At 37.9% G+C, this 72,089-nt stretch overlaps 3 protein-coding genes across 3 annotated transcripts; 2 read left to right on the top strand and 1 right to left on the bottom strand.

The window, feature by feature from the left end:
• Window positions 1-5,675: 5,675 nt before the first annotated feature.
• On the top strand, window positions 5,676-11,017 carry LOC139964909 (uncharacterized). Its single transcript, XM_071966965.1, has 3 exons — window positions 5,676-6,266; window positions 9,263-9,363; window positions 10,233-11,017. The coding sequence occupies exons 1-3, from the start codon at window positions 5,989-5,991 to the stop codon at window positions 10,433-10,435; spliced, it is 582 nt and encodes a 193-aa protein (XP_071823066.1). The 5' UTR covers window positions 5,676-5,988; the 3' UTR covers window positions 10,436-11,017.
• A 20,165-nt stretch (window positions 11,018-31,182) lies between these two features.
• Window positions 31,183-42,318, top strand: LOC139965070 (beclin-1-like). Its single transcript, XM_071967252.1, has 11 exons — window positions 31,183-31,618; window positions 32,261-32,378; window positions 33,495-33,582; window positions 33,992-34,054; window positions 34,651-34,800; window positions 35,388-35,512; window positions 36,369-36,515; window positions 37,266-37,415; window positions 38,021-38,131; window positions 38,881-39,027; window positions 39,838-42,318. Exons 1-11 carry the CDS (start codon window positions 31,480-31,482, stop codon window positions 39,938-39,940), a joined length of 1,341 nt encoding a protein of 446 aa, XP_071823353.1. The 5' UTR covers window positions 31,183-31,479; the 3' UTR covers window positions 39,941-42,318.
• A 1,338-nt stretch (window positions 42,319-43,656) lies between these two features.
• Window positions 43,657-70,566, bottom strand: LOC139965069 (uncharacterized). Its single transcript, XM_071967251.1, has 16 exons — window positions 70,464-70,566; window positions 68,197-68,312; window positions 67,398-67,476; window positions 66,226-66,280; window positions 65,526-65,652; window positions 64,602-64,702; window positions 61,397-61,474; window positions 60,754-60,818; window positions 59,998-60,084; window positions 58,584-58,695; window positions 56,783-56,907; window positions 54,329-54,468; window positions 53,143-53,332; window positions 52,021-52,116; window positions 51,676-51,860; window positions 43,657-50,865 (listed from the first exon to the last, which is right to left on the bottom strand). Exons 1-16 carry the CDS (start codon window positions 70,528-70,530, stop codon window positions 45,370-45,372), a joined length of 7,119 nt encoding a protein of 2,372 aa, XP_071823352.1. The 5' UTR covers window positions 70,531-70,566; the 3' UTR covers window positions 43,657-45,369.
• Between the last annotated feature and the right edge of the window lie 1,523 nt (window positions 70,567-72,089).

Here is a 72,089-nt window from a genome sequence, read left to right as displayed (position 1 = left end):
AACTGTCTATGTGTGTAGTCAAAGGCGTAGGAGCCCAATTGGATTTGGGGCTGTAACGACTTGCCCGAAAAAAAGCCGAAATTTTTCGCGCGCGTTCAACATGTCGATGTCAATATCATATAAGTAAGCATCGGTCATTACATTGCATGGCATCGTGTACCGCACGGTCCGTGAAAGTTGCACAGTATACCGCCGGATGCTAATGTAAACAACCAAATGTCTTATGTAGATGGAGAAAAAGCATACAGATCCATTTATGTCAAAACTCTCTTTTACAGTAGTAATGTCGGCCAAGCTTACAACTTTATTTTAATTACCAAGGAGATCATTTTAAGCTATTCATTGCTATTTATTTTTCTTTCAGTAGGTGCCCGAAAAAAATGGGAAAAAATTGGTTGCGGGGGGGGGGGGCTGCAGCCCCCGCCTCCTACGGGACCTACGCCTATGTGTGTAGTGTTCGGTTTCGATATACCTGATATTGGAAATATCTGCTATTTTTCATTTCCTTCAACCAAGTTTTATAATAGCCATTATAAGAGGTTGCAATATTTCTACACCAATAAATTAACTGTGTCTGAATTTTCGACAATTTCCCGACCAACATTCTTCATCATACTTTCTTCTACTCGTGCAATTTTGACCTGTCTATTAGGGGTTGAAGGAGGTTTTTATATATTGGTTGTCCATAGATTGAATTTTGTGCAACATTATGGGTATGTTTTCAAGTGATTTTTATTCACGAGAAATGGGAATTCTCAAATTCTCAACAAATAATCGGCTTAAAACCTTGAAAAGTGGGGCTTTCGGATATTGTGGGCCGTGACGTAGAATCGCCTACAAAAGCAATGATCCATAGGACATGCAATGAGGTCGAACATGATGAGTGACTGGTTACAATCTTCAAAAAGGTTATGGATGGAAAAAAACTTTTGGGAAATACTTGGTTCTCAGGCAAAAGTGTACATCTGGTTGGTCATTTTCAAGCCCGAGAAGTGCCATTTCCGGTGATCTGGGGGGTATCAAAACCAGAAATTTTCTTGTACGCTCCGCGCCAACCGATGGTGGCGCTCCGCTTAGATGCTAATTCGCGCGCCCCGGGTTAGAAAATCCTGGATACGCGCCTGATAGGCCTACTAACTGCGTGGACGCACGATATTACTTCCTTAAGGAAAACTTTTACACTAACATATACACTATGTATGGGTTATGTACGTATAATTAAGGATTGATTCTCTACCTGCAAGTTGCCCCATCAACTTCAAACAAATAATGAAAAAATAACAATAAGGAATGAAGGAGGAGGAAGGAAGAAAGAAAGAAAACAGAGACACCATTGTATCTGAAGAGGATTCACTGATGAGTGCTACCAGGCATGTCCCTTGACCATCGTGTGAAGTTCAAGTTCTGTTCAATGTTCGCTTGCGTATCAGTGTTTTTTATCATGTTTTTCATTAAAGTTCTTTTTCTAATTATAATATATCTATATAGAAATCAAATTCTAGCTTCTGATTAAACAAGCCGTTTGAAGTTAAAGTCGTTCCTTAAAGTGCAGTTGTTTCGTTCGTTCTATTATAAAAATTGTAAACGGGGCATTGCTTTACAAGGAAGGGAATGAAGAAAGAAATTTGTATATAACGGGATCCGAACCATTAACCTGAAAAAAAAAAAATTAATGGCGTTTTATGTTGATTACATCATGTATCCATTAGAATTCAGTAAGGATTTTGGGATGCATTATTCACTTCAAATTGGTCATAGGACATGTTATCCCTTCAAAGAGCAGCATAGGAAACGTGTTTATCGGTAAGTAAAGAAGCATGTGTGGGAAATATGTTTACCGGTGAGTAAAGACATTTGTTTACAAGTGACGGCAACATTGAGCTCTCAAAGCATTCACATACTCATGTTGTCATGATATGGAAGTGGAAAGTGGCGACTATCCAATGAGGGTTATATAGTTTCTATCTAGTGAATTATTCTACAACAATTGGGTAAAACTTTAGTATTTTAATTTAGTAAGTCAATGAGGAAATTATGTGGAATATCCTGACACTAGAACTTATAGCAACTCCTTCCAATTTACACGAATTACGTCACACGTCGAGATGACCAATCAGAAATCGAAAAGGCGCTTTTTAATACGGTTAATATACATAACACATTGCCGCCATTTGACTAACTAATACTTACATACTAAATTCGTCACTTTCCAACACACTAGTGCGGGCCAGATACATGTTTTCCGCAAATATCATACACTGTCCCTCCAATTTGAGAAAAATATGATTCGGTAAGGGGACTTAGATGTAAAATGTTTTGCTATCATTTCCATCATTCAACTATAAATTGTGTATATGATGTGCATGCGTTCTTGCATGATGAAAGTAACATGTTCCACTTGCCATCGCAGGTGTGTGCCACTAAACCCAACCCCCCTACCCCTCCCTTGATTGAATCCGCTTCCGGCGCCTCTGTGTCACGCTTAGAGACGGGGTATATCATTAACTGTTAACATTTTCATTTAGATTTGGTGGGAAGGAATTAGTTTAGTGTACACAACTTTCGTCACACGTCGAGATGACCAATCAGAAATCGAAAAGGCGTTTTTTTTACGGTTTATATACATAACATAATGCCGCCATTTGGCTGACTAATACTTACATACTAAATTCGTCACTTTCCAACACACTAGAGCGGGCTAGATACAAGTTTTTCACAAACATCATACACTGTCCCTCCAATTTGAGAAAAATGTGATTCGGTTAGGGCCTGGGCGTAGATGTAAAATGTTGCTATCATTTCCATTACTCAACCACATTTGTGTATAGGACGTGCATGCGTTCTTGTATGATGAAAGTCACATGTCCCCGCACACCCCCACCCTCCTACCCTTCCCCGATTTAACCCGCTGCCGTCGCCTCTGCGTCACGCTAGGAGACGGGGTATATCATTCACTGTTAACATTTTCATTTAGATTTATGGGAAAAGAATTAGTGTAGTGTACTAAGCGTAGGCATATACGAGCAGTGCCATCTACAATGTATGACGTCACTACAAATGCCATTTCTTAATGTTTTAAATAGTGCATTGTTAGGGAAGTTTCGAAGGAGACTAACTTTTCTATGTATCAAGTAAATGAATCACAAGACAGAAGGCATTCTGTTTTTATCAACAGATTGGAATAGTATGAAAACTGTTGAAAAGGGAATTGACATTGTATTCATTTAATGTTAAATTTAGAGAGAATATTTAGATCTGAGATCGCACAGCTTCATACCGTAGAAAATCGAAGTCTTCACATTAGTGAATAACAAACATATTGGTGATTTTTTTTTTGTACCAAACAAAGATTTCATTCTTTCTTGTGTGACATCTAAATCATTTACATCTTACATTTTACAATTGATGCATCTTTCTACTAGCTAAATTCTACAGTAGAAAAATTATTCATCAATACCAAAACTAATACCCTTGTAGTACAAAAACTTACACAATTTAAAAGAAATTATTGCTTAATTAGTTTTTAATTAACACCTACCAAACATTGAGTTCTTAATATTTTGAACCCTTTAATATGAAACACATACATAAAGCATCTTTCTGATACTGGTGACGAAGTAAAGGGGAGGGGGGAGGCGGGGGTTAGGGGCTTGTGGTGGGCAGGTTTTTAAATTCAATAAGTCATAACGTGAAAAATTGTCACAAGTTTAGGCAGGGTGTTAGAGGATTTTGATTTAATGTTTAACTGTTAAGATTTCATATGTGGTATAAACATTTCTTCCATATAGCAAAATTTGAGTTTTGAAATTACATCTGCTTACCGCTTTATATACCCTAAGTTGTTCTCAAACGTCAGTCAGATAAATTGACTCACCGAACGGGGTAAAAACTTCCATTATATTTATTTTGATTGTCACTATTGGACTCCACTTTTATTTGTTTCCATTGTTCTAAGGATAGTTTATGTTAATACAGTTTAAGATCAATTGACCGCCACCAATTTATACCAAAATATAGGAAATCACTTCATTGTCAGCTGTCTTGAAATTATATATGTACAATATAGGCCTACAATAAACGCAATAAACGCAATTACGTAAGGTATATCTATAAAAACATTCTAGGCCAGCCCTACACTATATATGAATATGAACACTTCACATGCCACTCACTATATCATACATATGAGGTAGAAATACTTCGCCTAAGGTGAGAATTAAAATTTAAAAAAATTATTTTGTTTAGAAATAACATCAAGACACGAACTAGGAAAATAATCTTTCATCCATTTGGAGAACTCTGAGAGAGCCTCAGCACATGTAAAGGGTTTTAACACAGCTATATTGATGATTAACGTTCGTTAAATATGACCATCTGATCTCTGCTGAGCTTTATCAACCATAATTTCGTTTTGTAAACATACCCACCGTATAATGAACTCACATTAGTGTAATGCTTTTAATAACAAACGGACATTTCCATCAAATGTTCATAGGTGTAAACGTCAACGCTGATGTGTATGTGTGTGTTGGGGGGGGGGGTTGGAGATGTAGGGTGGGTGATAATATGGAAATGGGGATGCTATAATATCGTAACAATGTTTCTAATGCAAACCATTGCTACGGAAGATTCGCCGCCAATCGCCTGTGACATATCCCTGCTTGTATATACAAACACGAAACGGAAGATTTCATCCAATTTCAAATAAAATAGCAATATCTTTTAATCAGAAAAACATATCCTGTGTATCACTACGTCATATCTACTGTTATTACATTGACGTTTCTTGAAGTTGTTCTGGCTCGTTTGGAGCGGTATTATGAACTGTTTCACGATCACCATTTGTCTGTCCGTATATGATAGTCGAAGAGATTAATAAGGTGTTTTCAGTAACCGAATGTTTCATACTTCACTTTGCATGCCACACATGTGCAGGGAGTAACTAGGCAGCTTGCAATGAAAAACAAATCTAAGCAAAACTCTATTTAACAACACTGTACACGTTCACATTTTGTATACTTCAAAAGACTCTGTTACCGTTAGTTGTGTAAACAAAAGCAGGCAACTTGAATCAGAATTGGAATATAATTGAGTGTCTCCAGTATGTTTATTTTCAATAATTATCAGCGTGATGAGGCACGTTATCCAATTCGACAACTCCATGAGGATTTTCTTAATCGTCATCGCGCTTTTCGTCAACGTCATGGTTAAATGAGCGGTTCACTGTGTCATATTTGTCATCAGATTGGCTTTTATTGAGATTGTTGTCGTCGGTGTTGTTGTCGTTGTGATTGGTTAACGGTTGTGGCATAAAAGCTTTCATATTGTGTTCATAAGTTACAGGTTTACTATATTCAGAGGACCTGGTGTTATTACGATCCAGAGTTCCATCATCACTTCTCAGACCTCTCCTAAACACCGTCTCGTAAAGAACGGTAAAATATTGATGTTCATTTTCGACGTCTTGTCTTTCTCTATACAAACAGCGACATGCAATGACAGACAAAACCACTGCAAGAATTAAAGCAACGCTGGTACCGGCTATGATAACTAGAAGCAGAGTTGATGATGGTTGACCCGGTGTTGCATTATTTCCAGGACCTCCGGATCCAGTTTGCATGTTGATACTTGGCAGCGTTGATGTCACAATTGAGTCACCTACTGTCAACGTTAAAGGCGATATCGCTCGTAGACTTTTTTTAGAGGGCGCTGGCATTTTCGAGGTTTCAGCGAGGTTTAATGGGACCCCGAAAACTCACGTGACCTCGGTGGCAAATTTAGATCAGTGAATAGCACAGGCAAGCGTATGCGTAACAAGCCCGTACCCATGCACACATAATGTTATAACACAGCATTTCAGATTATTGTGCTGTTTACCGCAAAGGATTTTCGTACGCGATAGTTTGTTGTTTGTGTGCCTTTTGAGTAAAGAATACTGTACGATTTTCGTACAAATACATTCGATTAGACTAGAGTATAGTGACAATCATGGAAAAGGGATCAGGGCAAGGAGAATCGGGCGAAAGAAAACGACATTATCCTGGAACGAGCGTAGGTTCAAGTGGAGGAAAGCCATTGTTGCATGGACCTGACAAAAACAGCAGTGCAAAGGAACAACAGCGACGAAGAGATGCCACGAAGATCTATCTTCTACGTTCCTACGTAAACTGGCAAATGGAGAAAGAGCTCTACAAACATGTCCACGATTTGACTTCTGTTAGCAACGCAGATTTCGCAGAACATTTGCTTCAGGATCACACAAAAAGGTAATGATTTGCTAAGCTAGGCTAAAACTGTATAGGGTAATACTAGTACATAGTAGTATAGTCAAGGCTTCATAATTGACGCACCCCCGTAATTGACGCACCTTCAATTATTACTAGCAACGATACATCAGGCCACCTAAACTTTTTGCAGTCAAGCAGAATTACATATTTCATGAGTTTGAAATCATTTCAGCTATTTGCTGACCAAATTGTGGTATTTTTTAAGCTTTTAACACCCTCCCACCAGTTTTGCACATTTTTTGGTCATTTGGAAATCTTACTCCCTAAAAATAACCAACATCACCTCAATATGATAACACTGCTCTCTGGAACCTGACCAGGCTGAGCTTAGAGGCTCAGAGCATAGCAAACAGCATCTAAAGTCAATGGATGTATACTAAGGCCTACACTACAGTTAGCTTTACAACGAATGTGTCAATTTAGGGGTATGAAAGAACTTGACACGGCAGACATTTTGTGGTCAAATTCTGCTCAATTGTACGGTGCATAAGCACAGAACCTTAAATATTTTGAGATCAGAACATTTCTGAGGATCTACACATATGAAAAACACATAAAGTTGAGTGTTTTGGATTTTTCCTTGATAGATATCATTGAACAAATCCTTAAGTGCGTCAATTATGAGCCCACCATGCTACTACAAGGTATTGTCCTAGGTAACTGTCAGTATTGCGAAGTACAGAAAACTGCAAAGTTCGGACACCCCTAAGAAATACACAATTTCACCATGATAGCCTACAAGCGAAAGCCAATATCACTAAAAACTAGGAAGCTACAGTTATTTCCTCTCCAAAATGACCCGTGCGCAAGTATGTACGTACATATCTGTCAATAAAATGAAGATAGTTTTTGGGGTATTTTAAGGCTTAGGTGTTCGAACTTTGCAGTGTCTATGCTATTGTATTTGTAACATACATGATTTGATGAGCCTAGGCTTTGTAACTAGGCCTATCATTCATTATTTTTCCAATGGACCTAGCGTATGCTAACCTTATCATACTTATCCTAGCACAAAATAGCAGTAAGTTGTATTACTGAGTCATCATCATCACTGTTGGTAATGCTTGTCATGAGGATACTGTATAGGCCGTGGCTATTCTTACGACTACTAGTCGTAACAATTATTTATAAACTATTCTTACGACAAAGGCAAATTCAAGTGCAGTAAAGTAAATAAAGCAACTGCGCATGTAGTAGGGGTAACCCTAACCCTAAATATAACCCTAAACCTCAATCCTAACCCTAACCGGAAGTTATTGCTACTCCTCGTCGTAAAATTAGTACTCCTAATCATAAAAAATAGCAACTGCCCATGCGTAGTCGGAAATTATTCTTACAACTAGTCGTAAGAATAGCCACTTTGTACTGTATACAGTTGAAAATTAAAATATCCTTCCTAAAGAAGACTGACAGGGACTGGGGGTCTTTAGTTTCACTCCTCATACCATGGAAAGCTGGGCCTTCTCATCACCAAAAAGTAAACTGTTTTTTTGCCTTAACAGATTGATGGAAATATATTTTGTAACCACTAGGCCTAGGTGATCTGTTCATCCCCACCCCTCCAGGTTCTTAAATTGTTATCAGCTGTCCTTGTTTGAGGAATAATTCTTGTGAATGAGCATTTGAAAGAAAAGCCTCACCTATGCCCAGTCATAATTAACTAGGCATATAACATAGGACTAAGGCCTATAGTATTAGTAATAAGTATCTGAATTTAGTGTTCATAGTAACTGTATTCCCTAATTTTGTAATATACACCAGTGAGGAAGGCCTACTGTGCTGTACAAGTACAACCACATGAACCTGCAATTTTTCCTATAAAAATAATGCATCTACTATACATAAATAATTTAGAATCACTACTAACTGATTCACATGTTTTCACACCGCTGCGTATGCAACTAGACCTTATGTTTTTCTAAGGTCAGCCACAGCCAGCATATATGCAATCAAGTTTTAATGGTTCATGTGGGCAACAGGGTGTTATACTGTTATCTACTGACTGTCTGTCCAATATTCCAGCAATCATGTGTACATTTCTGTGTTTGGGATTTTTGAAGGAACCCAACTGCTATGCAAGAAATTAGGTAAATAAGCCTCACAAATTGAGGGACCATATTAGTACATATTGCTATACCTTTATAAACCTTTATATAGCCATGCCTGGAGGTAAGAAAGTACCAGTTTTTTTTGTGTAGGCCTGATGCTCATACTTTATGATGCTGTGCTAAGTTATCATATTTTTTATATATAGTCAGTACTATGCTTGTTTTTGTTCAGCTTCTTGTGAATGATCTGATGTTTAGTGTTCAAAAATTATAATATCTATTAAATTTGGTGGCCGAAACTATCTCTTGTGGAGAGTAATCTAGCGTTAAATTAATGGTAGTCTGAAATCAAGCTATTCATGTAAACAGGAATTTTTCACAATGGTGTCATGGAGTAAGCTAGCATCTCAATTCTCACACATGAAACCAACTGCTCACATAAACAGGAAGTTTACACAGTAGGTAAATAATGAGTGTACATCAAACTTTGATCAAAAGACTGGACATCTTTTAGCGATATGAAACCAATCAGTTCACTAAGACAGGAAGTTTACATAGTAAATTTTACATTGACATGTGAGCTCAAGTTGTTGGGCAAGCAGTTGGGCAACACAAAATTATCCTTACAATTCTTGAAAGGTACCGTGGTTTATGGATATGTTGAAGAAGAGTATGAAAGAATATCTCATCCTTATCTGGGTTTAAATCAATGTGGGTTAACAATATGTTATTATTGAAATCTGCCTAAGTGTTTGTTACTTTTCTCTTTCATATTTTTTCTTGGGTAGGTATGATAAAAACATGTATGTTTGTAATGATTTGGTCATTACCAGATTCATTACGCATACAATTAAGCTTGGGGTGTACAGTAAAATTACTATTTCAGTTATATGATTTACAGACAATTTTTTTTGTTTCATTGTATAGGTTTCAAATGCATCTTTTCCGGAAAGATGCTGAAAGTCAAACAGAGGCATTCTCAGCGGCTGTCACCACAGAAAGATCAGTTGACACTCAGAAAGGAGAAGGTAAATTTATATGTTTATCCTTGCATGAATTACAGACTGGAAGAGCAGTGCTAATCTTATCTGATCTGGTGTGATCAGAAAAATAATACAATTTCATTCTCATTAAATTCCAAAAGAAAAGAAAAAGATGGTAGCATATTGCTCATCCACTAAAAAGCATACATGTGTATGAGAATTTATAAAAGTAAGTGGGCCTGATATTATCAGGATCTTCTTTAGAGGCAAACTGACTAGTAACAGTAAATTAAAGAGACACAATAGAGCCTGGAACAGAGAGGACATGGTGAACACAAAGAAAGAAGTTAATGGTGTATTGAACAAAAGGAGTCAGTGAAAGCAGAGGTATTTAGATAAACTGTGGAGTACAAAGCGAGGATTAAGTAAGGAGAGAGGGCAAATAAACTATAGCAGAATACAGAGATGGAGCAGGATAAAGTTAGTCATGTCCTTCCTGCATATTGAGCCCATTCAGTTGAATGGTGCTAGGGCACTCCGTCCACTCTCTCTATCTCTGCTGTGGTGTACTGTGTCTGAGATGGTTAGTCTACGAAGTTAGTTACCTGTTGGGACATGTCTTTAATGGTATGATTGGGGAGCTGAAAGTGTTCCCCTACTGGAGTCTCCATTTTCATGGTATTGACTTGTGACTAGAACTGCTTCTTGAGGGTGGTCTTGGTTTCACCAACATACTTGTAACTTCAATGTCCTCTAAACTCAATGACACCATTTAAATTGAAATATCAGTTTCCAGTGCTGCATAAGTGTGATAAGTTCTAAACAAAAGGTACTGTATATTTTTAGTCACAGCCATAGAAGCTATAGCAGGATACTTGCAATCTAGTAACTATTGTTTTATGTAATCTCTACAGATACTCCTGATCCAGTTACTTCAACACCTCTCAAGAAGCCATCTGCCAATGTTCTGTCCAATGTCACCAGTAGGATTAGATATGGAGCAGCATGGGAGAGAAACCTCAGACTATACGAATACACATTGCCACATTTACATGATCCTGAACAAAAGAGATCATACATATGGCAGGGGCAAGCACTTTTCCCAGACTTTTGTTGACAGGTTGTGCGACATTCACAAACGTTGGATTAGCAGCTAATGATACATCTGCATCACCAGATTGAGATAAATTGCTTTCGTCCATTTTGTTCGATAGTAGCTATGACTGTAAATCAGGAGCTTGGCCACCCTCTAAGTCAAGGTGGGCAAGGTTGGGGAAATTCAATCAAGGAGTAACAATCAGAGAATGGCCAGCTTTATATTATTGTATATAGGCCTACACGCACAGCGTGTATAAATATCTTTATCGGTTTATTTATACTGGTGTTCATTTCCGTTGCCAGGAGGGGATATGATTTGAACGTGGGGGAGGGTGTGGGGAGGGGGTCCCATTTGAAGTGTCCAAACGATGCTAATCTTCACATCTATCTTCTTGAATCTCATGTACCCCTATCGACACGATCAATCAGTCCTGTCTCTCACCTCCTCTCATGCACTGGTGTATTTATTTCCTGGCAAGATAACAGTTAGGCATAGTAAGGGTCAGAGGTCATCACAACTTAAAGAGTTGTGCGAGTCCCTGTGGTCTCTTACATCCTGGTAGCAGTAGAGAGAAGAAGCCTAATAGATCAGAAACCATAACCATCTTCTGTTGTGTCTTATTTTCCAGCATCCTTGAAACATTATATCTTTCCCCTTTGATTTGTTGATGTCATAAAGCTGTATTTATGTTGTGCATTATTTAATTCCAGTATTTAGATTGTATATTCTTCTTGTGTATTTGACAGTATCCCAGTGATCTCCATTTATCTGCTCTTGGTTTTTTTTTCTCTGTACTTTCATATCATATCTATCTCTACCCATAGCCTCCATCTCCACATTTTCTTTACATTCTTCCTCCATCCCTTCATCTGTCTTTCACTCTTTCTTTTTTGACCTCTTTCCTCCCCTCTGTTTAACCTGTATGTTTTAGTTTGCCAACTCCCCCCCCCCCCCCGCATCTCACCCCCAAAAAAGTTCACAAGGTTGACAAGTCTCCCTGTGCTAGTCCCAAGCTATACACCCTTGTTGTGGTGACCATTCAATATACTTGCGGATCAAATGGAAAGCCCCACCCCCACCCCTTATTCCCAGTGTAATGAATCGGCAAATGGAAGATTATTCGGAGTTGTTCCTGATGGTTCAATGATCTTATAGTCAGGCATAGGCCTATATGGTTCTCTTTGTCCTTCATTGCCGTCGAAGTTTGAAATGAATTAATCATGCTAGGAACTTCCGGGCAATGTTTAATTTTCTGTGGCAAGAAAAAAAGCTTCCCCCAGTCTCTCCTGGTTGACTATATAGAGCCTGTACGCCTATATGGTCACACAATAGTATAGATAAGTATGATCCATGCAGACAGCTAGTATATATTTTTTTTAATTCAATCCAATTTCAGTTAAAGTTTCGAGTTGTAATTCGAGTCAGTCGAGATGAGGTGCCCCATGGTGGAGCTGGGTAACCCACCCCAACCCCGTTGCCGACTTTTTGGCATTTCGTTGGGAGCTGTTCGGAACAAGAAGCAGGAGAGTCAATTCTGGGAGTACAGTACGCTGGAAAGCAATACACTGACGTGATTTAGGAAAAAAAGTTTTTTTCTTTGACGGCCGATGCTCAGCGAGACACTTTTCAATGGAAATAACTATTAGTTTATTGTTCATGTACTTATTCCCTTTTTGCCAATCCTTTCTAAAGAGGGTGGAGCCGCCCCTTATGGCAACGTATTTTCCTTCCCTTTTCCGTTCAAGTTTCGTTATTTTTTAATTCGGGTCAAGGGGTGCAAGGACAGGGTTTACGTGCACCGGTTAGGAGGACGGGGTGCAGCTAGGGCAAGTGCTCTGTGATCGCCTAAAGGGCCCGTTGCCAGGAGTCCAAAAATAATTAAATATACATATTTATCTATATATGGTATATGACATAAAATGCTTTGTCTTACCCTCCTGATATATAACTAAAATTTATATATAAAATACAATGTAAGCTGTGACTCTGTTTATGTATAATTAATACCTATATTGGCTGAAATACCAATTGTTCACACATGACGGACTTGACTTTACGTTTGATACCCAATTTTGTAATCACTTCAGTCATATTTTTCACTCATTCGCGTTTGTCTTTTTGTGACACCAGTCAGCGTAAATCAGACATAAAGTTCATAACTATAGTTTTTTGAGCTGTTTCTTGACGTCGACTGCTCACCATGTAGGCCTAAAAGAGTAAAAGCAGGGAGCTGCTAGAGCCTAGAGTAGCAGCGCCCTGGTCGAACTATTACGCCTGATGCAAAGCTCGACCGTAACCTATACTGTACAGCCCATTAGTTGTGAAAAGTTCTGAACGTAAAACAAAGCACAGAGTTTTGTATCACACAACACACACGAAAACGCGGCGTAATACCGTATACTACTGACCAGGGAGTTGTTCCATAACAACTCCCTGTACTGCCACAGACAAGAAACTATGCAGGAATTTCGCCAAGGCCACCGTTCAAGTAACCGAACCCGTTTATTGCTTACTAGCCGTAAATACGGGATTGCTGAGAAATTACGAGACAACAGCGACGATCCGATAGAGGGTAGTATTGATATTATTTTTGAATCGGGTGGTGTGAAGGACAGAATTTACGAGGAAATTACGAGCGATCCCACCTTTAAGGTGTAAGGTATGTTGGTAGGGAATATAAATGCATTGCATGTAATATCTATGAGGGTGCCATCCTTAACTGAATCCGACACTGTAATCTGAAGAATATTAGAACCAAACTGGTGGAAAGAAACGTTTGTTACTAGTGTTTGCACTGGCCAGATAGTAGCGATATATGTGCCCCGTATACTCACATCTATGCACGTGACATTGCGACTTTCGCCTGCTGATATAATTTGGCGATTGGGTGAAAATGTTACTAAAGGCTGACTATAAACAACAAATGGACCTGCTTTGCAACCCTGAGAAGGTTCAAGTAAATCAGGATTTAGATTAGCCGATGTTTGACAGGAATAGTTAGACAGGCTCAATTCTTCCGACGGTTGGACATAAGTGACTAGAAGCCTTTTATTATTACTCACTACAGTGAGGTCAGATGTCAACTGCGATGATATTCCGTTTGAATCTGTCTTAATCCAAACATGATTATCAGAATAAAAGGAAGATAAATAATAACAGGAGAGTCTAATCGTGTCTGTAGATAACTTCTCATATGTGCTGTTATGTCGACACTGAGTCGTGTTTGATGGTGAAACTTCCAGATCATAGAACTTCATTTGCGTCATCTGGTTGTTCGATGTAACCGCGCATTTATAGAAACTTTTGCTTGCAACTTTGACGGCAGGTAAGACGAATCTTATTTCGTTGTCCATTATTTCAAATTGAGAAATAGCACCGTCGGAAACGTCTACATTGTTGATGATTATATTTGTTTCTCCTCGGGTTACATTAAAGGTCACAATTTCACCAGTTGTCACATCGGTCACACGACAGATGAGGGTGACATTTTCTCCTTCAAATATGGCCAAATTTATACCTGGGTTTTCTGGTCCAAAGGTTAGTTCTGCCAACGCGACGAGGAGTAAAGAATCGACGGCCAATAGGATTGCGAATATAATTACGTAAATATTAGATCTTCTTGGTGCCATGTTGCTGATATACTTAGCTCACGCCTATGTTTCTTATATCGTTCCTTTACAGATGGTATTAAATATATATATTGCTCTTTCTATGGAAACTATCCAAACCTTCAAAAGTTAAAAGGTTGTACGAATCGTACAACTTTCAAAATTGCAATCTACTACGAATACAATCTAGCATATCTGATTAAATATAATCCAGGTCACACTATATATAGTCTTATAATGCCATGTTTGATCAACAACTGTCACTTGCGACTTGAACAAAACAAAATGTTCACACTTAATAAGAAGCTTTCCTCTTTTGCTTTCCTAGAAGGCTAGAAATATCAAACACTCGTCGATAAAACTCCCACATACAAATTAAATCGAGTACACTATCCTGGAAAATATTGTAAACGTAACTAATCACTCGTTGATAAGTGTGGTTGTTGTACAGCAATAGTCACGTCCCAGATTTCGGTCACCAGCGTATAAGTAACGCCATCATAAACAACTTAGTAAGTAATCCGGTTTAAGACATTTGGCGTTACTAATGAGGTAAAACTGCGATAACCAAACGATTAGTAAAATATTGTCGCGTTCTGTTCAACAAAATGTTTCTTTTCTCTTTCAAGTGATGTTCGTCTGTGCCAAAAATCCTTCAGTTTTTCTTAAGTTAGTTCTACTTCTAAAGCATCGAAATTTGTAAAACCTTGCAAATATAACAAAAACTAGTCTCCAATGAACCAACACCGTTAGTTATTGTAATAATTCATTGAGGTGTCCAATGTCAACAATTGATATCCTTATACTCCTGGCAAAAACCTTATACCGAATGGTATCTATAGGCCTACTAACTGCGTGGACGCATGTGATTACTTCATTAAGGAAAACTTTTACACTAACATATACACTATGCCTGGGTTATGTACGTATAATCATGGAGCTATAGCTCAGGTATAATTAAGGATTGATTCTCCACATGCACGGATGGGTTTATCATAAGTTTAAGGCATGTCATGGGATAGTGCTGACACTGAAGCTAGTGTTGCTTGTCTGTATACGTTAAACTATATATAGTTCAAGCATGTTTTTTGTTTGGAAGTTTACAAATTCATCAAACTTTAATTTGGCGACTATTGTGTGCTTATCAAGTTGCTCCACCCACTTCAAACAAATAAAAATAAATTACAATAAGGAAAGAAAGGTAGAAAGAAAGAAAGAAAACAGAGACATCATTGTAACCGAAGATCTCTTCAATGTTTGCTTGCGTATCAGTGTTTTTTTTTATCGCAATATATTTTATTAAAGTTATTTTCTTTATTATAATATCTAAATATAAACCAAATTCTAGATTCTGATTAATACAAGCCGTTTGAAATTTTTTCGTTCCTTAAAGTCGCATTGTTTTGTTCATTCTGTTGTAAAAATTGTAAACGGGGCATTGCTTTAAAATAAGGGAATGAAGAAAGAAACTTTTTTATATAACGGGATCCGAACCATTTACCTGAAAGCACAAAAGAATGGCGTTTGTGTTGATTACGTCATGTTTCCATTATAATTCAATGCGGATTTGGGGGTGCATTAATCACTTCAAATTGGTCATATGGACATGTTATCCCTTCAAAGAGCAACATAGGTAACATGTTTATCGGTAATTAAAGAAGCCTGTGTAGGAAATATGTTTACCGGTGAGTAAGAAACTTGTTTACAAGTGACGGCAACGTTGGGCTCTGAAAGCATACACATATTTATGTTGTCATGATATGGAAATGGAAGTGGCAACATATCCAATGAGGGTTATACAGCTTCCACCTAGTGAAACAATCTACCACAATTAGATAAAACTTTAGTATTTCAATTTAGTAAGTCAGTGAGGAAATTATATGGAGTATGCTGCCATTAGAACTTTACAGCATTTCCTTCCAAATTACACGAATGACCAATCAGAAATCGAAGTGGCGTTTTTGTGCGGTTTATATACATAACACAATGCCCCCATTCGACTGACTAATACATACTAATTCATAACTTTCCAACACACTAGTGCGGGCTAGATACATGTTTTCCACAAATATCATACCCTGTCCTTCCCGTTTGAGAAAATATAATTCAGTAAGGGCCTGGGCGTAGATGTCAAATGTTGCTATCATTTCCATTACTCAACCACATTTGTGTATAGGACGTGCATGCGTTCTTGTATGATGAAAGTCACATGTCCCCCGCACACCCCCCACCCTCCTACCCCTCCCCGATTTAACCCGCTGCCGTCGCCTCTGCGTCACGCTAGGAGACGGGGTATATCATTCACTGTTAACATTTTCATTTAGATTTATGGGGAAAGAATTAGTGTAGTGTACTAAGCGTAGGCGTATACGGGCAGTGCCATCTACAATGTATGACGTCACTACAAATGCCATTTCTTAATGTTTTAAATAGTGCATTGTTAGGGAAGTTTCGAAGGAGACTAACTTTTCTATGTATCAAGTAAATCACAAGACAGAAGGCATTCTGTTTTTATCAACAGATTGGAATAGTATGAAAACTGTTGAAAAGGGAATTGACATTTTAATCATTGATGTTAAATTTAGAGAGAATATTGAGATCTGAGATCGCACAGCTTCATACCGGAGAAAATCTTCAAATTAGTGAATAACAAACAGATTCGCGATTTGTTTCTGTACCGAACAAACATTTATTTATTTCTTGTTTGACATCTAAATCATTTACACCTTGCATTGTTACAATCGGTGCAGCTTTCTACTAGCTAAATTCTAGCAACATTATTCATCAATACCGAAATTAATACCCTTGTAATACAAAAACTTACGCAATTTAAAAGAAATTATTGCTTAATTAGCTTTAAATTAACACCTACCAAGTACCAAGTATTAAACCATAGAATTCTTAATATTTTAAACCCTGTAATATGTAACATACATAAAACATCTTTCTGAATAAACGTGGGGGCTCGGGAGGAGGCTCGGGAAGAGGCTCGGGAGGGGGGCGGCTCGGGGTGGGCAGGTGACGACTTGACTTCTTTAAGTTATAATCACAAAAATTGTCAGAGATTAAACAGGCTGTTAGAGGACATTGATTTTTTTATCTTTGCTTTTAAGATTTCATAGATTGTATAAGCATTTCTTCCATATAGCACAGTTTGAGTTTTGACATTACATCTGCTCTCCTCTTAATATACCATAAGTTGTTCTCCAACGTAACATCGGTAAATTGACCCACCAAACGGGATAAAAATTCTATCATGTTTATTTTTATTTTTTACCTATTGGACGTCTTTTTTAATTGTTTCCATTTTTCTAAGGATAGTTTATGTTTATACAGTTTCAGATCAATTAACCGTCACCAATTTATACCAAAATAAAGGACATCACTTTATTGAAAGAAGTGATAAAAGTACCTAACATCTCATTATCAGCTGTCTTGAGAATATATATGTACAATATAGGCCTACAATAAAACGCATGTAGGTGGTTATTATACTCCGCCAAGGGTGAGAATCAAAATTTAGAAAAGTATTTTTGTTTAGAAATAATATCAAGACGCGAACAAGTGAAATTATCATTGTTTAACTTGGAGAACTCTGAGAGAGCCTCAGGCACATATGTTTGGGCCAAATTGATGATTAAAGTTTGTTAAATATGACCTCATTGTTTAGCTAATCCATTTGATCTCCGCTGAGCTTTATCAACCATATTTTCCATGGAACACCATTTTGCATGAAGTCATATGTTTTCGATGAGTGCAGGGAATAACGAGGCATGTGGTAATGAAAATAAACCAAATCCACGAAACAAGACTATACAAATGCACTATTTGAATTCTTCAAGAGAATCTGTTTCCTTGTTGTGTTTTCAACCTGGAACCTAATGGTTGCGGAGTGGACACTCTATTTGCTTCACCATTTCTTCAATCCATATTTACAGCTTTAAGCAAATGCCTTGCAAATGTATCATATTTTAAAGAGAATCAACAGCAAGATCATAATTCAGTGACAGTTACCATGGTGAACAGTCGCCATGATGAAGGCCCTTTTGCCCTGGATCATATATCAGATTATCTGGAGTAAACGAATGAGTGATAATCAAAACTACAGTATAAAATGTTTCCCCGATAGTGAATGAGGGCGGTATTGAAGAATTTAGTATGCATAGACTCCGGATGTAAGACCTGATTACTTCACTTTGGCTTTGACTTTAAGTACAACGTTTCTGTATGCTGCCGTGCTGGACGAATCTAACTGTAATAGCGATTACCGACTTTGCGATCCGCGTTTTAGTCATTGCCAAATTTGCAATCTGCGGTCCCCTCACAATTTTACGAAGTCGGTTAGAGTTACTCCATAGTTTTCCCTTTCGGCAAACCAAAAATCAAAATGGACTTTCCTTAGACACATCTTTAGTTATCAAAAAAATCATGGCTTTGGTGTTTTCAGCTATAGATATCGTCACCGGTATATCTATTTGCAATTTGCTTATACCGTTAGTTGTGTTGACAATTGAACGCCAATTGAATCAGAATTGGAGTCAAATTTATTGGCTCCATCATTATGTTAATTTTTAATAATAATCAGGGTTATGAGGCACGTCATGCAATTCGTCATCTTCATAGGGATTTTCGACCTCGTCATCTCGGTTTTCGTCAACGTCATGGTTTACTCTGTCATATTTATTATCAGGTAGGCTTATAGTGACATTGTTGTCGTCGGTGTTGTTGTCCTCGTGATTCGTTAACGATTGTGATGAAGAAACTCCCCCATTGTTATCATAAGTTACAGGTTTACTATATTCAGAGGAACTGGTGTTATTACGATCCAGTGTTCCATCATTACTTCTTTGACTTCTCCTTAACACTTTCCCGTAAAGAACGGCAAAATCTTGCTGTTCGTTTTCGACGTCTTCTCCTTTTTTACACATACAATAACATAAAATGACAGACAAAACCACTGCAAGAATAAAAGCAACGCCGGTGCCGGCTATGATAACTAGAAGCATAGTTGACAAGGGTTGATTCGGTGTTTCATTGGTAACTAGAAGCATTGTTGACAAGGGTTGGTTTGGTGTATCATTAGTCCCAGGGTCTTCGGAAACAGTTTGCATGTTGATGCTTGGCAGCGTTGATGTCACAATTAAGTCACCTACTGTCAACGTTAATGTGTAAGTTATAACGTTAGTGAACATTAAAAACGCGGTACATGTAATATCTATAAGGGTGCCATCATTAACTGAATCCGACACTGTAATCTGACGAATATTAGAACCAAACTGTTGGAAAGAAACGTTTGATACTGGTGTTTGCACTGGCCATACAGCAGCGATAGTTGTGCCCTGTATACTCACATCTTTGCATGTAACATTGCGACTTTCGCCTGCTGATATAGATTTGCGATTTGGTGAAAATGTTACTAAAGGCTGACTATAAACAACAAATGAACCAGCGTTGCAACCTTGAGAAGGTTCGAGTAAACGAGGATTTAGATCTGCCGATGTTTGACAGGAATAGTTAGACAGGCTCAATTCTTCCGACGGTTGGACATAAGTGACTAGAAGCCTTTCATTATTACTCACTTCAGTGAGGTCAGATGTCAACTGCGATGATATTCCATTTGAATCTGTCTTAATCCAAACAAGATTATCAGAATAAAAGGAAGATAAATAATAACAGGAGAGTCTAAGCGTGTCTGTAGATAACTTCTGATATGTGCTATTCTGTCGACACTGAGTTGTGTTTGAGGGTGAAACTGTCAGATCACAGAACTCCATTTGCATCATCTGGTTGTTGGATGTAACCGCGCATTTATACTTAAATGTGCTACCAACTTGAACGGCAGGTAAGACGAATCTTATTTCGTTGTCCATTATTTCAAATTGAGATATAGCGCCGTCGGAAACGTCTTCGTTGTTCATGATTATATTTGTTCCTTCTCGGGTTACATTAAAGGTCACAATTTCACCAATTGTCACATCAGTCACACGACAGATGAGGGTGACATTTTCTCCTTCAAATATGACCTCATTAACATCTGGGTCCTCTGGTCCAAAAGTTAGTTCTGCCACAGCAGCGAAGAATACAGAATCCAAGGCCAATAGGATTACGAATAAAATTACGTAACTATTTGGTCTCCTTGGTGCCATGTTGCTGAAATACTGAACCAAGGCTTATGTTTCTTATATTATCTTTTCTTTACAGATGACACTAAAATATATATATTGCTCTTTCTATGGAAACTATCCAACCCTTCTCAAGTTAAAAGGTTATACGAAACTTGCAATATTCACAACTATGGCAATGTACTACGAATACAATTTAGCATATCTGATTAAATATAATCCAGTTCACACTATATGTAGTCTTTTCATTCCCTGTTTGATCAACAACTGTCGCCTGCGACACAAAAACAAACAAATTATGACCATTTGCTTTTTCAAATCCGCAGTGGTAGAATTCCACATGAAAATTAAATCCACTAATCCATTAAAATATTGTCAATATTAAGTATTCCTGCAGCAATAGGCTACCGATGCCAACCTAATCAATGGGAGATCAACAGAGTTATAGTCACTTGGCAGCAGCTTCGAAACTCACAATCACGCGTATAGAAGTATGGTTGTTGTATAGCTATAGTCACGGCACAGGTTTCGGTCACCAGCGTATAAGAAACGTCATCATATACCCACTCAATAATTCGGTTTCAAACTTTTGGCTTCGTCGGTGAGGTAAAACTGCGATAGCCAAAGTAAAAGATTGTCGAGTTATGTTCCACAAAATAATTTTTATTCTCTTAAAAGTGATGTTCGTCTGTGCCAAATAACACACCAGTATTGTGTCCTAAGTTAGTTCTGACTCGGAAGTATCGCCAATTGGTGTACACCTAGCTAGTACACCAAGAACTAGTCTTCAATGAACCGACTCCTTTAGTTATTGTTATTCATTCAAGTGAATAAGGTCAGATATTCCTGCTAAAAAATTGTTTTGAATGGAATGTATACTAACTGTATGGACCCACGTTACTACTGTCTCAAGAAAATAACAATGTACTGACATGTACACGTATTAACCATCAAGTCTCCATTCTCTGCCTGCTTGCATGGATGATTGGGTTTATTTATGGTGGAGGTCGTGTCATACGAGACATGACTGTTTGACTGTATAAGTTACTCTAAAATCAGTTCAACCATTGTTTGGATGATTGCATGTATTTTTTTTTATCAAAACTCTATTTGAGTAAGTAGGTGTTTTTTTAAAGCAACGTTTTAATTTAGCAAGTCACGCCACCCTCTTAACAAATACGGGTCTCGTAAAGTTCATATATGGCACCGTATAAACCATGACCAACAAGGAAACCCATTAAGGAGCACAAAGGACGGGGAATATCCTGCATATATATATATATATATATATATATATATATATATATATATATATATATATATATATATATATATATATATATATATATATGTATATATATATATATGTATATATATATGTATATATATATATGTATATATATATATTCATTTGGTATGTATGTTCCCTTTGTTATATATGTTACCTTTGGTATTATGTTCCCTTTGGTATGTATGCTCCCGTTGGTATATGTAACCTTTGTTATATCTGTTCACTTCGGTATATATGTTCCCTTTGGTATATGTTCTCTTTGGTATATGTTCCCTTTGGTAAATATGGTTTATACGTTCTCTTTAGTAAATATGTTCCCTTTGGTATATATGTTCCTTTTGGTATATGTTACCTTTGGCATGTGTTACCTTTAGTATTTAACCTTTTGTATAAATGTTCCCTTTGGTCTATATGTTCCCTTTGGCATATATGTTCCATTTGGCATATATGTTCCCTTGTTATTATTCTCCCTTTGGCATATATGTTCCCTTCGGTATATATGTTCCCTTTAGTATGATGCTCCCATTGCTATATGTTCCATTTGGTAGGCCTATATATGATCCCTTTGGTATATGTTACATTTGGTATATGTTACCTTTGGTATATGCTCCCTTTGGTATATACCAAAGGTAACACCTTTGGTATATATGTTCCCTTTGGTATCTATGTTCCCTTTGTTATATATGTTCCCGTTGGTATATATGTTCCCTTTGGCACATATGTCAAGTCATTACTGTGAAGGATCGTCACACTGACTGTACATCTAAAAACTTGATAGCGTTGGCTTTATGTGTCTCATCGCTCCTATCTGTAGGAGAGGAGACATTGTTATTAATGCAGGCAGGCGCGTAGCCAGGAATTTGCCAAGGGAGGGGCGAAACTGTAGATTCGGCTTTGCAAACTACCTAAGCGTAGCGCCACCATGATTGGCGAGAAGCGCACAAAAAAATTTTGGCTGAAAATACCTCCCAGATTGCTGGAAATGGCACTTCCCAGGCCTTGTAAGTTGCATCCTAGCATTTTTTCTTTTGAAAATACTAGCGATATCATAAAAACATTAAAAGCAATTTTTTTAAATATGCCCAAGGGGGGGGGGTGGCGGCTGCCACCTTCGCCCCCCCCCCTTTGGCTACGCGCCTGAATGCAGGGACGTAGACAGCCTTCGTGGTGTGACAGAGTAAGCGAAGGTTTGTCCCCAGTGAAACAGTTGAGAGTTTGAACACTTCATTAACACTTCATTGATAATATTTTCCATGACACACACAAAGACTCTACTCTCTCTCTAACGGATTCAATGGGATTTTGTTATTTATTTATTTATATCTCTATAAAAAAATGTAAAAAATATATTAAATGTAAGCCATTTTGGATCAAATGAGGGGAAAGAAGAAGCCTATACAACCTGGGTACACGATATTAAACATTCCGATATACATAATAGAATGGATACCTGGGTAGGTACGTACGCAGTGTCTCATAATGAGTGTACATATAAACGATATATATTATTCAGATATACATAATGGAATGGATGTCTGGGTAGGTACACGTACGAAGTGTCTCATATTGATTGTACATATACCGAGTATATCAAACATTCAGATATACATAATGGAATGGATATCTGGGTAGTTACACGTGCGCAGTGTCCCATATTGAGTGTACATATAAACGGTATCAAACAGATATACATAACTGAATGGATGTCTGGGTAGGTACAGGTAAGCAGTGTCTCGTATTGAGTGTACATATAAACGTTATCAAACATTCAGATATACATAATAGAATGGATGCCTGGGTAGTTACAAGTGCGCAGTGTCTCATATTGAGTGTACATATAAACGATATCAAACATTCAGATATACATAATAGAATGGATGTCTGGGTAGGTACACATACGCAGTGTCTCATATTGGGGTGTACATATAAACGATATCAAACATTCATGTTAACATAATAGAATGGATGTCTGGGTAGGAACACGTACGCAGTGTAACATATTGAGTGTACATATAAACGTTATCAAACATACAGATATACAAAATAGAATGGATGTCTGGGTAGGTACATACGCAGTGTCTCATATTGAGTGTATATATAAACGATATCAAACATTCATGTACACATAATAGAATGGATGTCTGGGTAGTAGTTACACGTGCGCAGTGTCTCATATTGAGTGTACATATAAACGATATCAAACATTCATGTTAACATAATAGAATGGATGTCTGGGTAGGAACACGTACGCAGTGTAACATATTGAGTGTACATATAAACGTTATCAAACATACAGATATACAAAATAGAATGGATGTCTGGGTAGGTACATACGCAGTGTCTCATATTGAGTGTATATATAAACGATATCAAACATTCAGATATACATAGTAGAATGGATGTCTGGGTAGGTACACGTGCGCATTGTCTCATATTGAGTGTACATATAAACGATATCAAACATTCAGATATACATAATAGAATGGATGTCTTGGTAGGTACACGTGCGCATTGTCTCATATTGAGTGTACATATAAACGATATTAAACATTCAGATATACATAATAGAATGGATGTCTGGGTAGGTACACGTACACAGTATCGCATCTTTCGATGGTGATTTGTAAATATAGACTACGCACGGAACCGCGTGACTCTAAGTGTCCATTATAACTGAATCAAAGTTAAAGTGTTCAAAACAGTTTCGTCCTATTCTTTACGTTTGGCTAAGTAAATAGAAAAAGTAAATCTGACATCATGCTATCAAAACAAATAGCATATATCCAGTATGATATATATTATAGCGATTTATTTTGCTTTTGCAAACTTTTTTTGGTTCTCGTCTCTCTCGTCCCTGGATATTTTTGTCGCGGGAAGAGGGGTGGCAGTGCCCCCCCCCCCAGGTTACGTCGCTGTATTGAAGCCTTATTGTTAATATCTCGGTAGCCATAGCAACGGATGTCATATGCGGTTACCATGGATACTGAGGTCAAAGTCAAGTTTATAAGTTTGAGTGTTTCTATGCTAATATTTCCTTGCCAAAAATGTTCTTTTCCGTATGGCTAGAGCAGTACGATTTTTCGTAGCTTTTGTCCGTTCTTGAATCCTTGCAAATGTGTATTTTCTTTTGGATATAAACTAAACCAGCAGTACAATTAACATTAAAATGTAAATCTAGTTATAACATCAACGTTATTATTACCTTTACTTATTGCTATATAATTATTAGAGTACATTTTTAATTATATTGCTCATATTACTGATATAGGTCCACAATTATATATTTCTGCAAATATAAGATAAAGTGAACATTAAAATATCATGAAAACTACAAAAAGGTAATATCCAAATCTTTGAAGGTTTAGGCTGGAGAGAAGACGAGATGAGTGAAATTTCTGATCCTTGTAAAAACTTTAAAACATTTCATTGATGACGTTTTGTACTGATGTTACAATGGATAACTGATGATTGATGCAGTAGGCTATATATATATATATATGATTTCAATGTTATTATTCTATTATTATTGTTTCATTCTTAAACATTTGATATATCTATCATTTGGCTCACTAAGTTTCATAGGAGTATGTTCGCATGTGCCAAGTCTTGTCTTCAAGAGGATGGAGAAAATGATCATCTCACCAACTAAAGTCAAATTTAATAAACACAAACAAATATTTTATTATACTTATACTATGTATATGTATATATATATATATATATATATATATATATATATATATATATATATTTATATATATATATATATATATATTAATATATATATATATATATATATATATATATTAATATATATATATATATATTAATATACATATATATATATATATATATTAATATTATTATTTATAGCCAAAACAGCTCTTTGCTTGAATCTAAGGGAGTGTAGGGACGAAATTTAAAACAAATTATGTGTAACATATATTCCTCTCATTGAGAACTTTCAACCGTACGATGACGTCATCAAACCCAATGTTCCTCGTCATCAGTTGCTTCATGTCGATTTCCAGAGGAATGGTTTACAACGTCGTAGAGATGGTTATCTATACCGGAAGTGATGTTAGCGATACCTCCATCGCCGCCATCTTTAGTAGTATTCTTGTTGTTATCAGAAATAGATTCCTTCTTGTTTTCCGGAAATTTTAAGTCTTCGCCATATTTATTATCTCTTTGGTTTCCTTTCTTCCCGTCACCGAAATGAATATACCGAGAAATACAAAACAACAATGTAATTGCAAGTAATATAAGCACTGTTAGTAATGAAAGTAGTAGTATTAATTTCAATCCATTCGAATCATTCGGATCCCTTGTTGTTGGAGTTACCAACACACTAGGGGTTTCCACAGTTATAAAGTAAGGATAACCCAAAACAGTACCATCGAGAAATACATTGCATGTTGCAGTTATGTTGATACCATTGATCGCGGAATCGGAGACTGATAGTTCTATGGTACTGCTGGAGATTGATGTGACGTTTATATCTGTGCCTATCGGGGGTCTAGGATTAGCCCAAATCGGTATGAACTTTATAGAGCTTGCTGCAGATGATTCTGCGGGAAAACATGAAATATTAACAGTCTCTCCTGGTGATATAGTCTTGATATTAGGGGAAAATGTCACAAGGGACTGACTATAAACGATGAACGAACCAACAGTACAGCCGTGTGTTGAGGGAGATTGCTGTGGATTATTTGCCGAATCGTTTACGCAGGAGTAACGGAATTTGGTTACGTTATCTGACGGCTGGACATAGGAGACTAAGTGACTTTTCATAACATTCACTTCCTCAAGGTCAGACGTCAAATCAGATGATACTCCATTAGAATCTGTCCGGATCCAAACAAAATTCCGGGAAGATTTGAAGTAGCATGAAAGTTTAACGATATCAGTAGAGAACGTTGTGTATGTACCATTGTGACGACATTGGGCCGTGTTTGGTGGAGAGACCGTCAAACGAAAAATCGACATTTCAGTGTTCATAAAGTTTGAAGAAACGTCGCAAGTGTAACTTCCAGAGTTCCTGGTTCCAACAGAGGGTAAAGTAAATCTGATCTCTCTGCCAAATGATTGAAATTCAGCAATCCTTCCATCTGATACGTCATTATTATCGATAATAACAGACCTCTCTTCGTGGTTGATATTAAAGGTAATCGATTCATTCATTATGGCCATATCATCCACACGACACACCAAAGTAACATTTTCGCCTTCAAATGTGACGTCATTATTCTCTGGGTTCTCTGGTCCAAAATATAACTCAGCGGTGATTTTAAAAACTTCGAAAGTTACTAATAATAAACCAGTAATCATCATACGCTTTAACATTCTCAAAGCCATATTGTTAGTTGGTAAATGTTACCACTTGTAAACAACTTTCATTTGCCAGCTTAAATTTGAATATCCACTCGATCGTTATTTGCTAAATCACAGCTTAAGACTCAACTTATATGGTAAGTTTAGTCACAGTTTATGTAAAGTATATGGAGCAACAACCAGCTGTCGTGGGAACTAAAAATATCTTTAAACACGTCACAACCAATAAATTGAGGTAAAACAGCACTACATAATTATGTATAAATTGTTAAGTCACTACGGTGACTGGTTCATGTAGCTGGACAGCGGGCAGCCTTTTATAAAAAATAAAATACTTCCTTTCTCCCCCACTTTCACCAAAGTTACTTCAACGATGTTGTCTGCGAAATGTATGATGTATGATGTTTTCTTTTCCCTACAAAGTGTCACAATGTATCAGACCTCGATAATTAATGACAACAACAACAACAGAAACAACACCGTTAGTCCCGACTTCAATATGTAAAACTGTTGATGGTGCTTTTGTGAAATCAAGATTCTCACGTGGTTTCGATCAACCGTGATAGCAATGAAAACGAATTTAGCAAGAGAGTTTATGATTAAAATTATATCAGTCAATAATTAGCCGTTTCTATATAACGATAATTCTGCAGTCGTTCACAAATTCCACCATGGACTGGATTGCAGTTTCCAAAAAACTAACATGCAGGATCCTGCGGGAAATAATTAAGCCAAACTGTTCGTTCTTTCGGACGCCGGTGAAATACACGTTACAAAAAAAAACGTTGACATTAGTCAAAGCTGTTTCGAAAAACGAAACTAAAGATTCGACGTTATGGACAAGAAATGTTTCCCATTTTGTTATCGCAAGTTATACAAACCTGTTTAAATTAACGACTATGGAATCTTTTCTATAGATTGAGCACTCCCTTTTGTAAGTAGGTTAATTGACACCTCCGAAAAGGTTCGTTGAAGCTTGGAGTGTCGCACATGACTTGATACTCCACTACGTTATTCCCTGCACTAAAGGTGTCGCTGAACAATAAATTGCTTTCATTGACTTACACACTAAACTCGGCACTTACCAAGGCCGCTAGAGCATAGATAGAAGTTTTCAACTGACATGTCCTACCCACCATATGGCTGATGGGTTGGGCCAGGGAGCTGTTAGAGTTGCAGCTCCCTGGTTGGGCTATCACAGCACATTCAACTTTTGCCACCACGTTGACTGTTTGATTTTGAGCTAGAAGAGCTCAAAGCTTAGCAGAGTGCTCTCCAACCCAACTGTCGGCTGTCGGTCGCTACGGAATCTTTTTGCTTCACCCAAGATTGTCTAAAATACCTTAAATCATCTTCAATCCTCCAGATGTTTAGACCATCAGTATAGTTGATTTCATCCTCTTCAATATTCAAGCATCAAAAAGAATATGGTGATGACTCAGAAACTGCCCCCCAAAAAATCAAGACGATATAGGTTACTTTTAGTTCTATTTTCCGACAATGGTTAACCTCTATATAGGCGAACATGCGATACTCTACTTGTGGTAGTGTGATTACCTAAGCAGTCACTATGCAGTCTTTGATAACCAAACCGTCTACTTCCCTGTGACACCTCACCACTTGTAAGTGAATTTAATGGGGTTGATGACAATGGATCAAGTTGTTTGGTTTTCGTCCCCGGGCTCTATCTTGGTTGACTCTCTCTTAATGAGTTATTCCTTGTGGTACGTCATGCCATCAGGGGGTAGGAAACGGGGGGGGGGGGCACTGGGGTACGTGCCCCCACTTTTTTCCGAAATAACAAATGTGCCCTACTGGCAAATAAAATGTGCCCCTTTGATGAAGAACTGTCTTTTGGATATCTTAACCCTTTGTTAATTTTAATATTTTATTTTAATTATTCACGTGCACCATACTAGTATTGATAGCATACTAACACATATATAATTAAGTGATATTGCCGGTGTTTATCGGTTTATAGCATAACGAGTGGTGGTTGTGGAATGAGAAAGTGCCCCTCTGATGTTGTGCCCCCCCCCCCCGCACTTTTTTGAGCTTCCTACCCCCTGCAAACACTTTCAATTACACCTGTCAATTGCATTGGGTAGGGGTTAGGGATAGGGTGATGGGCAAGAGGTTATAGAGTAAATGGGGATTAGGATGAGGGTAGGGGTTACGATTAGTTTTTCGGTTTACGACCGTACGTCATCGGTTGGTTGGGGAGGGGGATAACTTTGATTTGTGCCGTGTACCACCTCACTGCTATCACCACTGAGGGACGGAAATTCCACGATACCTCAATGCATTTTTGAATTACGTTTTCGTACTTTGTGAATAGTCCGTTCGTTTTCACAGAACTTGCCATATACATAAACGTGAGGTCACGAGAACTGTAAAAAACAAATGAAACAAAAGAAGCAGTCAATCGAATCAGCGTACACAAGTTTTTACAATTATGTCAAACAAATTGTGTACACTATACAGAGGCTTCTCTGAGATTCAGTGCGTGGTGCTTAATTGAAGTATACAAAGAGGTTCTTTTGTAAAAATTATATGAAATCAGTCACGGGTTGATAATATCTGTCACTACGTCGGTGTTTATAATAAGCAGAATAATTAGACAAACAAGCAAGATTGAAACGTTACGTTCTTATTGAAAACTACAACGGAGTATCACGTAGATGAGAAACACGTCTTGTTTTTGCGAATTGTAAGTTATCACTGCCCTCCTAGCCTGTTCCACAACCGATTTGAACCAACACACGCAGCACGCAACGCGCAACATTTAAACAATCACGCACAATACCAAACAACACGCACCATCACCGACACAACATCGGTACAGAAGCAAACCTTGAATTAATTTTCAGCCTTATTGAGATTCGAAGTCCAGTTATTTATCCCCACTCGTATAGCCTCACGCCCCACAATATGCTATTGAATACAACCCCATCTTCCATATGGCAGAAGGTTAGCGACACGAATGGAACGATTTAACTGGGGAATTTGTTTCTGTAGCATGTTTGGCATTTGCCATTGGGAAAGGTATTACTGTGATGATGATGCATATATCGTAATCATAATGTATACGCCGTTCGGCAGTAATCAAAATATGGTCTGTTAGTCAGTGTAGACGTTTTCATTAGGTATATGTTAGCTAACATTAATTGCTGACGCCTTGACCATTCATGGTGTCTCCAGGCTTCCGTATCATTATCATGTAAATGTTTAGATAAAGTTTGTCCAACTTTTGGTTTTTAAGTCCCACTCATACCGATCCTCCTTCGATGACGCGCTTCATCTGTCTCTACTCGACAAAGAGTTCACCAACTTCCTCCACATCCAAGTCACACACACACATACATACATACACATACAACCATCATCGACATAATATTTGAAGGAAAAAAAAGTATCTTAGTTTTTACATGGAAGCATTGGTATGTATACCATAAGGTCCAGACGCAGAACGTGCCACAGTTTAAGAACGCATACACTTAGAAAGTCAAATCTAAAACAAAAGGCGAATATGTAGACAATCCACTGACTAGCAGATCTCATTTAATTTGGTGATATGACCTTTAACCGATGACGACGTCATCACTTCGCGGAGACACATCGTCCTTTGCGCGCATAGGCATCCACACAAAAAGTCGATTTATTTTTGAACTTGTAGAGTTATAGACAATGTACGGTTGTGGCACAGCACTGAACACATAACCATTGAAAGTTACATTAATAATATAAAGAAAGGTGTTATTTCGTACACGTGTGCGATGGTTTCGCTGAATCGTAATGTTCTCAGTAATAGCCCCGCTGCAGTTTGTTTGACCTCTGACCGACCTATTTATCCTATAAAGTCATAGTCACTCAAAATTTCTTTGCGACTAGAAGTTTGTAACCCAATTTTCGCGTTAATTATGCACAACTTGACCTTTCACTTCTATAGACGGCGTGACATTCCAACGTATTACGTTTTTTTTTTTTAATTAAAGCGGTATGAACATTCAAAGTCTTGAATCGGGTAATGATATTTTCTGTCATTTAGTCCAAAAGTCAGTTTTTCGCTTTTGAGGACTTTTGATCTCTGACCTAATAACATCATAGCTCACCTAACTCACGGCATCATACTAGCCCTGAATCAAAAGTGATGTATTATGGGGCAGCAGCATGATCATAGAAGTAGCTAGCTACAATTTATCACCCTCGATGCCTTTACGATTGAGATTATTATTGATACCAACACATAGCTGTATCTTCATACCAGGGGTACAAGGGCATGAACACTAGTTACTGTACCAGCTATGAGTATCCGCTGAAATAACACGCACCAACTATGGAGGGCCATGTAACTTGATACACCGCTGTTTATGTTGTTTATGTTTTCCTGATCTAGCGTTTTTCATGATTGCACAGTGGTAACGTCATAGCATCTAATCAGAGCTTAATCAGCCTAAAAACTGGATGAAAGAAGTTTTTTTGCATGTGCCTAGACCTACAACTTGGAAGACCGTCGTCCGAAAATCCTAATGCCATTGGTGTAACCTCATAATTTAGCTAGCAAATTATCAGGGCATACCAATGTGAAGTTAGGAACATCACTACGAACCCGGTTTATTTACATTGACGGCCTTATTGTAGCCGGCTAGCCTAGCTACACTTGTAGGTTAGGCTATACCAAGCCTAACGTTAGACTGTATCGCAGAGATGGCAGGAAGCTCGAGTGTGGAATCAAGAGGCGTAGCAACAAGCCAAATTAATTTCTTGTGCCAGCGATGTTCTCAACCGCTTCAATTGGATCAGTCATTTTCATCCCTAGATAGTCGGACATATGATGACTTAACAGGTATAGTAGCCTAACCCAGAATAAGGTTCTCTTAATTGTAAAATGTAACATCATCAAGTTTAGCCTAGGCATAACTGTTATTTGCAATGTTAGCCATATTTATTCCTTCTTTCAGTTTCACACAACTTACACAAGCTACACCTAAAAGCTTATGGCCTAAGCTATTTGTTTCTGTATATGCAGAGGCCTTTCACATGTTTGATGTTGAAACTGTTTGAAAGTTATATGACAAACTATGCAAGTTATTTTTGACATTTTATCGACAACATTTTGACAATACTTGTAATTTTATTAAATATTTCGGCCAGTATTGTTTTGTAAAGTGGTGCATGATCTTCCATTATAGAAGATAGGTATGCTCTCATAGGCTAAAATAAGGTAGTGAGCATTGGTTATGTGTCTGTTTTCACTGTCTGCTTAAAATTAAATGTACTGATAAGAATCTCTAAATAGAACTGTCAACGTCCTATAAAATTTGAAAAATTTACAAAATGTACAATTCAGCCTGTGTGCCACCAACAAGCAAAAACCAGCCCTGTGCATGCCATACTGTTCTTTGTGTGTTAACGTAACAATGGTGACGCATCGTAAACACGCCAACAAATGCTTCAGATATGTGTCTTGTTTTTGTTATCTTTCCAGCTCCTCTCTTATCTGGGTCGGGTTCAGCATCCCCGTTATCACAAGAGACCAGTAACCAAGGTGTCTTTGAGGTATATAAAGATAGTGCTATCTCTCATAAAGAAGTCTTGGCACCAAAGTAAGCACTTTTTCCATTGTATTAGGCATTTGTATTCCAATTTCTTTTATATTTAATCACCATGGACTGATAAACAAAAACATGAATACTTGAATTTTAATGAGCACTTTTGATTATGAAATTTGATATAGTGTGAATATATTCCTTTATAGCTGTATTGACAGTCTCTGGATTTAGAATTTCATGAAAATCTACACTTCTCTGCATATTATTTTCCTCTGTGGTACAATCATTAAAATCAAGGAATAGAATAAAAAGAGCATTACTAAACTTTTATGATGACATTCTTTGCTGTTTCCAGATGCAATATACAAAACATTTTCAGAATTGAAAATTGGTATCTCAGTATTTAAAAAAAATAATATAAGGATATGGTTTTGACATGGAGAGGCAGGAAATTTGCATTAATTTCGTTGAGCAAAAACAAAGCCAATCAACTTCACCCCCCAAAATATTCCTTTAATTGACTATCATTCTATGGGTGAACCAAAAAGAAACTAATAAAAATAGAAAACTTTCACAGACAGAAGTTCTTTCTAGTGGTCTATTGCCAATGAAATTGCAAATGTAAGGTTGTCCAGGATGTAATTGAATTAAGCAGCCGCAGTGCGCTTTCACAAGATATGAGGTGTCATCAGCCTTGAGGATGTTGCCCTAAAATAGGCTAGAGAGTCAAAAAATGGTCAGTCACTCATGAATGTTCAAACTTGAACAATTAGTGTACAGTTGCTCTTAAAGAATTTTCCATCCCTGACTGAGACATTATTTCTTGAAGTTAAACAGTCTTCATTGTTTGTGAAAAATTCTTGGATGAAAGAACTACCAGAAACTTTTAGAATTTTCTATCACACTCATTTTTTTGAGATGACGCAAATTATGATCTTTAAGCTATCTCGTTTTACCCTTGGTTTAAGCACAGTTTTAAAATTTTATGAAGTTGTTTTTTATGATGTTATAGAAGTTAACCTAGAACCTACTAAGTTCTCCTTCTGGCTCTGGTACAGTATTTCAGTATTGAGTTAGAGAAAGAGGTTTTTGTCACCTGCTCTTACAAACTCAAAATTATTCACGCTTCTATCTCTTGAATTCTGCCTTTTAATTATCCCTTCCATTTAGTTCATCGACTCAGGACAGCAGCCAGGGCTTTATGATGGTTGGTGAAACAGCTACCAGCAAAATGGACTCATTTGTCCACAGAATCAAGGTAAACCCTCTAATTCCTTCTATAAAAAGAATTGTCATCTCTTATCCTATACATCTATCTGTATCAAGGTTATTATAGAAAGTGTCAATTTAAATCCTCTATAATTGTTAGTTTTGTTTAGTCGTAGTGAAACCCAATGGCTAGGAATTCAATTCTATCGAGAAAACAAACTTGTCATTGGTAATGTCTATACAAAATTTTACTGGTCATTTACGTGGTGATTCGACCTCAACATGAATTTACTCATCATCAAACTTTTCTTAATAAAATGCTATTAAACAAAATAAGTAGTTTACAAACATCCAGTTCTTCATACATACCAGAGTGGGTTTCCTGCGTTGGATTATTTTACGGTTGTTTTAATTCATTCTGAATTGGGTTTTTTTCTCCCATCTTCTTTCTTCGGTAGGTAGCTGCCCAGTTGTTTGATATAATGTCTGGGAACACAGATATCGATCATCCACTCTGTGAGGTAGGATATTCAAAGAACTTTTGTCAATCATGTTGTTGGATGTGATTTATTTGAAACTTCCTATTTTGTGTTGAAGCTTTACATGATTCTTGACCAACACCATTTGATATTCATACATGAATGAGTTCTCCATTTTGTTCCGTTCCTGATTAACCCAGTCAGCAGCTGTTTCAGTACATCTAACTCAAACTATAACATCATTCTAACCAAACAAGATTATATTAACAGATGAATTATCATCTGTTTTGTTCTGTTCTTGATTACTCAGTCAGTAGTAGCAGTTTTCAGTACATTTCACTCAAAATATTTTGTGTCCCACAAATTTAGTATCTTAAAAAAAAAACCTTTTTGTTCTCATAAAATTGCAAACCTGTAGCATTGCCTAATAAGATCATTTCTGGGGCAGGAGTCTTGTCACTTGATGTAAAGGATTGTGATTTTATTTATAATTTTCCGTTCATCTTTGCCAATGGTGATCGCACTGTACCGCCTGATGAAAGCATAGTTGACACTGAGGTAAATGTCATATATATGTTTACTGTAATCCAATGCAAATCAAGGCAGGCTCAGAAATTACCGTTTGCCTTGTATCACAGGAGTGCACAACATTATTACTGAACCAACTAGACCAGCAGTATCGAATCGTGGAGGAAGATTGTAAGTTGTACCGACAAGCCCTGGATCATCTCAATGAAGAGGCGGTAGATGACAAAGAAGAAACAGAACTACACCATGAACTTGAGAAGGTAAAGCCAAAGTTCCCGAAAGCCTGAAGCTTAAAGCAGAATTTGTTTATCTTCCAAAGGCTTGCTACAGTGGGTTCTACATGGTCGATACCGTCTCACAAATATCGATATCGTTAGTTCGTTGAGAAGCAAAGTAAACCAGTGTGCCCTCTTGGTGACCTTGAAAATTCATTTTGGATTCTGATTGACTTTTCTCTAGCATATTTAGAGGCAAGAGTAATAATCTTTAAGTATTCATCTATGAATAAACCATTAGCTCTCAGTATTGTGAAGACAGACTCATAGAGTTAGGGAGATCTCTTGCAGGGCTGAACCAGCAGGTGTGTCATGTTAATTACTTATTGGTCGGGTTATAAATGTACTTTTGAAAATACTGTGCAGCAATTTGAAAGTGTGAATTTTGTTTCGTATTACAATATTGGAAATGCTAAGATTTCTGTGTTTGTCACACCTGCTATGCTTATTTGCATTTTGTGACACAAATTTGACCGTTTTTGATAGCATATAATAGTCATTTCTGCAACCAGATAAGTTAGTTCCTATCTAATAAAACAATGGTTTTCACATCCCCCCCCCCCTCCCCACAGTTGCGGCTACAGGAATCAGACCTCATCAAGCAACTGGAGGCGCTTGAGGAGGAGAGAAAAGAAATAGCGGAAGAGACCAAGACTTACAAGAGTGATCTAAAACAATTAGAGCTGGAAGAGAAAAGGTTTGCCAGATTAAAGCATATTAATCGCATTTTGTTTGGAAAATTGATCGATTTGATAAATCTCATCAAAACTAAGATTACAATTTGATCAAAACTCAGTTACCGACCTAAACTCTATCGGCGAAATGAAAAGTTTTAATCAGCAAATAATCACTGTGATTGTTTTCAAGTTTTCAACATCACATCATCACCCAGACGCTATTCTTGCATTTTTTTTAATATTAATATCACCAGCTAAGTGCTGGATACGTCAGTTGGTGGTAGAGCACAAAAGTACTGGTTGTGCAGAAAATATAAGAACTTAGTGGTAAATACCCTCATGATACTGGGTAAAGACCAAGTCAAGAACACAGGATTGGTAATAGTAAGAGTAGGTAACAGGGAGCTTTCACTGCCAGTGACAGAGATGTTGCTGTCACAAGAGATATGTTTTCAGTATTGTTAACTAACTTGTAGCTCCCAGCCTCCCTGTGACAGGCCAGAGATATTGCTGTCACAGAACAGAATCAAGTTTGGAAAGAAAGAACTAAGATAGGTTGTCAGTATGGTTAACATGAGTTGTAGCTTCCAGCCTCCCTGTGACAGGCCAGAGATGTTGCTGTCACAGAACAGAATCAGGTTTGGAAGAGAGACCTAAGATAGGTTGTCAGTATGGTTAACATGAGTTGTAGCTCCCAGTGACAGACCAGGGATGTTGCTGTCACAAGTACAGGGTGGTATTGTAGTTGTTGCATCTGCAGCATTTGCCTTGATTTTCTACTTGTGACTTATTTACTGTGATCAAAAACTGGATGTCAATTGATTTTTAATAGCTTTCTGTTTTTTATTTCACCCCCCCCCCCCATCCATTTCCCAGCTATTGGAAAAACTACACAGCTCAGAAACAGCAGCTTTTGAACTTCCAGGAGGAGCAGAGAAGTGTAGACAACCAATTAAGATATGCACAGACTCAGCTAGACAGATTACGAAAGACAAATGTATTTAACGCAACATTCCATATCTGGTAAGTTTCAAGCAGAAGGATCCATATCTCTTGTATCAGATCAAGCAAATTCTATGCAAACCAATGGCTAAATTGCTACATGAATGTTGTAACAATGTGTGATGTAAATTTTGTACACCACCAAACCCTTAGTAGTTCATTATTTTAAAGATAAAACTCAACTTCAGAATACTTTTATGTCGTATCAGATACTACAGAGAGTAAAATACTGGTCAATTTTTGTTTGCCAAATTGCTTCACACATATAAAGGCAGGTATTGTACACCAAAAGGTTTTATTTATGATCAGGAAAATTCAGAAAACACAAATATATGATATGACATAAGCATGAAGATACGTTTATATTCTCAAAGTAACCAAAAAAAAACACAAAAAAGTTACTGTTGCTCAGATTGCTGTTTAACAATAAATATAACAGAATAAAATATTAATGTCATAAATGCTGAAGGAAATTATTTCATTTGTATTTCTTAGAATTTTCTGAATAACTGTATTTCTATATGTTTGGGGTAAGATGTGAGGAATTCTTTAAAAAATGTCTATGTAGGAAGGAGTGGCGGTTCTCGTGATCGTTCATTTTCCTCGACATCCCGACAAAACTTGGTTTCTTGCAGCAGCACTTGCAACTGGCACGTTGCAATGAAAATAATTAATAAAAAAAAATTATGTCAATTAGGTACTGCATAAAAAAATATTTTGTGAACATTTCATAATACAAGACAATTTTTTCCCTTTATGATATGCTGCTAGGCACAACGGTCACTTTGGAACCATCAATGGATTTCGTCTAGGTCGTCTTCCCAGTGTACCAGTCGAATGGAACGAAATTAATGCGGCTTGGGGTCAGACAGTCCTTCTACTTCATTCACTAGCTCATAAGATGAACTTTAAATTCCAAAGGTTAGTACAGGCGTGAGCTTTTTCCGCGAATTCGCGGAATATCCGTGATTTCTTTTCTACCTTGGCGACAAATCTATTATCCTAACACACTGTAGCATTAGCAAACTGGAGCCTATACCGCAATTTTTGCAAAGTTCTGTGATTTTGTTTTTACCCCAGGCTCATCCCTGTTAGTATTACCTAATCCCGTGGCATTATACACCAAGCCTTTCGGGTTTTTTACTTTTAACGATCGCTCGTCTGTTTTTCTTTGTCCCCTAATATCCTTAATAGTCAAAGTTTATCGGTCACTCAATATGCTGGAAGTTCAACAACCATTTAACTGACACTTGTACACAAAATGGCAAATAAAAACTCACCCTATAACAGGCTCTGCTAATTTTTTGCAGTGGTGTTGGTGACTGTTATAACAGTTAAGTTTTATTAATTTGGTGTTAATTTTAGGCCTGACTTTTGGGTAAGAGGAGGTCCTTACTACTTCTGGTAGCTTTACTAATCAAGTCATTCAAACACTGTTACCAAGGCAACTAACCTCTGCAAGGCACTGTAATACCGTTGGTTCAAATAGTGTACACTCTCTCTCTCTGTGATAATCTCCTTTGTAGGTATCGGCTGGTTCCACTGGGTAATCATTCTTTCATCGAATGTCTCAACGAGAAATCAAAGCAGCTACCGCTGTATGGCACTGGTGGGTTCAGGTTCTTCTGGGACACAAAGTAAGTTTGATTATAAAAATTATGTCATTTCCTTACTTCTCTTCTAAGAGATGTCACATAATGAAATGGACATGTATACATAAATGATCTATTTTAATATCTCACAACATTTAGAATGGGATAAATTGAAATAAACTGAATCAGTTATGAATAATTGGGTAATGTGTTTATATGCAATTGGTGATTCAATTAAAAAGCTTCCCAAAAAAAAATCATATTTCCAAATACAGGGATGTGCCCACGCTGGGCGGCCCCGCCCAGCACTTAAAATTACCGCCCAGCACTGTCTTAAAAATCGTGAATCCCGCCCAGCACTATTTTCATCTAAAATCCTGACATTCCTAACAATATATTCAACATAAATTGGGCCTAGCCTATGCCAAAATCATACAGACTCTTTGAAACAAACTAATAACTTTTACCAGGTACGTAATATATTTCTCTAAAAAACAAAAAAATTAAGAAATGTAAATTGTTAGCAAATCTAGTACTTGTGTATGTGCTTGAAAAGCTACACAAGTGCCAGCATTTGGCATCTGAGCACCTTAAAAAATCGAAATAAATAGAACCCTCCCCCAGGACGGCGATCAGTATACCCGGCACTCATGAAATCCTGGGCACATCCCTGCAAATATAGAGGGTTTTTTTATCAGTACTCAAATGTATGCAAACTACCTCATGAAACATCGAATTACAACACAGACATCATCGCATGGGGTCATCTCGTTCTCGTTCATTTCATCTCGCAGGGTCGATCAAGCGATGGTAGCTTTCTTGGATTGTCTTCAGCAATTCGAGGAGGAAATCGAAAGAGGAGACAGCAGCTTCCGTCTGCCTTACAAGATCGCCAACGGAAAAATTGAAGATCCTAACACGAATAAGTCTTACTCGATCAAGTGAGTTATAGTTGCATACATATAGTTGCATGTAAGTAATTTGTACGTAAGTGATTTGTACATAGTGATTAATGTTTGTTCTAAACTGTCACACACCCTCTTAATATGCTGCTTGGGAGTTGGAGGGGGTCAAATAAGTCTTACTATAGCAAATGAGTTATAGTTGCATACAGTATGTAAGTGGTTTGTACGTAAGTAATTTGTACACAAGTGATTTGTACTAACGTGATTTGTACGTAAGTGTTTGTACTTAAGTGATTTGTCCCAATTGTCCGTAAGTATTTGTTCTAAAGTGTCACCAATCCTGTCAATATGCTGCTTGATAGTTGGGGATGTTCTATTTTTTTATTTATAACTTTATACTTTATTTATACTTTACCCCTAACATGTTTTCAGTTTACATGCTATCTGAACAACCACATGGGTTTTTAATGCTCTCATGTCACATGATCAACTCAGATTTTCATTGTTGTCAAGCTCTTGAAGGTGTCCCAAAAAAAAATCAGAATATTACTTTCGAGTGATATGGACAAGTTTTAGTCATGATCTGTAGAGATTAAAACAAAAAAGAACTTCCAAGTTATAAGTATAATTCTGACGTCATGTTGCAACGTTTTAACCCAGATGTTAGTGCAAATATTTGGTCATGACAGTGCAGTTTTTTCACAAGTACTGATAACCATTTTTCTCTTGGCCAAGACGGTGCTAGTAGCTGATAACAATTAGCTCTACAAATTAATGGTAGAGACATGCAGTGGGCTTCTTTTTTTTATATTATGATTATTAATTTTTTATTTTGCTTTTGTACAGAATACAATTTAATTCTGAAGAACAGTGGACAAAAGCACTGAAGTTTATGCTTACCAATCTCAAGTGGGCTCTTGCGTGGGTTGCCTCGCAGTTCACCAACTGACACCGACATGATGCGAGAAACCTTGCCTAACATGGAACTATCCATGAACTAAAGGCCTAACCAGATGCTGATAATGTTGGAGGTTAAGTCAAGGTGTAGTGTGGGTAGGAACGTCTGTCCACCTTCATTAGATTCCTGATCCGAACCTGTTATGGAGTCAACTTTCTCTCGCAGTTTTTAAATTGCTGCAAATCGTGTTGAGCAGTTTTCTATGAACATGTGCTACTCAGTTTGTGAAATGTGGTTCCTGTCCATTTATAAACTCGCTGATTTTTAGAAACAACTTCATTAGCTACACATGCCCTGCTGTGATGTTGAGCATGGTTACATTCAGTAGTTGAAATAAGGTGGCCAGATACGGGGTTACACTTGTCAGTGTCCGTATGGGGGAAGTTAAGTGGCAGGTCCACTAGCGGGGAATGGGAGCGAGAATGATATCTTTGCCTTTCTGAATATTTATCGAAGAGAAGGAACCATCATCACATGGATACTGGGAAAAATAAGCCACTATAATGCTTCCCTTACCCGATGGGGCTCATTAAACCAATATGTAATGATTGCATAAATTTTGCCATGTTTTACATGTTTAAGGTGGTTTTTAAAGTTTGACGAAATATTGCATGAACTCATGGAAAGTTACCCACGTCATCTTTAAATGGGTGTGAAGACTGCCGCAAAAAGAAACGTCTAATGCCGGTAATCTGACCTAGTTTCGAATGAGGTGAAACAGAAGTGTTAGACACCACCATCAATCCCAGAAAATACACACACAGCTTGCTACCGTCGGTCGTTACTTGCTACCGTCGGTAATTAGACACTAGTGTACAGTCAGTACATACAGCTGCGGTCAATACCCACAGCACAGTGTTCAAACGATACAGCGATGGACATCTCAGGTCCAGCTAAAGGTAACAAGGTATCATTACTGTCTGCATTTTGCAGCGACAAGAGAAAAACTTCACTTGCAAGCAATGGAAAGTGAACTTGTTTTGGGCGAGTCTTCAATGCCTTTAATGAACTCTCAAGTTGGTCCTACAGAGACAGCGTCTTGCAACAATCAGCAAGCTTCAAAGTCTATTTTAATATGTTCCCATGCAGTATGCATTGTAATGGTCTCCTATAGTCTAGCAGCATGAATTTAGAGGCTGGGTTTTCTGTATCAACTCGATTCAGTGGCTTAGGGAGGTACTTTTGAGTGAAGGGGGGGGCTGAAGACTGATGGCCGGCCTGGGGGAGGGGTGTAAGGGGAGGGGGTGTCCCCCTCCCCTTTTGGAATGTTTTTGCATTTCCAGGTGGCCTCAGATGCAATTTGGTGCAATACAGCACACTTCAACACCCACTCCATTTTGAAAATAATTTTGCATTTTCACCTGGCCTTAGATGCAATTTGGTGTTCCAAATGAGATTTTTATCATTTATTGAGAAATGAAAAAGGGGTTTTCTGGCTTGCGAAGCGGGGGAGTGGAATGATACTTCCTCCCCCCCCATATTTTTCACTGGGGGGCTGGCGCCCCCAGCCCCCCGGTTCCTACGCCCTTAACTCGATTGTAGTAAAGACCTAAATTCATCTTTTCACAACATCCTAGTCTGAGTGGGTCAGTTTCTTGTTGAGAATCTGTAGTCTTGTCTGCAGGTTCAAGCAGAGCAGACTGGTATAATTTTTTTAAATGTGCAATGAAAATAGAATTTTGTAGTGTATCACTATTCCCTTCTGTCGTGTTTCAATATCAGATTACATTGTATTATATTAAATGAATCTATATGTAGAAATTATGAGATAACCACTATTCATTCCAAAAAAAGCATATCAAGTTCTGTTGTTGAAAATTTGATCATAAATAAGGAGAAGCTAGCATTTACTTTAGCATCGGTTAAATCATCGTCTCGAGTGCCTGCCTAACATTTTTGAAAGCTGATGCACTGCATGTTGCAACGTTTCATTTCTAACCTCATCAAATAGCATCATTTGTCTCTGTTTGTTTCCATTCCATTTGTTTAAAATTGCAGCTGCAAGGTCGAGGCCTACCTTTGTAGATTAGTAACTGTCTCAGTGAGGAGAGATGCGCCACAGGAGGCAGTTAGCATTGGACGATAATGGCCCATCGTTGGTCTTGCTAGCATAGTGTCTTGAATATAGCAAAAGCTTACATAGTAAATGCACGTACCTCAGTGTAAAAACAATCTTCAGTCTTGTTTTAGACTTCAATAAAATCTTGATCGACTCTTTTACAACTACGATTGCATTTGTCTTGGAGGTTAGTCATCCAGTTATCACCCAGTGTCACAACTGTTTTTATTGCCTAAAAATGCTTCCTTATTATTGATGATAAACTTTTGTTACTCTGAGAAGATTGAAGAAAGAAGAGCTGTAAAACCTAGTGGTTTCTTCCTTAGTTTTGTATTTCTTTATTTAAAATAAGGATCTTACATCCACTTGAATCTGTTCTTCTAAGATGAACCCCCTCCCTCCCCCCTTCCTTGCTGCCAATCTTTGTCCATGTTTGTACATTGGATGCTGAGATGGCAGGGGTGTAAAAGAGGCCTAGGGAACAGAGAGTATGGAAACTGTCACATCAGGTTTCTTTCGTAATACATCAACATCAACAGAATTTTTTTTTTTAGTGTCGGGGAGGTAGGAGCCATGGGGATAAAGTTTCCAAATCTCCATCATTTACATCCTCTCCTAACCTGTGGCATAATTAGACATCTTTATCTTTTAGCGGGGGGTGAGGGGGATGGGGGTTACATTCACACAAGCCTAACCTGCACCTGCACCATTGCCAGTAAGGAGTGTGGGTTAATCTGGCATCAGTTTCCTGGGGGAGGGGAGACAGATGTTTTAAATCAGGCCATATTTTAGATGAATGTAAGTAAAAATGAAAATGCATGTGGTGTACCATGTATACATGACCTAATATAAGGAATTTTTGGAAATAACATCTTTATGCATCTCCAATATACCAGCAAAGCTGGTCTGGTGTATCAGCCGTGTTAAGAGGAAATAAAATATGCCCATGCAGCAGAGAGGCAAGTCTCTGACATGCATTGTTTCCGTTAGTACTAAAACATACTGTGATCAACTATACAGCAGTTTCCAACCAGTGAAGAGAGCAAACGATGAGGCCCCTTAACGTCTTTTTGAAATGATATAAACACACGGATGTGTGTAGTATGATAACATGGCACGGCAAAACCATTTCCTTCAAACATAAAGAAAACCGTTAAAATACTGTCCACATTATTCAAACACAAGGTTAGTAACTGAGAAGCAACTACAAGCATCGCCTTTATGTTGTATAATAGTATTTTGTCTTAATTTTTGACCACCACAAAATGTTATTTTGTAGCGGGGTAACACAGTGGCGGAGCGTCCATACAGTCAGGGGGTGCCGATGCCCCTCCCCACAGACTAAAATGGACTGCTGGCGCCCTTTTCAGCTTTTTACCACTTTTTACTTATTCACGATTATTGACTTTTTTATTGCGCTCTCATCTACCAATTGACATTTGTCACATTATCTGCAAATTAGCAAGGCCCGGAAAGGGTCATTTCCGGCGATCTAGGGAGTATCTTTACTCAAAAAAATTCTGGACGCTCCGCGCCAACCTGTGGTGGCGCTCCGCTTAGACCAATACCCCTAGCTCCGCCACTGGGGTAACAGGGGGCAAATATTAGGCAACACCCCCATCCCTTCCCTACACCACTGCTGAAGCCAATAACACAGATGCAAATGATTTTGAAGCATTTATATCAAAGTGTATTTTAATGTACAGTTTCCTGCCTTCCTCTTCTTTCGTGTATTATCATTGTTATAATTTATGTACATACAATTTGAAGCCACTGTTACAAACTGAGCAGTTAAATTAAATATTTTCTGCATTGATGTTATCTCGCCACTTAAAGCTCTATAACATGGCTTACAAGTTTAAACTTGAATGTCCGAAGAAACTATTCAAGGACTTTTTGAATCATAAAACAAAACCATTGAAACTAAAAATGAGTTAATCCACAGTTAGCCTAGTCTACACTACAAATATTAAACAGACTCTAAGACAGGCTAGGCCTAACAGTAAAAGCACACACCTATTTAAATACTTTCATACACAATGCAGATACATAAACACATGTTACTTTTGGTTGCCATCTTTACACATTTCTATCTCTCCTATTGAATCACACTTGTCTAGCAATATGTAACTGAATTGACAATTTCCTTGCAGTTAATATTTAACTTTAAATACCTATGGTAACGAGAGAGGTTCCATTTACCAAACAGAAAATAACATAATCATCTTTGTCCATATAATGTTACATATATAGAGCCTACTCACAGATCCTGGGGACACTGTTGTTTCGCCTTTGCTACCCAGCATCTTTGGAACAATTTAACTCCTCTGGAATCCTTCAAATCTACTCTGAAAACTCATTTGTTTCTAGAACTACACAACATCTAATCAACTTTTAACTTTTGTTATCTTATTCTCTCTTCTTGCCCTTTCTCAGTGTTGTTTCACTGTGCCATGAGTCTATTTGACAGATACCAGCGCATTTCAAAACTAATGTTCATAATTATTATTATTACTATTAAAAGAGACATAAATTCATAAGAATAATTAATTGACATCATGGATTTATACTGTAGCATACAAAGACTTTGCAGCTTACCAAATTGATCCGTGTATAGCCATCCGACAAGATATTTTGTTAATTCACAAAAAAACGTTTACATAGTTCTGTGGATTTTAAAGTTAACTAACAGAGATGTAACCTTGCCCAGTTCCCCTGTGGTAAGAAGGTTCATCTAAATGCTTCACTCTACTCATCTCACAGACACTGCTTGGCTTATGTTACTATATTTGTCCTGTTTAATTATCTTTTGTAGTTATCCTTTCTACTTATATTTACACCTACCCTGTACCATTATGTCATGAAATGTCCTGTTGCGAAGGTGACAGATAATTTCATACAATGAAGGTGACCTTCCTTAGGTCAATCCAGTTTCCTAACAATCACATTTCCTTCTGTCATTAGTATAAATATCTACAGAGTAGCTACTAACATTTGCCCTGATCCTCCCAATGGTATACATAAGATATACATATAACTATTCTTCAGTTGAGAACGGTACTAATCTTTATACTCTGTAAAATTGACAACATTTATCTTTGCAAAGCAAACTTCCTCATGAAGGCTTTTGCAGTTCCACCATTCCGTTCCAATCCTAGCCACCAATTCTATATGAAGTTTCAAACTTTGTTATTTCAGAAGTTGTTATGTCTATGTGAGATGACAACTGTAATAATCACCAAGATGTGAGTGCACCAAATTTTATGTGGGTCCAATCCGATGAATAAAACCCAGGCCTCCCACCTGCCCTGCTTACATAAGACCCTATCTGCTGAATATGATGCTGAATGAAATGAATAGTTCATGATGCATCTTCCCTGACAGAGCTGAGGGCCTCATTCATCAGATCGTCATCCAATGTGCAGGGACTACCGGCATCCCCACTACCGACACTGATACCGGTTGGAGATTTGCTCGCAATTGGTGATTTGACCAGAGGGGACTGGGGTAACGGGGACTTCACTTGATTGTGTCCTCTGCTGGAGGCTTCTCCAATTTCTTTCCCTCTTCCAGCTATCATTTTTTGCTTCCTCTGGCTGGGAGATGTTGGAACATCGATGATCAAGCCGTCATCGCTCTCAGCCGGACTGACCGGGGAGCACGATTCCAGTAGCATGCTCCGTTTGGAAGGTAAAGCAGACTCCTCTGGGGTGGCGGCTCTTTTAACACCTTGCGGGTTGGGTACTCCTCCGATAGCTGGTTCCGCACCGGTTGGACTAGGTACGCCTGGCGAGACGGGACTGGTAGCCTTTGTGGGACTAGAAGGCTTGAAGGATGGGCCAGGACTCCTGACATTATAAACCATATTCCTGGGGCTACTCGGCGGTAACATAGCTGGGCTTGGAACTTTAAATTCTATTTCCTTGGGGATGGATGAAAATGGAGATTTGGCAACCATCCCACCAGCTTTGGAAGCTGAGGATGCTGACATTTGGGTAGGGACTTTGTTAATAGCATTCATGGACTTTGGCGACAGTGGAATACCCATCTGCAAGGCATCACCAGTTTCTGGTGAGTTGGGTCCTGGACTTGAAGAAACTTTTTGAACTTTCTTAGGTGGAATATCATCACTCCCATCTTTTGAGGCTGACCTCTTGAAGGAAGGTTTTGTTGATGTAGTACTAAGAATGTCTGAGGTAACAGCTGATTTCTTCTCATCATTCTTTTCTGCATCTTTTGAGGGTTTGGCAGTTGTTGAACTGTCTTTAGATTCAACTTGAACAGGTTTTGTATCAGACCTAATAACCTGCTTTCCATCATCCCTCTGCTGATCTGCACTCACTTTCTCTTTGTTTGTGTCGCTCAAGCTTTCCTCAGTCTCTTCTTTTGGTATGCTATCTTTTGGCTGTTCTGGTTCCGTTTTAGCAAGCTCCTGGTCAGCTTTATTTTCGACAGGTTTTTCTGTTTCAGAGACCCCTTTAGAATCGCTACCACTTATTTCTTTTGCATCTCCCTCGGATTGATTTGTTTTTGGATCTTGTTCTTTCTTGTCTTGTTTTGGCTTTAAAGGTAATGATGGACTCTGAGCTTTGGTTGTGACTTTTGCCCCAACAGGGGTCGATGCACCAGCTGTGGCAGGTTCAGCAACCGGCGCAATCTGAACACGGGTCACTTTTGTGGCCCCTTTATCTGGTGAAGTCACTGTTGAAGAGGACTTGCTTAAGATAATAGGACGATGAGACGATGGTGAAGGTGATGTTTTGGTTGGGGTCTTTGAAGGACTCTGGACTGGTTGGTTTGGCTTTATACCAGAAGTTGGAATAAACAGCTTCGGTTTTGAACCTCCTACGGCCACTTTTGAAGTAGGTGTTACAGATGAGGTCTTTGAGACGGTGGTTGTAACTTTGACCTGTGAGGTCGTTCTTGGAGCTGATGTAACTGCAGTTGATTTTGCAGGAGTATTGCTGTTTCCTGTTGTTTTAGTAGGTGCTGATTTGTTGGAAGGAGTGGATGGTTTCAAGTTCTTGGTTTGCAAAACCGAAGTGGATTTGGCTGGAGTTGGTGAGGGACTTTCTTTAGATGCAGGATTGGCCTCAGGTTTAGAACTTTGTGATATGCTTTTCAATGCCTGAGCTACAGCAGTTTTGGTTTGTGATGTACTAGACTTTCCAACAAAGGACCCACCCTGCTTTGCAACAAGAGCAGCCTTTGCTGTTTCATCCTTTGCAGGTTGTTTACTTTGTGGTGTTTGCTGGATCTTTTGTGATGGAACCTTTGCTGGGGCTACAGGTGCTTTCTCAACAAGTCCAGAGCTCAGAAGTGCTCGCACAACCTGTTCCTTATCGCCGGGAACAAGTTCCAGCTTCTTGTGGTCATCTTCTTTCTCAGTAGTATGAGCTCCATCACCAGTTGTCTTTTCCTGGACTCTTTCTGTCAATTTGCTTACAATAGCGTTCAAAGAGTTGATTTTGCGCGGTTTTGGTGACTTCAATCGTGGTCCAGTCGATGAGAGAGGAGTCGATGGAGTCGCTGGTGCGGAACTTTTGACATTCGATGATGGTGCCCTAGCACTTGAGGGAATCACAAGAGGGACTGGCTTAGTCACTTGTTTGGCTTGCTGCTGAGTTGTCCCCACTGGAGAAGATTTTGGTGACTGAGATACTTTAACCTGAGACAATGTAGGTGCACTCTTTAGGGAACTTGTTGATGAAGGGATGGATGGAGATTTGCTTGGTGGTGGTGCAGTGAGAGGAGTCTTCATTTGCTGACCACCAGAGGAGCCTGTTTTGGACCCCAGCGTTGTAGATGGTCTCACTTTTGTGTTGGTAGCGAAAGTACTTCCTGTATTTGTTTTTGAGGTATAACTAGGAGAGGAGGTACTCAGAGACCTACTAGGATGCACAGGGGAAGCATTGTCCTGGGAAGATTTGTTCACAGCTTGAGTGGATATGGATATTCCAGATTTTGGATTACTAGGTGATGAGCCAGATGTAGCTGGTAATCTCAACTGTGGAGACATTCTGTTGTTTGGAGATGAACTTGAATCCTTAGGAGAGGGCGTTTCACCACGTTTATCTAATTTATCTGCAGATGTTCTTACTTTACTACTACCAATACTGCTTTGTGGACTTACTGAACCTCTTGGGCTAACTGACCCACCTTTTTGTCCAGGCGTGGGCCTTGTGAAGCCTGGTTTGCCTACATCAAACCTCTTATCTTGCCTCATAGATGGAGATGCACTTCTTGGTCTCGGCATTGCCGAGATGGGGGTTCTCTTTGGGGAAGAAAGCCTGGTTTGATCAGAAATTTTGCTTGGGACAACAGACTGATTCACTTTCTCTATTTGTGGTATGCTTCCACTGTCTCCTTCAGGTCCAACTTTAGGTGATGTATCCTGCGATGGGGGTTTCTTCAACTTTGGAATTTTGTAGGATAATACAGATGGTCTAGGAAGCACAGAACTGAGTATATCCTCTGGACTGGGCTTTTGCACATCTGCCTTAGATATGTAAGCAGGTCTCTTTGCTAGATCTGTTCTGACCTTAGTTATCTTTGCACCACTTCCAGCCTTGAAAACTGGCTTGCTGTTTAAATTTGCCACTTTCGAGGATGTCCGTTCATCAAATCTTACTTTCTGTGGATCGAGTGACTTTCTGATCATTACTCTTTCTGGTGGCTCTGTTTTGTTACTGTCTTTTGGCGGTTTTTCCACTGGCTTTGTTTCACCTTTATCTTTTCTTAAATCCTCTTGATCTCTTCTGGGCTGAAGTAATTGAGTTTGCTGTATTGTACTCTGTGTTTTGAAAACTGCCTCATTTGTATCTTCTCTCTGTCCCAACTGACTTACTGATGTACCAAGAGCTGGTAAGGTCTTCACTTTAATCTTGGTTAATGGAGGAGTGACTCTGAGTTTCGGCTTTGCCTCTGCAGGTTTCAGTTTTATTGTCATCTTTAATGGCTGTCCGTATGCTACTGTCGTCTCATAGTCTTCTCCAGTTGCACACTCTGGAGAAGAGTCCGGATACTTTTTCTTTCTCCCTCTTCTGCGGCCTTTCTTGGAAATTACATCAGCCGGTCCAGCAGGCTCTTTCAAATTCTTCTTGGCTCTTTTCGTTTTGGGCTTGGGGATATCACTCTGAAATGACTTGGAAAAATCTTTGGGCTTTCCTTTTGATGGATGAGCCTTGGAGACACTCTTTTTCGACTGAGGAGGAGGAGATGGCATAGGGCTTTGAACTGGAAGTGTAGGTGAGGAGGATATTGATGACCTCAGCTCCTTACCGACAGGAGCGCTAATGTTAGGTATTGGTACTTCTGCTTGAGATAAATCCAGGGCTACATCTCCAGGAGGTCTGTTTGACACAACACCAGGCAACATCAAGTCTAAAGACTGACTCCTAGATCCTGGGTGAAGGAGGTTAGTTTGCATATCAATGGTGTCTTTCTTGTCTTCTTCATTGTCCAACACAGATGCAGACTCAAGTTTAGCTATAGCAGAATTGACGCTGCTCAGTCCAAATTCATCAGAATCCGTCTTTGAATTTAAGAACATATCTTCAAAATTTGGCACATTGATCTCAATGATGTCCTTTATATCCTCTGTAAAATCAAAAGGATCACTAGGAACTTGATGTGAGGGTGTTGTCAGAACCTTTGGTGGAACACCAAAGTCAGGTGAGAGGACATGGCTCTGACTTATCCCTGGTAGTGGGTCTGATCTTGGAAGCATTTCAGTGATCATACCTGGTAGAATATTAGATGGACTTGGTGCCGATAACTCTGGAGTACTACTGATGCTGCGAGATGGACGAGACAACGTCCCTGCTGGTGACATTGGGGTTTTCGGTGACTGCCTTGGGGATGGCGGCACAGCTCCAATACTTGAAACAGAGGTAACACTATCCGATCTGCTTTGTCTTTTCTTCATCTTATTTTGATCTACTAGTTTACTCATCAAGGGAGAGAACTCTGTTAATGTTTGATTTGGTTTATTCATGTCAAATTGAGATTTCAGAGGATCAGTTGATACAGAAGACTGTCTTGGTGTGTCCTTTAACAAAGGCATTGATGATAACTTAGGTGCACTAGTAAACATGAAAACATCTTGATTGACGTGACTTCCACTGCCAGAGTCATCTTCTGGGAAAAGTTGTGGAGATTTCTCTGACATTTTCTTTCTGCGCTGTTTAGCTTTGGTTGCCTTCAGAGATGTAACATTGGCAGCATCAATGTTTGGTTCTTGAAGCAGATTAAGCAACATTGGGTTCTTACTGTGTTTAGCTTGTGTTGGAGTGGTGGGAGTAGGTGGTGTTGGATGCATCTGTAGTGGGTCCACTGGTTGTTGAGGCTGTTGTTGAGGTTGTTGCTGTTGCTGCTGTTGTAGTTGCAGCTGTTGTTGTTGCTGTTGTTGCTGCTGTTGCTGCTGTTGTTGTTGTTGCTGCTGTTGTTGCTGCTGGTATTGTTGTTGTTGTACAGGGATCCGATGAGCTGGTGGTCCTCCCCCTGTAATGGTACTCTGTAAAAGGCTTGCTAACATGGGATTCTGTGTTTGCTTTGGTGGACTCAGCAAGGGTTCTCCTGGCACAGCTTGAGGCACTGGTGCTGCTGTACTGCTGGAGTATGTTGGCTGTGGAAAGAATGTCGCCATTGAGCTTGTCAGGTCACTAAGAATGCTTCCCTGGTAGTTTTGAGTTCCTGACAGGGTTCTTCCCTTGATCTTAGCAGAATTATAGGATGGACCCTGAGTGCCCCCAAATGACTTGGGCAATTTCTGAAGGGCACTGAATGGACCTGATGATGGCAGATTTGGACTTGGAAAAGGGCTGGATCCCATCGCAGGTGTAGCAGCAGCAGGTACCTATAATTAAAAAGATAGATCATATTATTAGGACATGTCAAATAAAAAAAAACAAATTGAAGATAGAAACAAAAAGTCAAGGGTTTAGTCCAGTCTGTGTAAGAAAAATCCACAATATCTACAATTGTTTCTTTACTATTGTGATATCCTTCATTTCATATATCTGCATTTTCCTTCTTTAAATTCTTATTTACCATTACATGTTAAACTAAAATTATTTAAGATTTATCTTCAGTTAATAATTCAAGATCAAACAAATTGAGAAAAACGCAACAAAGGAAAACTGCTACTTAATAAAAACTTCACATGGTAGTAACCTTGACATAATTAATTTTGATAGTCATAAAATTTAAGTTTAAAAGTTTAACTCATAATTGCTAGTTTGAAACATGTACTGCTTCTCAACTACTATCAAATTTCTAAACATTCCCAGATTGACTATTCATTTTACCAAAAATGATTGAAAACAGCCTTTTTGAAATAAATGGTCCTTTTGGTACGCATTTACTTTTCAGAGGAGTGAATAAGTTGTTCTGTTATTTCTCCCAAAGACAGGTTGCCCTTTTTACATAATGGACTTGTTAATTATGATCGCAAACCTTCACACAGGAACTGACCCCAGAGGTTTCCATGCCTAAAAAGGTATTAAACCATACAATTGTACCAAGTGACCATTTATTGCCTTTGACAATTACAAGCCAAAAGTTGACAACCCACAATTTTAACTTTGTGTGATGAAATTTCAGTATCACTGCAATACTTTCCAATTACAAATTTTAGCATCATTCTGTTATCTTGCAGACAACTTACCTCTTTCTGCTTACGGGTTTCTAACCAGCCAACTGTTTTCTTTAGTATAGCCCTCATGGTGATAGGAATGGAGAGGCACTTCTGCAAAACTTTTGTGGCATACTCCTCACTACAAAAGGGCTCTTCACCCTCTCTGGGGTATAGCTTACACTTTGGGTTCGCTGCATCTGATGTATCAAATTCAACTGCAATAAAAGTATAAAATGTCATATTAGATGAAACCTCTAATATGATACAGAACTTGATACAGAACATGATAATATTTATTATTCTGAAAATAAGCAGAGCAAAATGCTTGCAAAAATTGTCAGAATTGTTTGTTAATAAACCTAATATCATACATACCACAGGCCATGCCATCTTTGGCTGGATGCTCAAAGAGAACAGTCATCCTGTGAAGGTTGTAAGCTGTTACTTCAAAGACCTCTTCGCTCTCATCGTCTGAAATAATGACATGATTACCTTGTTAACAAATACATATATAGCAGTTCAACCAGTACACCACATACTGTACCTCTCAAAGATATGATATTCATAAACATTGCATACTTTAACACTGACATATGGTATATATATACATGTTGTTTATAGATTTAAATGAACAGTTGTACTATGTTGATAGATATGATTTACAATTTACTTGCACAAAGACATCTGACATATTCATAATAATAATGATCATAATGAAAATAATAAATGCAAATTTATTTTGTGCCAATATCCAGAGGAAAACCACATGATATGTACCTTATGAAAAGGCACATACAGAAGGTTTGTATATGGTAACTTTGCGATGCTATGAAGGGAACAAACATTACTTTCAAGGTCATGGAAAATGATAATATCTTGGATCTTCCTCTGTGGTTTAGTTCTATAATTCAACTGAGCAATTTCATTGTTACTATGATCAAATTCCACCAGAAGGAGAAAAGGACTTGAGCCAAAAGAGTTTCCCTGACTTTGCACATATGCTGATGTACAGTATATTACAGTAAATGGGTGAAATGATTTTTTTGAAAGTGACTCAGAATAATCAGACATTTCCTTCTTGTGCTGTATAAATGTTAGCTTGTTTGGTCGAGACTGTGTGGCTTAAAATTGCACTTGAAAAAGGTGTTGCAATTTGACTAGCAAACACTACAGCCAGCTACAAAGAGTCTATCGGCACAGCTCCTTATGTACACAACAGTATGCAAAGTTAGGTGACATATGAAGTTACCATACACCAACATACATCATAGAAACAAAAGATTTATGAACAGGGCGTACTTAAATTATGAACATTGTACATGGTGTTAATAATTGCATACCAACATTGTTAATTGACCCAACACGTTCACTTGCACTGCTGGTACTAACAAACTACATATGTATCACTGCTGTCACAAAACAGTATATGCATGTTCACAATGCTTTAAGCTACTAAATGCTTAAACTCCTAACAATGCTTTAAACTGTTTTCCTTACTTTCTTGGTCTGCCTTCCGCACACAGCTAGCAACCAGAGCATTGTAATTGGCTTGTTGACGCAAACAATTTATAGTCTGTAAAACTTGTGTGTGTTGGGCAAAGTGAATTTTTGTGATAAGGATTCCTCTGATTTCTCCTACCATCGGTGAATCGGTTACATAGTAGCGCTGTTTCTGATCGGGGAGATTCTATGTAGAACAAAAGGACAATTGAATCTCAAGTGAAGGAAATTAGTTATCAGATAAAGTTCCCACAAGCATCTTCAAATTCAAATGTATAACACTGCAGCTTTTTCATGGTATCATCTGCTCTGTGATTTACTTTTCATAAGAAACAAGATTTCGAGATTTTGAACATTGGTCATGATATGAATGCAACAAAATTTAAAGTAGTTTCTTTTCATACGGATTTGACTTCCAGAATACTTGTTATGCTGAAAGTGTAAACAACTGCTTTAGTAGACATTTTTAGCTAATGCTTTGGATTTGAATTACAAACACCAAGAGGCTCATGGATATATGTTCTACAAGATATATCCACGTTCTAACAGACATAATAAAGTTTGTGTGGGTGATTACAACATGAACTGACTATGTTCACTAAAGACATACATTAAAGATATTGTTTTAACTTCAGAGAATCCTCCCCATTCGGTGAGCCCTTTGGCTGTGAATTGATATGCGAAAGGGTATGTTTATTTCGCATACATACATTCAACAGTGCTCTGCAACCTTAATGTTACATCAACTACATATCAGTTTACAGGATGGAAATATCCTTCAGAACATGGACATATCCTTTAGATCATCATGCTTGGTGAGCTTTTGGTATTCCTTACTGCAGAATGAAGTGTGGGCATATCTTCATAGTTTATGGCATACTTTGATGGCAATGCCTGTATAATAATATAGCTGTGTTACATCATTTGCATAGCATCTGAGAATTCAATGAGAAATAGTGAAAATACTAAGGTGGAGGTTATTATAAAACTACCAGATAAAATGTTACCTGTGTAAAATGGTAAAAAATATTTCATATCACTTCATGAGAAGAGACCTGGAATTGTGCTCAATGGGGGGTGTGAGCAACATCGAAAAATGATTCTATTGTCTTTTGGAAAACTATGTTGATGGAAATGTTAATGAAGACAGGGAAAGCTTGGAGCAAAGCATTTAATGACTTACGACATGAAAAGTGTAGCCTCTTGGATGTTGAGCATTTCTCGATTGTTGATTGGTGATAAAATCAGGATCCAGGGTGTGACGACATATTAGGGTGTTGATCGGCTGAGGTGTCTGGTTTTCGCTGTACACCAATGTAACACCTAAACATGCAGAGGAAACATGGTAAGACACCACATGAAGTTTGACCTTAAACTTCCTCAAATTACAAATTACTTAAGGATGTGGCTATTAATGGGTCAGATGACCCTTTCAAATAATGCAAAAGTAACCTTTAGCAGAAGATTTCTAAACTTTGTATTCAAATTACTACCGCTCCAATTCCCCTCAATTTATGAACTTACAAATCAAAGATGAAAAATTTAGATTTAGAAAGACCATAAGAATCTTGGTACGGTTATTTTCCTTCTCACTCTCGACTTGTGAGAGGATTGAAACGAAAGTCAAAATTAGCTGCTCTTTCGGTAATATAAATTAATGGCCCTTAACGCCACCTCGTAATTTTATGAATAAACCCCATACAGCCTTTATTCCTGACCCCAAAGGTGAAAGGATAAAGAAGTTAGAGACCAGTTTAATAACCAGAAAGCCAGCAGGCTTAGTGATTCCTTGCCTTATTAAGTTTCTACTATAGTTGAATCACATGATTGAGCAACTGAGGAAAATGTGTTTTAAAATCAAGCACCAGAACATTCAAAAAAGTGTTCCAGATAACTTGATCATTGCAAAGGTACAGCATTAGCCTTCTGCAAGTTAATGACAGATAACAGTCATTAGTGGTACACCCTCTCAGCCATCTAAATGAGGAAAGCTCAAATATTGACAAGAAAAGCCATTCCATCAAAGATATGGTTAAGTTGTAAGCTTACAAGGTTTCCAGACTTTGACCTCTGTTGAATTCAAATGACCTTCAAACAGCACCATATTTGGGCAAATCTTTAGACAAATACGTGCTAATTAATGTACTTGTTGATATAACAAGCAGTAAGAAGAGCAACTGTAATGTGATATGTTCGCATGTTCTGTGTCAAAATAAATTCCTGAGGTCTTTATATCGATAATTCAGAGCAGATTTAACATATTGGGCAGTAATTTCTGACTAGCCTATATACAACATCTTAAACCTTGAATCTTAAGCAGCATCTTAAACCTGTACCAATTAATGATGGTGAGAGCATGAATGTTTTATCACCAAGATAGTGAGAGCAATGAAATATTACCCTGACATGGTGTAAATTTTCAGAATTTGCTTAGGTTCTTAAAAATACAAATCATTCTCAATTGCAGTAAATAACAACAACAATATCAACTAAGGTCTGACCAATTATGTGTTTTCTGTACACCATTTCCTGGGCACCAAATGTCATGCTGACACCAAAAGCTAATCACTGACCACATCCCTCTCTAGGAAGAAAGGTTTTCAGGGATTGAATTCTGCTAGCCTTAAACAAACATTGACTTGAAGCAAATTAGAAGTCTCAACTTGAAAACAAAATTATCCTGCTACAGTGCTCTTAAGATACTTACAATTCCCCCCCTTGCTGACATCAAATGAACTTTGACCTTCACAACAAATGCTGGGCTGCTGCACTCATTATAGGAAAGCCATATGCCACTATGACATCTGATGAAAATGCCTATGATTATGATGCCATGTTTAATGTCCAGAGTGTAACCTCTGCTGAACCCAAATGACCTGTACCCTCCACCAAAAACAATAGGGTTCTTGTACTCAATATAGCATACATACCATCTAGTTTTCTATCTGGAAATATCATATTTACATAATGTTTTAATCTTTGACACCTGGTGACCTAAATGAACTCTGACCTACATCAAATTGTGTACAAACTATACAACACAAAAGGCTATCATACCAGGCATATATGACCTCCTATTATGTTCTGATTATGGAGATAAACCATTTTTGATATATTCACATTTTGCCTACTGCTGACCTTAAATGATCTTTGACCTCCACCACATTCAATAGGGTTTGCTGAACTGATAACAGGAAATCCAGATACCAAATATTAGAACTGCATTAAAACCTTCCTTGAGATATCATGTTTACAAGATTTTTACCCTTTTTTCCTTCTGTTAACTCAAATGACCTTTGACATTCATGAAAAACACTTCAGATCGTCTACTCACTAACGGCTAGCTACACATCGAGTTTGAACGTCTATTTTGTAAACAAATGTTTTCAGACTTTGACCAGTGCTAACATCAAACGACCTTTGACCAATGACAACAACAAGTGTCATATACACACACATATACTCACACACCATCACCATCGCATTGATTCCTTCTGCCTTCGGCAAGGAATCAACAAGTGGTGATATGCATTCAACATTACATGTATTTAATCATAACTGCAAACACACTAGAGTATGCATGCCTCAAAAGACCCTTGACCAAACTGTGTCATCATGAGGTACGTATTAACCTTACCAGTAAGGCTTTGAAGTTGCCTCAAGAGGGTAAGAGATACAGGCATTAGTTGACTCAGAGTGAGAGTAAAAACAGCCGGAAGGTGGATGCTGTTGGCTGGTCCTAGCTGTGAATTGTTACGCGTCCTGGTAAAGAAGGAAAAGTTCGATATGGTTCATCCTAGTAAAATTCTACTAACTATATTTGGGGCTTTACACATACAAGTGACTTATCAACACCCTAAGATGAATATTCATAATAATAAATAAGTTCTTAATATAGCGCCAAATACCAAAAGGCCTCTAGGCGCTTTACAAAACCTAAAACAAATAAAAAAAATAAAAAGACAGAGAAATCAAAGGAATATAAAGTCTAGAAAACACATAAACGAAAATTAAACAATATGTAAAATACAAAAACAAAAATCTAAAATGACGAGAAGACTATAAAACAGACCAAAACCTATAAAAAACAAAGGATAAGCACAAAGAATAGAGTTGTACAAAAGTAAAAGTGTAGATAAAAACACGAGTATATAAAAGTGACAAAATCACGTTGAGAAACTAAAAATAATGAGTTTTTAAAATTTTCTTTAATATGGCGAGAGATTTGGCAGTCTTTATGTCGTGTGGTAGGTCGTTCCAAAGCTTCATATACATGAAGAAACCAAACTTCGAAAGAACTAAAACACAATCCATGAATAGAACCTGCCTCAAGAAGAATCCCTCTGTAACAACTCACACATATAGAGATCATATATGTATGATTGTATATATTTTAGAAGATCTTCCTGCAAGCAGGAACTTGCGAAGAAGCCATCATTGGCTTAATCAAAGCCGCTAGCTGACCAAAGTCAGTCTCTTATATTCATATTTTAACGTCCATTTCGAATTGTCATTTGCCAACAACTCTGTAACTGGACGACAGACATTAATCTTGGAGTGACTTAAACTCGGAACCTTATGATTGAAAGACACCGGTGTTAACCAATGAGCTAACACATATATGAAAGGGAAGATAATACTTCAGACAGCTACAGCTGCCTGCACAGGATAGAAATCCCTGTTTTTGCAGCATTTTCACATTTAATCAGATAAATTGAGGTCACTTTTGTATTTCAATCGATCATCAGCAAACTCCCTCTGCTCTGTAAGTTTCACAAGAAATTTCAGTCATACAGTAAAGTGCTGACGGTCAATATGATTCTCTTGGTAGCAATGTAGTCTGCTACAAATCTTCATGAATGTTCTGGTGTCTCCAATGCCTGTTGCGGACACAACTCATTTATTCGTGTTAATGATGCTATTATTCTGTTTCTTTGTGTTGCAGCCTCCCGTGTAAATATGAATGATTCATATCACTAGGCCAATCTGTCAGAGTTTCACAATAATTAGCATAACTGATCCCTTTGACCCTTTGCAAACAATGTGCATTTCATATTATCTTTGATCGTCATCGTCAGCAGCAGAAGAAAAACCATGTCTCCGTAAAAAGAGATTGAAACATGAATGTCCGGGTCAATGTTTAAAGTGGGAGGAAAATAAAGACATCAATTGATATGTTCATCTGCTTTTGTAATTTTACATTTTACATGTCGTTACAAATGAATAAATTTGTCTAGCAATGTTTCTGGAGATGGACATGTTGTCCTTACACATTAACGCCTTGCACGGTACAGAACTTGTGCAAAAGGTTATTGGTTCAGACACTGGCATCAGTTTCTACCTAGGGGTACATGTACATAAGATACCGACTGTGAGGGGGAGGAGGGGGAAATGAACTACTACATATACTCGTTAGACTGAAAATACACAAGACTTACACTTTTCCTTCAGTTGTACTCTGTACAATTAGTGGCATCGTCTGAAGTTTCCTCGGCTGTGAATTCTCAAGACCGATCGACACCCATAAGCCGATATCCTTGGGCAATGGATCTGTAGATAAATTAAAGTAAATAAATTATATAAGGTAATTCAAATAATACCATTAGAGGTAATATAATTATGCAGAAACATAGTAGAGGTAATAACATAGTACAGGCAATAACATAGTATAGGTGATAACGTAGTACAGATAATGCCGTAGTACAGGTAATAATATATAGTACAGGTAATAACATAGTACAGGTAATAACATAGTATAGGTAATAATGTAGTACAGATAATACTATAGTACAGGTAATGATGTAGTACAGGTAATAATATATAGTACAGGTAATAATATATAGTACAGGTAATAACATAGTACAGGTAATAACATAGTATAGGTAATAATGTAGTACAGATAATACTTTAGTACAGGTAATAATGTAGTACAGGTAATAATATATAGTACAGGTAATAACATAGTACAGGTAATAACATAGTATAGGTAATAATGTAGTACAGATTATACTATAGTACAGGTAATAATATATAGTACAGGTAATAATATATAGTACAGGTTATAATATATAGTACAGGTAATAATATATAGTACAGGTAATAATATATAGTACAGGTAATAACATAGTATAGGTAATAATGTAGTACAGATAATACTATAGTACAGGTAATAACATAGTACAGGTAATATGGCAAAGGCAATTACACATAATTCAGTAATACCAATTTACACACAGAACTACAAATAAAAGTATTACCAAGTATGCATTAATTTACTGGTACAGGTAATATCTATACGGGATAAAATACAGGTAATACAGACAAGTATCATCCGCACCAATGCTTTGGCTAATGCAAAAGGAAAACATGAAGACCATCGATGTTTAGCCAGCACAATACATCAACATTTATTGATGCTTCGCCATACTGTAACATTTGTAGAGATTGAGTTTATATCGTGAACAACAATTCTTTTAATTTTTCGGGGTGATTTTTCAATTTTGATGCTATACTCTTGACCCAACAGTTGATGGCAATAACGGAGCTTCAGCCCGAATCCTATAGACAACCTACTGTAATTTATCACCATACATACAGTACCATATAATACCAAAGTGTGGATGGGTAGACTCTAGACAGTTAGTGTTTGTAGCAGGCTTCACAAAAGAATTTAAATAATCTGCTGTTTTACCTAAATGAGCAAAAACTGGTAGTAAAGTCTCCATTTTTAAACTTTTATGAAGGGACGCTATAAATGTGACCAGGTGCTTCAACCGAAAGGGGAAATGTGTCTATGAAGGGAAAACTGGAGAGCATAACACTGACGATACACAGTAAATTACTGAGACTTACCATCAGGACCTAACTCCTTCGGCTGTTGTTGGTCTACATCTAGTAGGTCATATGGTGAGATGAAAAATGTCAGCTTCATATGATGACCTGGCAGACAGAAAATATAAAAAAAAAAAACTGCTGTCACTGACTGGGTCCAGGGTGTCATGCAATTCTACCAACTCTAACGAAAACAAGCTACAAAAATTCCAGAAGTGGTTTCTGTTCATTATTGCAAATGAACAGTATATTAACATGAACAGTAGAGAGATCATACATAGCAAAGAAAACAATCATATTTCCTTTCATATTGTGTTCCGTTCATATTCCTGGCAAGCAAAAGAAGAGAGAGCGAGGGATTGAAAGCATAAAAGTTGACCATTTGACTTAAATACGTTCCAGTACACCGGAAACAGTACACAAGACTTTCATCCATTTTACATTGATTTTCAAACACACAATAACAAAGAGCAGGAAATGCAAAATGGACAACTGACGCATACTGCACGAAATGAGTGATTGGAGGAGTTACCTCTATTGAAACATACCATAAGAAATGAAGGGAGACTCCAACAGAAATTAGAAGGACCACTTGAAAAGTAGGTCAAAGAAGGAGGGGAGAGGAGGGGGGGGGGGGTGCTGGTGGATATACTACACATTCCATACGTGTAAGAGTTGCAACATCCCTGAATTTTGCCAGGATGTTTCTGCCAGGACTTTTTGCCAGCCTTACATTATAAAGTTATAACGGGATAAATTAGATAAATTTTGACTCACCTCCAGCTCTTGGGGTACAGTATCCAAGGCTATTCTTGACAGTGGCCAGAGCTGTAGCGCCAGGTCTAAAATTAATGATTTAAAGATGGAAAACAGCCCCCAAATATTACTTTCATTTATACTTTTTAACATAACAAAGCTGACATATTATGGAAATCACCACTTAAAGGAATTGTCTGGTGAAAGGTTTTGATACGTTGTACTAATAGTTCTTAATTTTCTCTTGCTAACCATGTGAAAATTGTCCCCATTTGATGTTTTCTTCTTGTAGAAATCTGGTTTTCAAATTCACCAGTTTCTCACCAAAAGTACCGTTTGTTCGAACGCATCAATTTGGTGATTGACGTTGCGCTGGCAAATAGGCAAAACAGGCGACTTGAAGTTAGCACTCCCATTTCCTTAACGATTAAAAAATTGTTTCCCTGTCAAATGCAACATTAGCGTTCTCATACTTTGACAACATGTTTGGAAAATTATTTATCATTTTTTAAGGTAACTTCTTTGGGCCACCAGACAATCCTTTTAACCCAACCTCAGTTGAAGGTATGTAATGCTAACTGAAGGTACTACTGAGATGCTAAATGATACAAAATAAAGGGAAGCACATAATATCGATCCAAACGAGATTAAACCGTCCACTCACTTTTTAGTAATGGCCAAAATTGTAAGCAAATCTTTCTCCAAGCATTGTAAACTGCTGAATGCCTTTGCCTTTTGATTTCTGTAACAACAAAAGAAAAGGGTACAAAAGAAAATAAATTTAGTAAAGAAGAACTGCGATTGTTATGAGAGATATCACGTTTACAACAAGTTATACCAATTAAAGCAACCAGCTTATAGGTAAGAAATGTTTTCCATGAACTGAATATCCGCTTGATAAGGTAATGTAAAGTTTCTTACAGTAACAGATTTATTTTTGAATCGAGAAGCCTGCATTGCTCATCTGTAGAAATTGAGACATACATCCATACTTTCCTTCTTACTTAGTTTGAGATTAGCAGTAGGTATTACAGTGTACATTCCATGTATATGTGATACTGATTAGTCGTTTCATGTGCTCCTAGTTGGTGTGCATCCTCTTCTTAAAGACACTTATCAGAAATTTAGACAAAGCTTCTTAGTTAGAATTAGGGCACTAGTGGGTCTTATGAGGGAAGGGACCAACAGAAAGATTAATGGATATGAAAGATGTATATTCCAAATAATTAAAAAGTAAACTGGCACTTTTTGGGGAGAATTCAGTACAGACCTCCTAGCAGCTCTTCAACAAAATAAAGGTTTTCTTAAAGGTTGTAAATGAAGAAATAAAGGTTTTTGAAGGCTTCAAACATGAAAATAAAGGTGTTTCAAAGGTCCACAATGAAGTTTATTGATAACATACTCACCATCTCACCATCCATTTTTACATCACCTGTGGCCCTTATCTAAAATACCTGTCTTACATTAACTGTTGTTTGTGAGTCTGTTTTGTATCACTGTTGTATCACTGTATATTGTGCATGAATCATGCCTGGCTGTCCACAAAAACTTAATGGCAAATGTTTAGCATGACTGAATACAATCATTCTACTCTAGACTAAATCTTTAAAATATTTTTTTTTAACTTAAAATAAAAATACAGGTTTTAAAACATATTTTTGAAACATAAAGAGCTGTGTTTGAAATGAATGTTTTGAAAGGTTTGAAAGGTTTTGCTGGGATGTCTGACAGTTAGGGCTGTAACGGTTAAACGGTTAACCGGTTAACCGACCGAACGGCCGGATAAACGTCCGCCGTACATCGTATAAGTTTAACCGTTTTTGTAATGCCAATTACGCAGTCGCAACGGCGCGTCTTCACATCACTTTATTCCCGAAATAGACCGCAACATTTGCTTGCCGAAAATCACGTAACAATTGCAAACTTTATCACGCATCCATACAAAAGATTTTCAAGATTGGCGGTATGATTGAAGGGATTACAAAGCGCTATGCGACCCGTGAAGCGCCTATTGTTACCCCGTTCGACAACGTGGCGAGTCTGCATCTAATCCTTTCAAATTTATATTGTATTTAAGCAGTAAACGTTTTCTTTATTATGATGTAATTTCAGTTCAGTGTTCCCTCTAAGGTGCAGGATTCCATTCAACAGACTCAGTAATCCCACAAAGAAAACATCTGTCTGCTGGAAATCCCCGCATCGTTTTCTTGCATTCGCGAAAAGTTTATACTCAATGCACAACGTATACACTTGACTGTAAAAAAAAACTCTGAAAATCATTAGAGAAATAACCAATTGTGTACGAAAAGTAAGTTGGTACACCTTTCAAATTTTACGAAAGATCGAGCAAAAAACTTTCGAAAAATTCACGCGAAACTGGCAAATCGTGCTAAATGCAACTAATGTCATGTAAACAAGGCTCTAGTACACCCAATTATGAATAAAACGTAAGAACACATCTGGTGTTAAGTGGCGAAAAAGTATTTTCTAGAATTTCAAAAATTACGGAGAACATAATATCCTATCATAGTTTAGTGTATAGCAAATAGCCTAACCACCTCGTCGGTTACGGATCTCACGTAACTACAAAAACACAACTAATTGTAGGCCTATATTGCGAAGTTTACGTTTTCTACAAGAACATGGAAACAATATTAAGCATTTAGTTAATCAAGTCAAGTGGCCTTAAACATGTGATTACAAGGTTTACTTTCATGTATCATGTGGAATAGATTGTCTTGTTCATGCGGAGGAGTCAGTTGCCTGTTTTACTTACCTAGCTGTTACGGGGATCATATTTTACCTACTTTTCTTAAACGTCTAAGATAATCATGTCATGTCATGTCATTTCAAAATTTTCATCAGTTTCGTGACAATTTAAATTAAAAAAGTTGTCAGTATTTTGCATCCACAGCTGCGAATATTTTATCGCCAGACGCGCCAAATTTTCCGGGGCGTTAACCCCTGGACCCCCACAAGGGGTTCTACCACATGACCCCACCGGGGGACCACCCCACGCCATTATGCTACGCGTGCTAATTGTGTTTGCTGCGCGAACTCCGGCGGGAAATCGACAGGGTGTTCGCGGGAAATTTTACAATGTTATCCACACTTCCCCCCAACCCTCTGCCTACCCCGCCACAAATTGCACAAATTCAATATATCTGTGACCCATTGTTGTACTTGTAATTGCGTAGGCCTAGCCCTACTACCGTACACTTCTGTAGTAATCGCTTCCTAACAACCGACTTTCCTAACCTTGGCCTAGCTGGTGAAAGCCTTGTAGTCTAACACTCCATATGATCGCGAACTTCAATACACAATGCCAATATTAAGTAGGCCTAGTAATATTAGGCTTATAACTGCCATACAATGCCTGCGCTATTACAGTAGGGGCTACGCAATTAACGAAGAAATATTTGCTTCGAATATCTCTGTAACAGTTACCGATGAACTGAAAGAGAAACAAAAATCTGTTTAAAACTTCATGAAAACGCGCGATTCGTCTTTTTCAATGCAACGATCGTCAAAACTAAGCAAATACAACCAAATTCTTGACATACGCGTTACGAAAAAACGATACGTGCAGCGCTATTTTGAGAATGTACTTCCGCATCAAAAGTGGTGGCGCTCTTTCGGAATTATAATCTGAGCTATATAACTCTGATTTTCGGCTCTTATTTTGAGGCAACAACACGGGTTACGTTTAAACGTTAACCGTTCGGTTAATAGAAACGGTTAACCGGTTAGTGAATTAACCGGAATGACACAGCCCTACTGACAGTAACAAAATATTTAAAGCCACTGCCTCAGTTCCATTCAGAATTTTCATGCATCTTTTTGTACATTTGTATGCCACCTATACTTACGCATCACCGCCGGTTTGGTAAAAATCTGCCAGTCCGCAGAGATGTTCTCCAAATTCTTTAAAATTGTTCTGTTTCAGCGATTCAGACATTTCAGTACAGCTCTACAGGGGATAAATAAATTAAGATGTGAAGACACCGACAACACACCGAGGTGATCGTCGAACGATTACAAGAGAAAATTAGCTAGATCTTAGAACAAATATATAAATGATGAAATAAACTTACACAGATAACATGCTGCTTACACAACTAACAAACAGTAAGATGATTGAGGGTGCACCATCACATTTATAACAGCTCTCTACATCATTGGCCTCCCTACTACTGACAAGTTTACAAAACTACTGAGACAAGTGAGCAAAATTTTAACCTAAGACATTTTTTCCATCGATACACAACCAGCAAAACATGAATCCTATATTTATAAAATGTTATGGCATGATGTTATACAGGAGGAGACATGATGCAAAACTGGCAACAACTTCAACAACAAATGGTCAAAATCAGCACAATTTCTTTATCAGAGTCATTATCTGGTGAAAGCCCTTTGTTTTGTTCAGGATAAAACAAAATGATAAAGAAGTTAGCTACCACTTCAACCGACCCTAGTCTAAGCCTGCATACCAGTTTGTAAGTTTGGTACATCAAACACAAACTTTCTGGTGAAAGCCCTTTGTTTTATGTGAATATAACAAAATGATAAAGAAGTTAGCTACCACCTTCAACCAACCCCTAGTCTAAGCCTGTATACCAGTTTGCAAGTTAGGTACAATCAAACACAAAAGTTCTGGTGAAAGCCCTTTGTTTTGCTTAGGATATAACAAAATGATAACGTAGTTAGCTACCACCTTCAACCAACCCCAAGGCTAAGCCTGAATACCAGTTTGCAAGTTAGGTATATCAAACACAAAAGTTCCCACTCACCACTGGATCTTTGCAATGGGCCACCATCACGTCCTGTACGTTCCCGTTCTCACCCATCTGGACTTCAACGTAGAAGGTATCTGAGCTTATGAAGATATTACCCTCTTGAGTTGACATGACCTTTAAGCTGCGAAAATATAAAAGCCAAAACACTGTCAGGACAGGATTACAAATTTAATGAGTGCAGTTATCAATATTTACTACATTGCAAAATATGAACTCGCAGGCAGTTGTTCATAGGAAAAAAACAATCAAATGAATTCCTGCGTGATTGATACAACTTTCTGAACGAGGTAATTGGCTTCTACAAGCATCAGTTATTGGATAAAAAATACCTTTGGCGACGATGTATCGAGATCAACCAGCTTTGAACATCACCTGTGGCTATCACACAGTGATAGATTGTAGTGTTAGCTTGTACACCCCTTGCAACCCAAGCGTTTTTGTCACAGTGGTAATTAAGGGAACCCCTTCTTCAAAATCACTCTTTTCAGGATGGTAACTCCGTTAAGTCCCCTTCAGGATGGTACTACTGCATCAGAGCGTCAGCCTTGTCAATGACTCAACAGAACTAGAGTTCTGTACCCAGAGGGTCGGCTCTTGTAACCTGCTTCAAACACCAAGTGCTACTGTATATCACAGCTGTGCTCGTAAAATTATTCTCAATTCCTATATCCCATCCTTTCATGGTACTACTCACTTTACAGGTTTGGCTAGAGCCTCGAGTCTTTCGACCATGGCTGGTAACGAAGAAACTGTAGAATAAATCAGACCGAGAGTCGTTGAAACAAATGGCAAAAGATTTGATGCTTCTAAAACATTTTACATGAAAGAATTATCTTATGAAAGAATTTATAAGATTCGTTGCTTCTCTAAGACATTTTTAATGGAAGAACAATGTCTGAGTACCTACCCACAGACTTTTAAAAACAAAGGATACCAAACACTAGAGCACCAAGGCGCGCAGATGCTCATGCCAGATTTACCATTTGGACAAGTGTGTCTGAATGAATGGACCTACTTTGCACCTACATTTTAGGCGCCAGCCGTTTGATAACTCGCCCGCCTCCAGACACTACTTGAAACAACTGAGTGTTCCACTGGCTGGTGCATTCCAACTACTGTAGTATACTGCATTCCCCTATTTTCGTGCAGTATGCACATAAAGCCTACATGTAATTTTGGCTAGGCCCTAGCCTAACCTCCCGAAAACACTTTGGAAACAATACCAGTGGACAGTTGGAACAAACCAGTGAGGTATCATAACATACGGCACAAACCACATAAGGAAGGGGGGGGGGGGGTTTCTATTACCATATCACTTTAAACTGAGCTCAACAGAGAAAGCTGGCAATACACCCAATTAATACAGCAATAAACAATGGTTTCCTGTGCAAATACTATGACCCAATGTTTGTGGAACTCCTAAATGTACCCAAAAATTCAATAATGTTTGATCAATTCATGATCTTTAACAAGTAAAAAGGAAAAAGTTTAATCCCCAAAACAAGCTTACAAAATTTCAAGTGGAATGAGTTAGAGACAAAAGTCACTGAAATTTGTTTGAAAAGTTTGACAAAAACCTGGTTCTCCATAACCTCACACACGGTAATGTGTGTGAGCTAAAAAATGATAAGGAAATTGTAGGGCAGATAAGGGTCAGGACTAACAAGAATCTTTAATGGAACTCTCAGAAAAGGAAAAAGATCGAAACAAATCTGTCATCTGATGTCTGAATGTAGAGATCACCCTTTTAAAGAATGAATATGTGGAAGTTAAGAATTCCTCACACAAGTCACAAATTTTCTACAACAATTTGCAAAACCATTCTCAAATTGAAGCAACTTGCGGGAAAAGTGTCAAAATTCTTACCCGTGATAGCCTTCTTGATGTTTTCCAAACATTTCTGGAGCCTGTCTGGATCAACGTTGTCTGTATTTTTATAAATAGCCTGACAGAATACAGATTGAAAAAAAAATAATAATATCAAACTAAAAAAAAAAAATAATAATATCAAACTATGAAGAAACTTTATACTCTGTGTACTCTGTTAGGAAATACTGTTTGGGTCGAATCATATCAAAAACAATTTAAACGGGCTTCCTCATCAGCCCCTCTATAGGATGGTACAAAATGAGTCATACGAAAATACAGAATATATGCAATAAGAATGTATGCAATAAGAATGTTCATCGCAAACTGCTACGGTTGTGAACATGTTCAATTGGGCATACCAAACTGAGTCTTAGCAGCTTTGAATGGAGCACAAAATTGACAAAAAAACAGTTTTTTTTTTGTAGATATTTAATTCCTTTGTAGATATTTCATTCCATTCGATGGGAGATGTGGTTGGTCTGAAGGAAACTTTTATGCCAACCAAACCCATACCGTTTCTTTTTTTCAAACTTTTTTTATCATAACCCTTGATCAAAATATAAAATTGTTCTAGTATATGCAAATGAACTAGTCTTCAATTACTTAATCTGTTAGGCCTATGGGTAGTGAATAAATTATAAATGTGCATTCGTTTGAACCAATCACAGGCAGTGTTGACAACTAAACTGTATAGACCAAATTAGCAATGAACAGGTACTTATTATTTTTCTTCTAGACACTTCATCCATTTCATCAATTTCATTCTTATGTTTTACTGGAATTTACTGGAACTAACCATTGCATCTCTGAGTTTGAGCCGTTCTTCGGACCAAGCCTTGACCTGTTTGCTGGTCATCTTCAGTTTCTCCATTAAATGAGCTAGAAGGTTGTCTTGGTCCTGGCCACCACCATCTAAAATGAAAGGGTCCACAACAATGTTCAATTTCAACAAAAGTAACAGTATCTAGTGCATTAAATCTAGTGCATTAATCTGGTGCATTAAATCTAGTGCATTAAATCTAGTGCATTAATCTAGTGTATTAAATCTAGTAATTAAATCTAGTGCATTAAATCTAGTGATTAAATCTAGTGCATTCAATCTAGTGCATTAAATTTCAAGATCACAGACTTGAACACCTAAAGATTGTTGCGATCTCATTTATAAAACAATCCGTTCGTCAAGTTGTCTTGTATTACATGTCTAAGGCAGGCCTGGGCTGTTTCAAAAGCATCTCAGTACAACACCACTCCCTGTACAACGTGTGTGTGACAAAAGAGGCAGACCTACTGTAGGTCCCCTCTCAGCCAATCATCACTCATGATTAAGAATTCTGAAATAATGGAGAAACTTTCCAGTTATTTCCATAATTTTCCCCCAAATGGTCTGGACATTTTGGGATCCAACTAACAATATAGCCTAGGCTTTGCAAGTCAGTGTTGGGTACCGATATCTATGATCAAGCCAAACTAACTTCTAGGAATTAAAAGTCTTAAGGCCATGGCAATTAAAAGTTTTACAGTACGTCCACAGCCCCACATTCTCCGTTTCCAAAGGATCTGACTAAATTTTCTTCATTATTTACACGAAACAACGATATGATAGTATTAGGTTCGTTAATATTAACACAGAAGTGTGAAGATAAAATATTTCGTGTCAGAATACGAATACACTTAATGTAGCCAAAATCAGCCTCAATTACTTCATTGGGCATTTTCTACATGCCAAGTCATAATTTGCAAAATATACATAAATTTTGAGTTTTGAGAAAGTAAACACTCATTCGCTGCCATGAGTTTGTGCAGTTTTTCACTCGACAAAGGTTCCAAGGAGAAGACAGATGCTTTGTCAAGCCTGAGATTTTCAATGCGTAAAAGTTAGTATTGATTAGGCAGCGTAGTGGAGAATCTGTGAAATTTTCGCTCAGCATTTTGCAGTTAAAGGACAAAAGTATTAATTGGGAAATGTACAAAGTCCCTAATCGAGTAACGACTCAAAGTTGCAGTGAGATACTGAATAAGTCTAGCAAGTATTGTGCGCATAGTACTACAGAAGACATGTTACAGATACCAAGCTACCCCCTCCCCTTAGCCTCCTCCCCATGGACGTGGATCACACTACCGCACAAATCCGCGCAGCACTCAAACATTCCTGAGCACATCCCTGATGTACGTATGTGACTTTTATTTGTGGAGCTATAATTATATGCAGGAAAAAGTTGATTTGCACTGTACTGTATATATAATATCAACACTTGGAAATTTTAGGCACTTCTAATTCATTATGCCATCCCAGCGAAAGAAATAAATTAGCTGACTGATAAGACAGTAGCGTAACTAAGACTTTTGTTCTGTAATGAATTGTATCCTGATACTTGTATTATTACAGTATCCATAATGAAATGGTCTCATTAGACATTTTTACTGCTCCTTGTATGATGTTGTAATACAGCTACGAAAAAAGCTGTCACTGCCTTTCCCAAAGTCAGATTAATTTTTGCTTGTGATGCCATTCATGATTGGAACCTCACAATGGCATTTTTGATGCGCCCTTTTTGAGGCTTACGTCAAGCCCTGCTTATTATTATTATCGGTACTAATTTAGAATCCGTACCATTCCTAACTCCTAACCCTACTTCCTAACCCTACTTCCTAACCCCTAACCCTACTTCCTTCTTCCTAGCCCCTACAAGTAAGCTTTCCCATTCATATGGTACGGATTCTAATGTTAGGCCTTATTATCATATTAGGCATTAAAGTCTACAGTCCAAAGTTTTAGTCATTCGTAGCGCCAATGAGGATTTTACAGTCCTATGTTTATTCCGTTATATTTACTAGGCCTAGCCTAGGTTTGGTCAGGCTTGGTCGGCAGCAGGCCTAACGCAGGCCTTGCATTACAAAGTCTACAGTAGACTAAGCTAGGCTACAATGGGCTTAACACTAGGCGGCTTTGTTTTGTTGCAAACAAGGCATCTTTCACTATTCAAACGTGAACCTGGGCTACTTAAACATGGATAAACACTTATTGATGTAGATCGCATATTAAATATTAACCCACAGACCTACCTAACGTTGGTTTTCCAGGGCCATTTAGGTCCATATGACCAGTCGCCATCAATGACACAGTCGCCATTTTGATTGCGGGCTTCAACTACACCGTCAGTGTTTCATGCTGACGAAATTTACAAAACCACGCCCCAAATGTATGAAACACTTAGTCCGTATGCAGGAATCTGCTCGCTCGTAAAAGATTCGACGGCAATCGATTTGCAGGCCCTTTACGTTTACAAATTTTTGTTGTTTGAAGCACCGATCATTTTGCTCAATTGTTTCATATTGATATATGTGAGGTGTATAAAATGCCACCGTGTACTGAGGTGTTATTTTACTCCTATAGGGTATGTCCAGTTTAAAGTTCCCTCTGGAACCCAACTATCCTTGTTAATCAAGGGCGGCGGAACCGGGGGCCACAGGGGGCACGTGCCCCCCCCCCCCACTTTTTTCCTCAGGTTAAAAATGTGCCCTTTTTCTACATAAAAATTTCTAAATAAAAAAGAGTTTACAAAGTGAAACCCACGTCGATTGAAATATTTCGGGAAGTTTTATATTTAGATTTTGATTTAGAGTTCAACATGTTAATGTGCATATCATATAGGCATGCGTCGGTTATTACATCGCATGCCAATAACATATATCATTCGCCGTGTTATTACCCTTCCATATTGGTTATATTTATTGGGAAAGTCGTTACAATAATAATACCCCATCCTTTCGTATTTTGACATATTTCATTTGCTTTCATGCATGTATCGATCGCGTGTGCAGGACTTTATAATGATTTCACCTCATTTTGTCTCGAAAGAAAACTTTTCCCTTGTTTCCCAATTTTCACATTGGATATTGCAGAGCTAGTATGCATTGTTTCCTTGGGGGGGGGGGGGGGGTTGATGGAGTGATGTGTATACGCAAATAAGATAATACAATAAGAGTTATAAAGGGTACTAAATATCGGCTGCATCGGTCCAATCGAATTTCTGGTGCCCCCCAGATTAAAAGTGCTTCCGCCGCCCTTGTCGTTAACACATTCATTACAAATCGGTTACGAGTTGTGAATGAAATTTTCACCATTTCATTTTTTCATCATTGATCTACGATATCTTTATTTTGCTGTCAAGTGTCTCATGTACTGTGGGCGTGGTCTGTTAGAGCGGTTCCCTCGAACACTCACGATTTGGTTGCAACGTCGTACTCGACTCCAGTTGACCGAAATCAGTGAATCAAAACAACTATATTCGTCAAAACAAGGTTAAATCTACTAGGGCTGATCTCCAAGATCATATATATATATATATATATATATGAAAATCGTAATGAGTTGGAAAAACAGTGAAAAAACAGTGAAAAAACTTTCAGCCTCCACCGGGATTCGAACCACGGGCCTCCCGCTCTGTACGCGGACACCCTAACCACTAGGCTATGGACGCTGATTGTATGTCCAGAGGTTCGAAACCGGTAAGGAAGATCGTAATTCCACTGTAGGCGTTTGTCACCTATATCGAACAATACTAGTTCTGTTTTTGGTGACATATTTTGCCCTACTCTAGAGATCAAACAGAGTAGGGCAAAATATGTCACCAAAAACAGAACTAGTATTGTTCGATATAGGTGACAAACGCCTACAGTGGAATTACG

Source organism: Apostichopus japonicus, chromosome 23 (genome assembly GCF_037975245.1).
Source record: "Apostichopus japonicus isolate 1M-3 chromosome 23, ASM3797524v1, whole genome shotgun sequence".
Lineage (NCBI taxonomy): Eukaryota > Metazoa > Echinodermata > Holothuroidea > Aspidochirotida > Stichopodidae > Apostichopus > Apostichopus japonicus.
This window is presented reverse-complemented; position numbering and strand designations above follow the sequence as displayed.

Excerpts from the sequence above, each read along its gene's own strand:
- LOC139964909 (XM_071966965.1), top strand. The coding sequence starts at position 5,989 with ATGGAAAAGGGATCAGGGCAAGGAGAATCGGGCGAAAGAAAACGACAT. Across the intron at positions 6,267-9,262 it reads CTTCAGGATCACACAAAAAG|GTTTCAAATGCATCTTTTCC; the intron begins GTAATGATTTGC and ends TTCATTGTATAG. Across the intron at positions 9,364-10,232 it reads TGACACTCAGAAAGGAGAAG|ATACTCCTGATCCAGTTACT; the intron begins GTAAATTTATAT and ends TAATCTCTACAG.
- LOC139965070 (XM_071967252.1), top strand. The coding sequence starts at position 31,480 with ATGGCAGGAAGCTCGAGTGTGGAATCAAGAGGCGTAGCAACAAGCCAA. Across the intron at positions 37,416-38,020 it reads ATGAACTTTAAATTCCAAAG|GTATCGGCTGGTTCCACTGG; the intron begins GTTAGTACAGGC and ends TCTCCTTTGTAG. Across the intron at positions 39,028-39,837 it reads AATAAGTCTTACTCGATCAA|AATACAATTTAATTCTGAAG; the intron begins GTGAGTTATAGT and ends GCTTTTGTACAG.
- LOC139965069 (XM_071967251.1), bottom strand. The coding sequence starts at position 70,530 with ATGGCGACTGTGTCATTGATGGCGACTGGTCATATGGACCTAAATGGC. Across the intron at positions 66,281-67,397 it reads CATCAAGAAGGCTATCACGG|TTTCTTCGTTACCAGCCATG; the intron begins GTAAGAATTTTG and ends TTTATTCTACAG. Across the intron at positions 58,696-59,997 it reads GAAGGAGTTAGGTCCTGATG|ATCCATTGCCCAAGGATATC; the intron begins GTAAGTCTCAGT and ends ATTTATCTACAG.